The sequence below is a fragment of the Hakea prostrata genome, chromosome 2, assembly GCF_041222555.1.
Source record: "Hakea prostrata isolate BN-2017 chromosome 2, UWA_Hpros_2, whole genome shotgun sequence".
Classification (NCBI taxonomy): domain Eukaryota; kingdom Viridiplantae; phylum Streptophyta; class Magnoliopsida; order Proteales; family Proteaceae; genus Hakea; species Hakea prostrata.
In genome coordinates, this window is record NC_142601.1 from 10,671,106 (window position 1) to 10,726,520 (window position 55,415).

General features: G+C 38.3%; 4 pseudogenes; all 4 read right to left on the reverse strand.

Moving 5' to 3' along the window:
- Nucleotides 1-8,683: 8,683 nt before the first annotated feature.
- LOC149023697 (UDP-glycosyltransferase 73C3 pseudogene) lies at nucleotides 8,684-10,550 on the reverse strand (annotated as a pseudogene).
- Nucleotides 10,551-16,799: 6,249 nt separating this feature from the next.
- LOC149023698 (sodium/hydrogen exchanger 1-like) lies at nucleotides 16,800-26,149 on the reverse strand (annotated as a pseudogene).
- Nucleotides 26,150-41,568: 15,419 nt separating this feature from the next.
- Nucleotides 41,569-43,268, reverse strand: LOC149023699 (UDP-glycosyltransferase 73C12 pseudogene; annotated as a pseudogene).
- Nucleotides 43,269-45,131: 1,863 nt separating this feature from the next.
- LOC149023700 (UDP-glycosyltransferase 73C3 pseudogene) lies at nucleotides 45,132-46,933 on the reverse strand (annotated as a pseudogene).
- Between the last annotated feature and the right edge of the window lie 8,482 nt (nucleotides 46,934-55,415).

Here is a 55,415-nt window from a genome sequence, read left to right on the forward strand (position 1 = left end):
TTATTTCTCCAAAGATCAGTAATTTACTCCCACAGCTTGGTAACTAAAGATACAAGATACATAAACCTCTTTATGCAAGAGAAATAATTATCACAAATTAGAGTCAATTTGAGTTTCTAAAGGATATCCCAAAATCTTCCCACAAATATCTAAATCTAAAAACTAGGTTAAAAATGGTAGTTCTCAACCTCACTAGTAAATGGTCTCTAATTTGCCACCTATTCAAAGTCTAATCGAAACGAAACTTTGGGAAAGTCTAATTGGCAATAAAAGAATCCTATAGGTACCTTCAATTTGATCCAATTTGACCAAGATCAAAAAGGCCCAAATTGGCTCTCCTAAATCACCTGTGGGTGACTCGAAAAGTCAAAATGCAAAATCTTTCACAAGGGGACAAACCATTACTCTCATACTCAAGGAAACATTAATACAAGAAAAGATGAGCATCCAAGATGCCTAACACTCTTCCTTTTCAAGATCTCACAAAAGAAGAGAAGAGAAATTACTCACAAAACTGTGTCTAAGAGAAGGATTAAAGAAAACTAACATTTCCTAATGTTTTCGCGAAGATTTGAATCATAGAACACCTTCGGAAGGATGTGAAACCGCTCTTCTCCTTGGTTTCTCCTCTTCCCGCAACCTCAAATTCATTCTTACATAAAGAAATGCGGTTACGGTTGAGTTAAAACATAAAATAGGGCAGAAAAACCTGGAATTTCGTTTTTGCCACTAAATAGAAAATGGGGTGGGGGGTTGGTTCACCCAACCGGCCCAACCAACCAGTCCATGGTTGGACCCCCAAACAAACTCCGAATTCGGTGATTTTTGGTTTGTTGGAAAGGTCTTTCGACGATCTTCGATTTGATATTTTATTTGCGTCAATTGGATTCTCCGTCACCAATCTACGGACGTTCCAAAATCACCATTTTTACACCATCGTGATTAATATTCTCTTTTCACTTAAATTCTAAGAGAGTTGTTGAGTCATCACAAGGGTCATCCACCAACATTGATTCCATTTCTAATCCTTCGGCTTTGACTTGAATGGCCCACAGTTGTCGTCGACTCGAGGCCCGGGTTCTTGGTCTTGAAACCACGGGTTAAAGGAGTAGAATTCCAGGGGATTTCACATGAATACTCTCAAGCTCTCAAATTACAAGAAATCATTTGTTTTGGCTCTCATTGTTTCTCCACCCTTGAAGGACATATCAAGGTGTTTATGCAATCTCATTAGAGCAAAGCTTAAGGTGATTGAAGGCTTTTGTTGGAAGGTCATTGGTGGTGCATATCATATCATTTGGGTATACAACTCTTATTGCATTACACTCACACAAGGGGTAAAGTGTCACACCCCTGGTTAGGTAATATCTTTTAATCTCTTGTATCTTGTTCTTTTCATTTCTAATTCTAGGTAGACTATAATTGGTTTAGGGTGCTATTTCTGTGAACAAAGATTGTAGATGGTGCTCTTGCCCATGAACAAAGATATGTAGAGATATTCTTGCCCTAGGATAAACAAAGATTGTAAAGGGTGTTTTTGCCCTACTAAACATAGATTGTAAGGGTTTGATCTCTACCCACCCTATTGAAAGAGAATCACTAGTGGGAATCTCTCTTGAAACCAAGAGAATAATGGACATAGACTTGAATAATTGAACCACTATAAAATCCTTGTGTTGTGGATTGTGTGTTTGTAAATTTGTTTAAATTCAATTTATTTAGCTCAATTATATATAAATTTGCACACTTACCTTGTATTTCCAATTAAACAAAAATTGGGTAAATGCACTAATTGCAACCTTTCCACCCCCTCTAGCTTGTGCCAACACATACTTTTTGAAGATGGACGGTAAAGATCAAAATATCAGTCCAGATCTTGATCTCGACTATTCGCTTTAGATGCTGCTCATTAATTACGCAACACTAGTAAAATCACTCTTTTTTTCTATGCTTTGGTTGTGTCTAGCTTTCAATTGTGTGTTTTTCTACTCTTGTTTGGTGTACTTTTTTTTATTTTTCTTGCTCACTAATTGTGTTGACCTTTCCTTTTCTCAATGTTTTTTGGGTCCATCTTTATAATCTATTTCTATTGTTTTTTATTCATCATGAAATTGATGTCTTGGAATGTTAGAGGCCTTAATAGGAAGTTTACACTCCAATGCCTTCAAAAAAAAACATTCAAAACCATAATCCCAAGATTATTTTCTTGTGTGAAAAAAAATGTAGTGATCACCTTAACTTTATCAAAGCAAGAAACTTTTGCAATTCAATTTCCTTTATGCGAATTTTTCTTTGTTGGGTTTTGCTAATAGTGAAGGGTCTAAAGGGCTTAAGGGAGGTATATGTGTGCTTGCCTCTAACTCCCTTTCAGCCTCACTAATCTCGGAAAAATAAACACTTTTGTGCAATTAGATGTTTCTCCTCAAACTTGGAGTGGGGGGCCATCTTCATCTATGCCCCCACCGACCTATGGAGACTAGAAAACCTTATGGCAGGAACTTATAGCCTTCGCCCAGTCCTTGGAGAAAACCTTTTTCAATTATAGGTGATTTGAATGGAAGTATTGAGGGCCAAGGATAAATTAGGAAGTCCTTACAAGCCTTCACCATCTTTAGCTTCCTTTTTAAATCTAACATCTTCCTGCTCTCTCACTGAAATTCAGGGGCAATGTGCTTACTTTTCTTGGTCCAACAAACAAAAACCTCCCAACCTAGTGAAAAAAAATTTGGGTCACTATTTGCTTGTCCTCTATGGGGGTCCCTCTCTCCTAAGGCTCAAATCCAAAAATTACTAGCTTTGGGGTTAGATCACAATCCCATTCTTCAAAACCTCACCTATTCTTGCCTTGGGGGTCACAAACTTTTCCATTTTCAAAATGCATGGATACACCACCCGGATTTCGAGATTGCAATCCAATCTCTATGGAGTAACGGGGAAACTAGACCACTTCAAACCAAGCTAGCCAATTTCTATATTTCTTCATTGTTGGAATAGATAATATTTTCTACAACCTATTTGCAGAGATTGATGTTCTTGAGTCTTCCCATTCCTCATATGGAACATATTTAAGAAAAAGAGACAATCTCTGCTAGATTCTACAAGCAAAGGACTAGTTTTGGTACCAAAAGTCCAGCAATACCTATGTGTCAAATGGGGATAGAAACACAAGATTTTACCACCTGTCAACTAAGATTAATATCCATAAAAGGAAGATTGCTTGTTTAGAACATGAAGGTGTGTTGCACACTCAACCCCATGACATTGATAAGGTAATCACAGACTTTATGCAAAAGCTTTACACCTCTTCAAACCCTTTGGACCCCTCCTGTGTTGAAAGCCTCTTCCCCTTTGTCTCTAATCAAGTCTCTTTGAAAGGAATCTTTGTAGCACAGTCAATTTAGGAAATACAAAAATATTGTTTTCTCCCTTGGACCACATAAAGCACCAGGTATGGATGGCTTCTATGGATGGCTTCAATGCACTCTTTTCCAAAAGCATTGGGACCTAGTCAAACCGGAGGTATAACAATTTGTCAATAATTTGTTCCTATCCCAAACCATGCCAACTAAAGTTAACCATACCCTTCTCTGCTTTATCCCCCCCCCCCCCCTAAAAAATAAAAAACAACTTTGTGGAAGATTTAAATCGATAAGCCTTTGCAATGCTAGTTACAAAATCTTGGCAAAAAACCTAGCAAGAAGATTAAGACCCATCCTCTCTAACTTGATTTCTCCCTACTAAGGGGCCTTTGTGCCAAACCGACTAATCACCGACAATATTATGGTGGCACAGAAATTTTCCACTTCATGGGAAAGACTAGAGGAAGACAAGTCAAGCGGCCTTGAAATTAGAAGTCAAAAGCCTATGATAGAGTAGAATGGGGTGTTTTATCTAGGCTCTTCTCATCGTGAGGCTTTGATAACCATTGGATACAAATGATTGTATCTATAATGGCAATTGCGTCTTTCTCGATCAAACTAAATGGATCACCCTTTTTCTATTTTAGTGAATCAAGGGGAATTAGGCAAGGGTGTTTTCTTAGTCCCTACCTCTTCTTAATGATCATGGAAATCTTATCTAGACTCCTTACGAAATATAGATCTTTTGATCTCTTCCAAGGAATCAAAAGTGGCAAGAAGAGCACTAGAAATTTCACATCTATTCTTTGTAGATATAGAGACCCCATAGTTGAAAAAGACACACACAAAAGCAGGCAGTGGAATGAGGGATTGGATGCCCTTGAGTAGACTCATGTCTTTCTTTGACATAGGTGGCAGAAGGAAGACATATCGGGAAGAAGGTTGTTCCTATGAAGGCCATCCCTATGAGAAGACTTTTCTTCATCAGGTCTTGCGGCTGCATGGAGATTAATTGTGAAAAAGTGGAGAAACCTCCTTGAGATTCATGAAACATTTTAAACTTAGAAAAGGAACGGAAGAAATTGATATAACCTTTGTTCCCGCTGACCCTTCAATTCACACCCTATTATTGTTATTGGAGATTTGGACTCCGATTCATATTCATAGAACAGGCCTTGATTATCTTTATTTGGATTTAATATTGTTGATAGACTAAACCGGGATCCTATGGCGGATCACCCCACGGGTCGGACCGGCGGGGGGGGGAAGGCACTTCTTTTTGCCAAGTGAAGAAGGAAGACATTCTAGCAATCAAGGCAGCCCTTCTTCATCATCACTGGCCAGGAGATTAATTTTGTAAAAGTGGAGAAAATTTTTAGCATAAATGTAGAAACGCAAAAGAAACATGGACTGTTGACCCTCATGGGAATAAATGAAATGAAGAAAGATGCATTTACCTGGTTACTAACATCAAAAAAACAAAAAAAACATTCATTTCATCTCAAGATGACTGCAAGATTGGCTACTTGGAAAGCATCCAACCTCTCTTTTGCAAGAAGAGAGATTCTAAATAAAACTATCCTTCAACCACATTCCATCTACCACATGCAATGTTTTAAATTTCCACAATCCTTTTGCAAACAAATTGATTCCTTGTGCCAAAAGTCTTGGTTAGGGAATCCTGATAATGCAACCAGTGGATTTTTCAAATTTTTCGGTTTAATTGCAAATACAAGATTAAGTATGTAAATTTAAATATAATTCAGCAAATTAAATTGAACTCAAACAAATTTGCAAACACACAATCCACAACACTAGGATTTTGTAGTTGGTTGGACTATTCAAATCTACATCCACTCCTCTTGGCCTCTAGAGAGATTTTCACTAGTGATTCTCTTTCAATACGGTGGGTAGAGAATCAAATATTATAATCTTTGTTATGGGCCAAGAGCAACCTTTTACAATCTTTGTTCATAGGCAAGAGCACTCTAAACCAATTCTACTCTACCTAGACTTAGAATTGAAAAGAACCAAAGACAATCTACAATCTTTGTTCATGGGCAAAAGCACCCTAAACCAATTCTACTCTACCTAGACTTAGAATTGAAAAGAACCAAATACAATAGATGGAGGAATATTACCTAACAAGGTGTATGACACTTTACCCCTTGTGTAAATGCGATGCAATGAGAGTTGTATGCCCAAATACAAATGATATGCACCACCAACGACCTTCCAAAAAAAGCCTTCAATCACGTCAAGCTTTGCTCTAATGAGCTTGCTTAAATGCCTTGGTATGTTCTTCAAGGGTGAAAGACAAAACACAATTGATTTCTTGTAATTTGATAACTTGAGAGTATTTGGGGAGTAGATGATCAATTGGCAAGGATCAGACTCTCAAATGGGGTGAATTAGGCTTATATAGATGACCTTCAAGTGTGCCTTAACCCAACCCTCAATCAATAGAAAATGGGCAAATTTCAGCCTAGATGGATTGTTGTCTAATTAAAATATAGCCATAAAAAAATAGTCGTTGGAGCTCAGACAAATCACAAATGACGAAACCGATGTCTGTCTAGGGCTAGACGAAGCATCATCTAGTCAAACGGATCATCATCTAAGCTTCTATGACCAGACAGAGCTTCCTCTATAGCTTAGAGAGGAATTTCAAAAGGATTTAGGTTCTCCTAACCAACCCGTTGTCCACACACATTCTCTTAACATGTCCTAAGCTAGTCTAATGAAATGATGCACATGGTTTTGATGCAAATGAGTGCAATTACATTTATATGTGCACGGATGTGTCTCAGGCCCTAATTTTCTAAGTTTTATTGTTTGAGCTTGAGTTGATGTTCTTGAATCTTCTTGTACTCCATCCTTATGCTCATCTTGACTTATATTTCATGTCCATCTTGGCTTGTTCTTGGCCTTGACTTGGGCTTGGGCATCTAGTGATGAGTTGGATATAGTCCACTTGGTCTCATATTGAACCAGACATGCACAACTCAATGTAGCCATCAGTAATTTATGTTTGTTGTCATCAAACTTAATGGAGGCAAATGTGGCAATGCCGACATGGCGTTTCCCAACAAACCCTTCCAAGAGAAAAAAAAATTCAAAGGGGGATTGGGTTTCAAAAAGTTGGAAGACATCAATGTGGCACTTCTTTTGAAACAAGGATGGAGATTGCTCAATAATCCAAATGTTGTTTGGGTCAAGATTGTCAAGGCTAAATATTTTCCTACACCCTCACCTTTCGACCTTAGAGTGCTAAAGAAGAAAGGACGGCAATACCGTCAACTTTGGATCACATAGTAGGCCAATACCACCCTCACCTATGGCCAACAAGTGCAATAGTGGAGCAAGTGTTTAACTCAAAAAGATACATAAACATGGAGTATTCTCTATCACTTCCTTGTTTCCAATTCACCTCTCCATCCTTACTTGACTCCTGGGTGTCATTAATCTCAAAAAATGGTGACTTCTCTACCAAATCGGCTGGGACAACACTATATAATTTCAAACCTAACGCGTCTACCAATAACACATATTGGTGGAATTCCTTCTGGAAGCTATCCATCCACCCGAAATTTAAAACTTTTTTCTAGCATCTCTTGAATGCAAGACTTCCTCTCAATCCAATCCTATCTAGATTGATACCAACCAGCCCAGTCTATCAACTATGTGCTAACGACGAAGAGATGACTTGGCACCTGTTCGTTGTGTGTGACTGGACCAAGAGGATTTGGGCGGCAAGGCCACTTAGATTGAGAACGGAACTGCTAAACTAAACATCCATGATTGACCTATGCTCTTGATGATCAAAACCTAGACAACCAATAGAGCATAAAAAACATGGCTAATCTCTATCTTCGTTAGCACTTGCTACTTTGTGTGGAAAGAAAGGAATCATTGCATACTCACCCAGGAGTGGCCCAACCCAAATAGAGTGGTACATAATGTGTCTACATGGATGAAGCATTTGAAACTATCCCCAATCTCTACCTCTCAAATCCAATCCCATCAATATGAAGAAAGAAATTAACCACTAGTCAACTGAGTAGTGTGTATAATATTGTTAAATCAGTTCACTTAACCACCTTAATTTTTGCAAGGGTATCTGAGACTGTTCTAGATGCTGCTACATGGAGTGTCAAGATCATTTTGAGTGGAAATTTTCTTTTTGTTGGCTTTAGAAGCATAAGGAAAGGATAGAAGCTGGAGGCAATGGTACGTGGGATCTACGAAAGGAATAACAAAGCAAAGCAACAACATATACGAATCAACGAAATATGGTGCAATGATGAATTAGCGCTTGACGTATTCTCTATGAAGACCAACACGTGACCAATCTCCGTAATTCCCATCTTGTTTGATCTACTTTCTTGTATTAAGGATGTTAATGTATGTTAATGTATGTTTATTTAGGGATCCACACTCATAGACTATCTAGGGACACTATCATCCACATTTGGTAGAAATGATGAAACAATGTATTTTCTTAGCTTAATGAAACTTCGACCATAGCTTAATGTATTTTCTTGGAGGGAAGCCAAAGGCACCCACTATAGGGCATACTTTGACCACAGAAGTGGCTCACCATCAAACTAATTGGAAAGTTAACCGGAACCCTAGTATTCAAAATATGGTATTCAAGGGAGAAAACGAGACCCTAGTCTCAATTCGAAGCAAACACATGAGATTATAAAAGTTAAGTATTTTTATATTAGGGGGTGGGGACTATACATATGTCACAGAGAACATCGAACTGTGACCTATTCACTAAGAGGTGACGGTCATTATCAACTGAGCAAGCCTACAATGGTGGTTTTCACGATTTATGTGGTTTGCTCCTACTATTGATAGTTCCATTACCTCCAAGTGTCAATGGCATGTTTACTTTTTCCCAAATTTACGTTAATTTTTTAGGGAAATCAAAACCAAGCTCTTTCGGGACACTTTTTTTTTCAGTTTATTTTTGATTTTGGTTCTATTTTCGTTGTTGTGTTAATTCAATATGATTCACTTTGAAACCAAGGTTACCAGATGGTTTTGGATAGAGACTAGGTAGTGTCTATAGGGACCAATTTTGATTTGATTTGGATTTAAGTTAATTTTACCATTTTTATACATCAAGTTGGAATAGTCAAGCTCATCTACTTCCTTGTGTTGTGTGCTTATTGGTTCGGTCTCATCAATCATTTGAGTCAATAATAGATTGTTAATAACCCAATCGAATCAAAACCATGTTCACCTCTTGCACTCAATTCCCGGTTAACCCACTCATAATCTTAATTCAATTGGAATTATATTAGCTTTTGAATTAAAATATTACAAATGTTTAAATCCTTTAACTCATTGAAGAGAACCCTCCAAGGACAGGATTCAAACTCCAACCCTGAGTGTTGGCTCAGTTGGTAGAAAACCAACTCCTCCAAAGTAGGAGATCAGAGTTTGAATCTCCTTGTGGCCAAGGGCAAAGGCCTGTTTATATTATGTAATACCCATCCCAATATATAAGATCGCCTATTATTGTTACAGGAAAAAAAAAAGATTGAGGATCCAAACTCATGTTCTGAATGTTACATAACTTTGATAAATATAACTCTCCTTGGTTCCACTTCTGATCAAATCAGCTCTCCTCTTTTCTTCAATTGTTTCTGAACAACCCTTTGCTTGATATCTTCAATAAAGAGTGAAATATTGAGATTAGAAGAACCCCCTTCTCCGACTGCTTTGTTTGCCATCTCTGTAATCTCTCTCATTTTCTTCTTTACTAGTTGCCCTTCTTCTCCACCATTCATTAAAATCCCAATTGTCTTCTCAACCTCTTCTCCTTTCACATACACCCCTAGTTTTTCTCCACCTCCAGTCTGACAATCGATGTCCACACCAATCCTTACTCCAAGCCCCAAAATCTGCACAATCTGCTTCTCATTATAGAACTGATCTGCAAACATGGGCCATGTTATCATAGGCACACCTGCACTCACTGCTTCCAGTGTCGAATTCCACCCACAATGTGTTACAAACACCCCCACCGCCCTGTGCGACAAGATCAGCGTTTGTGGCGCCCAGCCCCTAATTAAAAGCCCTCTTCCTTTGGTCCTCTCTTCAAACCTTTCTTCTGATAACCAGCTCTCCAACTCTGCTGATGGTTTATTATCGTTTCCTTGTCTGATCACCCATACAAATGGGTGATTTGATCTCTCCAATGCCAACCCAATCTCTATCAGTTGTGAGGTAGCCAAGGGACATAAGCTCCCAAGACAAACGTAAACGACTGACTCTACTTCTCTCGAATCCAACCACTTCAAGCATTCGTTCTCATCAATGGCTGACTTCTTACCTCTGTCGATCTTATCTACTGCATCCTTGTTGTAGAGTGAAACAGGACCAACGCACCAGGCTTTCTTCCCCACAAGCTTTTGGTACTCGTCCACATAACAAGTTTCTAATTCGTAAAAACTGTTGATCACTACTCCATCTGCTGTTCGTTCGAGCTCTATGGATTGCTCTCTGATCTCTCGAAAAGCTGGTTCATCGTCACGGACCACTTCTGGTAACTGAGCCTTCGTTAGCTCGATTCGATGAGGCATGCCTGGAACCACAAAGTGTTCCGAGTCGGATCCGACATTTGCATGTGGCTTGTAACGGAGTAAGTTATGATTGCACAAGTGACTGAAACCCGACATACCATTAAAGAAAAATCTTGGAATCCCAAACTTTAGAGCAGTATGAGATGCCCATGAATGACCCAAATCAGAGATTATACAGCTCGGGTGTGGTTTCATTTCTGGAATAAATTTTTCCAAGGCTGGCTGAAGCATCACTACAGCTTCAAAGAAGTTCTTCAGCAGTGCTCGCGAGGGAAGATGATCGATATTCTCACAGCCATCTGGTAATCCAAATTCTGTAGCTGGGAAAAGAAGTTGAAGAAGTCTGATTCGCATACCAGATTCAGAGGCTCGATCGATGATGGATTTAAATCGCAGAGCGTTGACTGGGGTAGTGACGATGGTGATGGTGACACCTTGTCGAGCTAGCAATCTTGCAATGTCTATCATGGGAATTATGTGGCCTTGAGCCAAGAAAGGAATAAGAATGAAGTGAAGTTCGTTGTTACCCGTGGAAGCCATGGGAGCTGCAGCAAAGGTAGTAGGTTCCGGCGTTAATGGCGGTTTGATAGCTAGGAACACAGCCTTGAGGCAAGGAGAGGCATGCTATCCTCAAATAGGTACAGAGCAAGAGAGGAATCGAATCTAATGTGGAGCCACAAGTTGGTCTTCGTTGTGACACTGACACCACACCTTACGTTGATGATTAGCGACGTTAGTGTTCACATCACTTTGATTGGCATTTTCTTTTCCCGGTACAGTAGAGATTCTCTATACCCGTCACTGATCATCATCGATGCTCTTGCGGTTAGAGTCGGGATCAGCGACCCCGTACGGGAGCACTTTGTACTCCTCCCACGCTTGACCACAAACATCAGTGGGGCCCACGGTGAAAAATACTTTTTGAAAAAAATAAAAAAATAAAAATTTTTTACCAGTGGGACCCACTGATGTTTGTGGTCAGAAAGCCATGGGGGAGCACGACCCCACGAGGATGACAAGGGCACACAAGGGCGGATAAACCCCCGAAAAAAAAAGCCGCAACCAATCATTTTGCAGCCGATATTGATGAAAAAAGAATATTGATGGTTTTCATGTAACGAGGATTTTATACGTAATGAGTGTGGGGATTATTAAATATATCATGATATTGATAGGTTTTAATTTTTACAAGCAATATCATCTTTATAATTCATAGATTTGAAATTTGAGTAGAGTGCTCCCCCGACGGGGAGAAGATCCGAATTCTTGTGGGTTACTTGTTTAAATTAGTACGGAATCTTTTGGACCCCCAAAGATTGAGGCCCACAAACTCAAGACATGCGCTACGGGGAAGGTGTAAAGGGAGAAGGCTCGAATGTAATAAGAGGCCACCAAGAAAGAGTAACTGGATAGTTGAAGTCAGCTTCTGAATTTGTATTTAATGGTACTAGAATATGTTGGATTATCAATAGGATGTAAATATGGTATATTCTTTTCTTACTAACTATTATCCGTTCAATTAAGTTATCCGATCAAGTTACTAATTTGAATTTTTTTTTATTTTTTTATTTTTACTTGAGATGTGATTATATTTCTAAATTTTCTACTAAAATAATTAACAAAATTGCTAAATTCTTAAATTTCAACAAGTAGTCGAAAACTCATATTCAATATGTATTCATGCCTATTTAGAATAATCTACTTAAGGAAATAATTATTCAATTATCATCGGAATCGGACTAAATCCATCCAAAAACGAATGCCTATTTAGAATAATCTACTTAAGAAAATAATTATTCAATTATCATCGGAATGGGACTAAATCCATCCAAAAAACTGATAAAATATTATCTGAATCCATCTGAATATAATAGGTTGCAGCTATGATATTACCACTATCCGATCCAAATCCATTCTATTTACACCCTTAACGACCACCACCATATTAAAATCACATCCACAATATTGATATTTTTTTTTTGGGTAAACAACATTTTATTAAGAGAGAAAAGAGACTATTGAGTACACCACTCAGGGCCACGTTATCATAGGAACACCAACACTCACTCCTTCAGGGGTCGAATTCCACTCAGAATGTTTACAAACACTGCCAACGTCTTGAATCGAAAGCCCTCTGTTAAAATTCCTTGGCGTCCATATTTGTTGGAAATCAATTAAAGATCTATGATGAGTTGTCTCTTGATTCTCAAACACTGATTTGAGGAGGATATTGGGCTTTTCACTCTTGCTGGTCTTGGATATGGTTCGACTCATTTGCTACTTCAGTAACTATTCATGAAGCTTCAGTTCGTATTCAAGATCTCCAATGTTTGTTATTGAGTGAGGAAATTTGAATCGATTCCTCTATACAGGATGTTACAAAACATTCATGTTCAATTGGCTAAGACAAGTCTCTCTAGTTCTGATTCTACAAAATTCTAAGGTAATTCTTCTCGTTTTAAGTCTCTAGCTGGTTTTCCAAGTGTTGTGAATTCCCATTCGGATAGTTCAGAAGCTTCTCGTGGCCCTGTTGGTTATGCTTCTTCAACCCCAAGATCTGTATGCCAGATATGTGATCATCTTGGTCACAATGCAGAGTTTTGTTACCAACATTATTTCCCTTCATCAATTGGTTCTCAACCTCAACCTAAGGCGCATGGGTTTATTTAGCTGGTAATATATGCTTCTCCTGTCCCCTATCAATCGCGGTTCCTCGACACCAGTGCGTCACGTCATGTCACTCCCAATATTGCCTCTCTACAGACTATGACCTCTTATCATGGCACTGATAAAGTTGAAGTTGGTAATGGCTAAGGTGTAGCAATTTTTGGCTCTAGTTCTTTCTATGGTTCAAATGATATGTTTAAGTTAAAAAATGATTTACATGTTCCTTCAATGAAACATAATCTTCTGTAAATGAGCAGTTTGCTAGGAATAATGGTGTCTATTTTGAGCTCCATCCCTCTTGTTGTTTGTTAAGGATCCATCCTCGGGGAGTTTCTTACGTATACAAGGTCCTCTTAGAGATGGCTGCAGTGCCTTTGGTTGCCGATTTGTGGCGATTTAAAAAACCGCCACCAATTAAATGGTGGCGGTTTTATGCACTATTAGTGGCGGGTTTTTTAGTGGCGGTTCAAAAAAAATCGCCACTAACTATACGATATTACCGGCAGATAATACCGCCACTAATAGTCTTTTGTACAGGTGATTGGGGGGATTAATTTAGCTTATTTAGTGGTGGTAAACAGGAAACCGCCACTAATTGTATGATATTTAGTTGCGGAAAACAAGAAACCGCCACTAATTGTATGAGTATTATGGGCAGTTTTTGTTTTACTGCCACCAATTAGGTTAATTTTTTTTTTTTATTTCCCCTGTGTGCAATTATTACATTTGTTCTTGAAAGACAGTACAAATACATGAATACAAAGAAAATTCAAAAAAACTAAAAGTATTCAAAGAACAAAATTTAAGAAAAATAATACCAAACATATATTAATCAAATCAACTGTGTATAGATATACAAAAGTTACATGTAACACTCAACTTGATGTTACATTGTTAATCTAAACACCAATAAGAGAAGAAGAAAAAAAGAATCATCTCTGCCCAAAAACCTACTAAGATCTTCCACCTCAGTTCCCGATCTCCTATGTTCATCAATTGCTTCCCAAGCTTAGCACCCATTGTTAATGTTTTGGGATCAGTTTCAGCTTTCTTCATCATCTCCTCATACTTCGTTTTCCTAGACTTGCATCACAAGAGAATGTCATTGACTTCTTCAACTACTCGATCAAATATGAAATGTATAACATAAAAGTGATTAGGCAACAAAGTTGGAGCTGAAGACACAATATAGGAATAGTAGTGGTTGAACATTCTTCACCATTTTTACTGTAAGGGATTAATGGGTTTGCTTATTTGACTTACCAATCTTCGCTCCTTCATGTCTAATAGCTACATTTGAGAAGACCTTGGTCTAGTTTGGCCTAGCAAAGTGTGTAGTACCTGTAAACATTAACATCATAAACAAGAAAAACATAAAAGAAACTTAAATAGACTAGAATATCCATCTCTATAGACTATGAAATAACTAAACTAAAATTTAAAGGTATAATATGAACTTCTGAAGATCCTATATGAACTCACAAGTGAAAAAGAGTTGTTAGATTGGAAAGTTTAGGTAGAATTCTCCCAAAACTGAATTGTTGTTCAAGTGGCTGCAAAAAGATTACAAATATTACAAATAACCAAATTAACCACATTGAAAGTACTTAGAAGTCCTTTCAAACAAGAGATGACCATTGGCTCTAAAAGGCATTCAAAGATGTCTAATTTCTTTTAACTTTGAGAATGATTTAGGTATTGGCCCTGATAATTGATTCTCATCTACTTGGAGCCCATTTAATTGAGAAAGAAATCCAATCTCAACTGGTAAGGCACCTGAGATCATCAAGGCATTCCAGTGCATGGTCAAGTCTCATCTCACCCTCCCAAGTAAGTTACATATAATCCCCACCCCACCTATGCTGTCCACATCCTCCCCATTCCCTCCCACTTCTGCCATAGCATTCCCCAGCCCTTTCCTTCTTACCAAAATCAACCTCAACCTAGTCGCAATTCACCCTAGCATCTTCCCTTCCTGATTCTGCAACTCCAGCCCCTCTCCCTCATCAATCATAGGTCATCCCCTTCCTCCTCTGTTTCTGCGCAAGCAGCAGCACCTTTCCTTAATTAAGCCCACCTCACCAGCCCTTCTTGAACCCTTGTCTCCTTCCCTAGAGTTGCACCTAGCCATAGAATAGAAACCCCAAGTCAATTGCCCCATTCCACCTTGTTTTCAAATAAAGGGTGACTACAATTAATAAAGATTCTCAAGAAGAAGCCATTGTGGATGATAATCGGATCAAAATTTTGGAAACTGAAAATAGTGTCAATCAATAGAACTCTCTTCTTTCTCTTTTCTCTTCTCTTCAGATTGAGTTCTATGGAAAACCCAAATCAGAAAGTAGTACTAGTCTCCATTGAACCAACAAAAGCCCCAAGTAGAATTCAATCAATAGTTCAGTAGGGAGTAATCAGACAAAGCTTAAATCTAAGAACTCAACTCACTCAGAGAGATTTTTTAAGTAGCATATAAACAAAAACTCAAACGGCTCCAGAATGCTGGTCGAGTGAAGGCCCAAGGCCAGGGTTTTGTTTCCCAAAGTTTGAGTGAATTCAGATGAAGTCTTGACTTCAATATACAGCACTATATGCTGGAGTCAGGAAGGAAACAGATCATAAGACAGAACCATAAAACTGAAACTAAACTCTAATCTGATCCAACCTGTGAAATGGTACATATGATATTGAAGAATGATAAAGTATCTAAAATGATAAACTGGAATCGAACAACACCCATCAGCAGATACTATTGAACTGGTTACAAAGTGGTATGTAGATGGTAGAAAACTGAGGAAGAAGAAGGAGAAAACCTATCTCAGTCGCAAGGATCTCTTGCACATTCCTCAAGCCAATTAAGGCAACTCAAGACATTATTAATCAAAGTTGTAACACAGCTGAACATTTCTACTTGAACTAGGAGTAGAAAACAAAGCGACTAATTGTGCTATACTGTCCCAAGATTTGGAGAACTCAACCAAAGTAGTCTGGTTTGATACACTCATGAACCTGAACAATTTAGGCTCCAAGTGCTTTCTAGTTCAGGTGGTTCATTATACAAGGTGTGAAAGAAAGTCTGCCATAGGCTTGCTTGAATCTCCTAATTATCCACTTGAGCAATGAATAAGCAATCTCCACCCACGTGAGGCTCCTAGTTGTGATCATAACAAGAGACACCCTACAATGGAATAGAAAAGAAGAATTTGTCCTATAAGTCAGTACTTAAGACCTAGAACTGCCAGAAACTGTGTTTAACGTGATCAGGAATCTCATATCCAGACTCATATATCAAGCGGCACATGAGGGAGGACAAGCTTTCTGGGTCTAACATAACTACAGCGGAAAAAAATTCCGGTTTTCCAGTGTCATGGGGATTCTCATCCCAGAAAACTTTGAAAGAAAAAATTCTTACCATGAAAACTCCACAAAGAGCCAATGATCAGGTGCATCATGTATCATAAGCATGAAGGGCTATGATTGTCAACCCTGTTATACATGGATTGAGAGTAATGCATCCACTACAATAGGCAAAGTAAAAGAAGGGCAATGCAGCAATAGAAAAGCAGTAACCAAAAAGGGAACAGCTACAATAACCTGGAAATTCAAAGTTAACAGCAAAATTAATAGTGTAACCTTTCTTAAAAATCATGATTCACATAATCAGTCCATATAAGATAGCCAGGGATATGGACTGTCCTGGAGGAATGCAGTCACATAATAAGGAACTAATCCCTTTTAAATAAACAAAAAGTAAACACAAAAAGTCCTCACAGAAAAACGAATGAATTCAATAGTATTAATTGATGAATTCTGTTAAACAATGTGTCACTAAGCTACCATCCAAAACCAATTCTCCCTCTCCCTCCCTTCCCATTCCCTCCCACTAAGCTACCATCAATAAGAGGTATTCAAGTTACAGGATTTAATATAAGTCAAAATTACAGGATTTAATATAAGTAAATAAAACTCTAAAGTTATAAATAAATGCAGTTCTATTTGCAACTGATGAACTGAGTAGTCCTGTAAGTTGAAATTCAATGGCTGACATTCAAAAATATAAAAGAAGTACAGAGAAAGAGAATTAAGAGGTATTCAACAACAAGAAAAAGTGAAAAACATGAAGTCAAAATGATTACTAGATCTTATTTACATGCAGCTCAATGACATAAGGGTACATACATAAACCTACCTATTGCTCACAAACCTCCACTTCTCAATGTCCAATGCATCCATACCAACATAAAGAAAGATAAATATCTCAGCAATAAATGACAACGTTGCAAAAGCATGCCTGCAAAAATAGTAAACACAGCCCATAAGTAAGAATAACTAGTTTAAATCATCAGTAAGGCAAAACAAAATTACAGGTACATTCAACATACTTTGTGGTGACTCTTGAACTCTCTGTCACATTATGCCAGGTATAGTGGGACATGACAATCCCACAGAAGAATACAGTAAGAATACAACTCAAGTAGAACAGCTGCAATAAAAATTTGCCATAGGGCTTTGTTGGTACTGAATTTTTGGAAAATAATCCAGAGCAGAAGCATTCGATAAGGCTCACACAACATAAGAGAGAATATTTTACCTCAGCCAACATATAGGAAAGGTAGGCCATGAGTATCGTAAGTGCAACTTCACGATCAGTCGAGTGCCTAGAAGTCACAAGAACAAAAGCTATTAGAGTATTGATAGAAAATAAATTGCAAATGACTTGCATGGCATACCATTATAATTTTTTATTCACATGCTAGACAATAAAGACATGACCCTGATGAGCTGCAAGAAACTAGTTGTCATTGAGAAACAACCACCACCACCCAAAAAAAAAAAAAAAAACTGTGAAACAGTACCCATCACTGATATGAAAGTACACTCCTGTATGTGCATCATTACAAGGTTGACAGACATTCCACCTTAAATCTTTTTCTAAAACTTATTCCCCCACTCTATTAGACAATATTGAGTGAAATCTCTGTTATCTCAATATGAGAATAACACATGTGTATTTATAGTATGACAGAATAATACATGATACGGTATCTAAGAGAAAATACACAATACAATACTCTTATACAATACTTGTATCTCTAACACCCTCCCGCAAAGTCAAGGGTCCTGGAAGCAGCCTGACTTTGGACCGAAGAAGTTGAAACCGAGTAGATGAGAGCCCTTTGGTGAGAATATCAGCTAACTGGTCCAGAGTAGAAATATAGCGAACCTGAAGATCACCTTTGGCCACTTTATCACGTACAAAATGAAAATCAATTTCAATATGCTTGGTTCGAGCATGAAAAACAAGGTTCACCGACAGGTAAGTAGCCCCAATATTGTCACACCATAAGACTGGAGGAGAAGACTGGGAAATGCCTAACTCGGAAAGAAGAGATTGGATCCAGGTAAGCTCAGTAGTAGCAAGAGCAACAGCACGATACTCACTCTCAAGACTAGAAAGGGCAAACAGAGACTGTTTTATGGGACTGCCAAGATACTAGATTATCCCCGAGAAAAATAAGATATCCGCTTTGGGATTTTCGATCATCGGGCACCCAGCCCGATCAAGCATCGGAAAAAGCAGCTAGTGAACAAGAGGATGATGGAGTGATATGAAGACCATAAAGAATGGTACCTTTCAAATAGCGAAGTAGACGTTTTAAAGCCACCCAATGATCATCAGTCGGGGAAGCAAGAAACTGACAAAGCTTGTTAACAGAGAATGCAATCTCTGGCCGTGTCAAGGTGACATATTGCAAAGCACCAACAAGACTCCTAAATAGAGTCGGATCAGACAAGGGCATTCCGCCAGTACGGGAGAGGTGATGAGAAGACATAATAGGAGTAGATATGGGCTTGGCATCAGACATACCAGCACGCTGAAGAAGTTCACAAATATATCGCTGCTGAGAAAGTAATAGACCATTAGAGAATGGTATAAGCTCAATACCCAAGAAGAATCGAGCAGTACCCAAATCCTTGAGCGCAAACTCTTCCCGAAGTTTGACCAAAAGCTCTTCAATAGCTTTAGAAGATGGACCGGTTATCAAAATATCATCAACATAAACCAATATGTAAAGAGGTCCATGGGGCCCATGATAATAGAATAAGGAAGAGTCAGTCGTAGAACCATGAAACCCAAGAGTCAGAAGAAAAGAACTAAGCCGTTGAAACCATGCTCTAGGGGCTTGCTTAAGCCCATAAAGAGAACGTTGAAGCTTGCAAACATGAGAAGGATAGCTAGAGTCAATATAACCAAAGGTTGTTGCATATAAACATCCTCTCGTTAAATGCCCATGCAAGAACGCATTATTAACATCGAGTTGGCGGATTGGCCAAGTAGAGGAGACGGCCATGGCAAGCAAAATACGAATTGTAGTTGGTTTGACGACTGGGCTAAAAGTCTCATCATAATCAAGCCCGTACTCTTGGGTGTATCCTTTAGCCACTAATCGCGCTTTATAGCGTTCAATGGTGCCATCGGACTTCCGTTTTATACGGTATAACCATTTACATCCAATAATACGTCTACCCGGTGGAGAAGGAGTAAGAGTCCATGTGTGATTCGACACTAAAGCATGAAACTCATTATCCATGGCATTGCGCCACTCCACATGCTTAGATGCTTGTGTGTAACAAGTGGGTTCACAAGTGGTTGAGACGGAGGCAACCAAAGCATAAGGAAGAGGATGTCGAGTGGAATAAAAACTCCGTGGAACTCGAAGTTTACGGGTCCCGTCTTGAGACCGAGTTAACATAGAATGGGTACGAATAGTATTAGATCCATCTACTATAGAATTGGTAGTGGAGGGTGGAGGAACTAGCAAACCATCAGGTTCTAAAATGGAAGAGGGTGCAACATCCAAAAACTCAGTACTAGAACAGATTGGCAAATTGTTAGAGGGCCCAGCAGCAACTATAGAAGGCCCAACAACAATATTAGAAGGCCCAACAACAAAGGTAGAAGGCTCAATAGCAATTTTAGAAGGCCCAACAACAATATTAGAAGGCCCAACATCAATTTTAGAAGACCCAACAGCAATATTAGAAGGCCCAACAGCAACAGTAGAAGGCCCAACAGCAACAGTAGAAGGCCCAACATCAATTTGAGAAGACCCAGCAGCAATATTAGAAGGCCCAACAGCAATAGTAGAAGGCCCATCATTAACAATAGAAGGCCCAACAGCAATACCAGTAAGCAATTCATTAGGAATTCTACTACCAACAGCAGGAGTACATGACCCATTATTAAAAGAATTACACAGTCCAAGTCAGAAGACTTATCATACGATCCAAGAGTAGTACAATTATTATTACAAAACTCATTATTATTAACAAATGGTTCAGATGGAGTAAGGTCTTGGATAGTAGCAGAAACTCCTGGAACACCATTCGGAGGCTGAGCAGCTGTAGAAACATCATGTGCGGAGCAAAACAAAGAGCAGAGAAATACCATTGGCAGATCCAACAACAGTTGAATTAGAATCAGACAGCATACATGGGGCCCAAAGAGATGCTGGAAGCTCCTGTGAAGTTGAAGAAAAAGCCAAAAAACTAGGCAACCTGTGCTTATAAGGAAAAAATGACTCATCAAAAATCACATGGCGAGATACAATAGTCTTCCCAGTGACAGGATTAAAACATCTGTATCCATGATGTTTAGGGCTGTACCCAATAAAGGTGCAAGGAGCTGATCTAAAATCCATTTTATGAGAATTAAAAGGACGAAGAAGAGGGTAACAACAACAACCAAACACCCGCAAAAAATGATAATCAGGCCACTGTTGATAAAGCCTATGAAATGGAGAGTCAAACTGAATAGCAAAAGAAGGAAGCCGATTCATTATATAAACAGCAGTGTAGAAAGCATCAGACCAAAATTTTAAAGGAAGCCCAGACTCAGCCAAGAGAGCAAGACCCATCTCCACAATTTGTCTATGTCGCCTTTCAACTTTCCCATTTTGCTCAGAAGTATAAGGACAAGAGAGCCGATGGACAATACCAGAAGTGTCCAAAAGTTTAGAAAAACTATGAAACTCACCACCCCAGTCTGACTGAAAAGATTTAATTGTAGTTGAAAATTGATTCTCCACAGAGACTTAAAAAGTTGAAAAACCTTCACGGCATCAGACTTATGAGAGATAGTATATAGCCATGTATATCTAGAAAAATCATCAACAAAAGAGATATAGTATCTGTGACCCTCAACAGAAGCCTCATGTGATGGACCTCATAGGTCAGAATAGATGATTTGCAAAGGAGCAGTAGTGTGAGCAAAACAGCGAGTAAAAGGCAACTTATGTGACTTGGCAAGTTGACAAGAGGAGCAAACATTAACACTACGAGGACCAACACATGGTAAATGAAAAGTACTAAGAATTCTTGAGACAGTTGGATATGCAGCATGACCAAGCCTAAGATGCCATAAATCAGAGGTCACCTTAACAGCAGATAAGGCAATACCTTTATGTATAACATGCTTCACAGTAGGTAGAGAATAAACACCATTGTCAAGATGACCTTTCAGCAGAATATGGCCCGAGGACAGATCCTTGATATAAAAGCAGTCAGAATGAAATTCAAAAAGAACATCATTATCAGCACAAAACTTGCTTACAGACAACAAGTTATTTGAAGCAGAAGGCACATGTAAAACATCAGTCATCTTGAACAAATTCTTATCACAAAGAAAAGAAGAATGACCAATATGGCATATAGGCAAACCTGAGCCATCCCCAATCATAACAGAGTCAACACCTGAATACTCCACAGGTGAATGAATATTTTGTAATTGAGAAGTAAGGTGATGAGAAGCCCCAGAGTCAGGAACCCATCGGGCAGCAGCATGTTGAACAGGGTGATGAGCAGCAGTATGAGCCATATTAACTTGAGGAGACTCAGAAGCATACCTCTGAAAACAATAACGAGGTGTGTGGCCAGTCCGATCACAAATATGACAATAAAATGTACGATCACCTCTACCAGCACCTCTGTTAGCATAACGACCACCATAACCTCTATGTGCACCTCTAGCTGCATATCTACCACCAACAAAGGAACCCCTAGAAGAAGCAATTGGTCGAGAAGATGAGATGCCTCTTGAGTTAGTCCTGGAGTGCACATACGGAGCAGTACGAAAAGACTCAGATCCAAGAGAGAATTGAGCAACTTGAGCAGTAAGATTTGTGACATCATGAAGAGCATTGTTAATCCTTATTTCTTCACATAGAAGGAGTCCCTGAAGATCAGTGAGCTGAACAGGAGACTCTCTGATAGTAACAGAGGTGAAAAACGATTGATATTCAGATCCGAGTCCTCCCAAAATGAACAAAACTTGCTCAGAATCTGATACAGGTTGAGAAGCTAGAGAAAGAGCATCTGTAATTTGCTTGATGCGAAGAAGATAAGAAGTAATGGAGTCAGAGCCCTTCCTCAAATTATGAAGCTGCATTCTGAGTTGCATCACCCGAGCTTGAGAAGAGGATGCAAATGTAGAGGAGAGAGCATTCCAGGCAGCAAGAGAGGTAGAAATGCCAACCACTTGAGAATGCACAGATTCAGTAAGGGAAGCTAAGATCCAACTAAGAACCAACTGATCATGTCGCTGCCAAGTGAAGTAAGCCGGATTAGGAACAGGAGGAACTGCAGAGGAATCAAGATAAGGAGAAGGGCAAGGGCTCGTGCCATCAACAAAGCTTATCAAACCAGTAGAACGAAGCAGTGGCATGAATTGAGAGCGCCAGACTAAATAATTGTTGGAATTGAGTTTGACCGACAAAAAGTGATGAGCATTCGACACGAGAAAAAAAGAAGATTCAATGGATGGAAACATAGCGGAGGGTGGAGCAGAGGTGGAGGAATCAGATGCCATTTCACCAAAAATATCAAGAAATCACAAGAAAGAAGCCAAGAAGATCAGCAAAAGAATCTGCAAATACGATGGAGAAAGCCCCAAACAATTGAAGAAAGATACAGCAAAGACCCACTTAAAACGATCAAACAACCGCAGCGAGATCGCACAACAGCAGCAAGCTAGATCATAGAACAATAGCAAGATCGCACAACAGAAACAGCAGCAACATAACAACAGAAACAGGATCACATAACGGCAGCAACATCGCACAACAGCAGCAAGAGCGCACAACAGCAAACACAGCAGAGCAGACGATCAAAAGCAACACACCAACAAACCAAGATCGCACAACAGCAAACACAGAAACGCAGAATCACAGATCTTCAACAAAGAGCACAAACACATAATCAAGATTTTGGTGAAGATCGGAACATAGAACTTCAGATCTGAAACAAAATCGCAAGATTTTGGTGCAGATCTACAACAGAGACACAGCTCAAATCAGAAAAACAGAAACTTCGTGAACAGAACTGAAACCCAGAAAAGACAAGAAAGATCAGAAAGAATCTTTGAAACAGAGACGAGCGGACAGGATCGAATGAGCTCTGATACCATATTAGACAATATTGAGTGAAATCTCTGTTATCTCAATATGAGAATAACACATGTGTATTTATAGTATGACAGAATAATACATGATACGGTATCTAAGAGAAAATACACAATACAATACTCTTATACAATACTTGTATCTCTAACACACTCCCATTTAAAAGGTAAAGCTAAATACAGATAGACCATAAGTATTGCAGATGAAAGCTGACAGTAAACACGGAATAGAATGTTCAACCAAAGAAAAAGAATAAAAGAATGGCAAGAAATATTAAAGAAAAAAATTTTAAACAGGCCAATTGCATACCTTCCATATTACAACTTCTTAATAATGAATGCACATAGCAATCCAGCCTGCAAGGTAACAATAATGTAAATGGAGGTTCTAACAGGATGGTCCAACAAATTCAGGGGGCTAATAGAGAGAGAGAGAGAGAGAGAGAGAGAGAGAAAGACTCACAATCACTCCCAGCAAGGTGCTTGATATAAATAAATAAAGGAAATTGCCAACAAACTTTAAAGCGATGCTGGTGTCAATGTGCGAGAGATCAAAGCTCTGGATTGCATTAAAGAGCACCATTGAGGTGGCATCATTAACAACACCTTCCCCAAATACTAGACTATAGAGTAAAGGTGTCTCATCCTGATTGAGAACCTGCACCATCAAATGGAATTAATATAACAATGAGCTGTTGTAACAAAACAGCGACGACTGATTCTTAAAACTTGACATACCTGCAGGGTGCAAACATAATCGGCTGCAGAAAATATCGCTCCAATTGCTAGAGACAATGAAAAGAATTAGAGGTGATATACCAAGCAAGTTTACAGCATTCATCAAACAACACCAAAAACAAAAAAACAGCAAAGAGAGTTCATTGCAGAAGAAAACAAGAAAAAGTATGTCAAGACTGAACAATCGTTCCTAAGAACAGTTGCATGACTGGTGACCAGATTAAAGCTCTGCACATAACCCAGTTTCACTTAAAAGATAAATAGATTTGATGAAATAAAGAAATGATCTTGAATTTGTTGTCAAATTTAATACCCTTGATGTCATCTACATCGACAAATGAAGGATGGCACAACACTCCAGCTTGGATGTAACTTTCATTTGCTAGTTCCACAACCACCTTGGCTAACAAGGAATTTAAGTTTCTTAGATAGTGATGCGGATCAATTATACTTCTGGATCCGACTGAGCCTCCTCACGTATCCAGGACAATGAGCCCTGCAAGAAGGGTTAGATGCGGGCCGGCTTGTATGCTGGGTAGCCGCCTCCGATGGCAAAGTCAGATGACGAATAGAGTGAGGTCTCGTGCAAAAGCTACACAAGATTAAACTCAGAGTGTATTCGATGCTAACCGGAGGGGTATGTCTATGCTTTTATATTGTAAGTGTTACCTTTTATGTATTTGGTAAGTTAGCCCGACAAGGGCTATTGTTTCTCCTAGGATCATGCTTCCTTGTCGTTGGTCCCATTCAATCAGCTGCTGAGTTGACCTTCTATATCAAAGATGATTGCTATATATGTGGCGTATGTTACGCTTTTGGTCATGGATGATCGGCATCTGTCCCGACTAACTAGCATGTGGAGCCCCATCCAGGTCAGACCCGGTCGGGTAGGAATCTTCCGTATCATAAGCCCCCTATCCCGGACGTTGTTTACATCGTGCGGGATAGCAAGGAAGATTAAAAAAGTGCAAGACCTTAAGGAAGGTGCAAGTTGACCGAGATTGACCTGATTCAAATTATTGCCTTAAAAAAGTGCAAGACCTTAAGGAAGGTGAAAGTTGACCGGGATTGACCCGATTCAAATTATTGCCTTAAGAAAGTGCAAGTCCTTATGGAAGGTGCAAGATGACCGGGATTGACCCGATTCAAATTATTGCCTTAAGAAATTACAAGTCCTTATAGAAGGTGCAAGTTGACTGGGATTGGCCCGATTCAAATTATTGCCTTAAGAAAGTGCAAGTCCTTATGGAAGGTGCAAAATGACTGGGATTGACCCTATTCAAATTATTGCCTTAAGAAAGTGCAAGTCCTTATGGAAGATGCAAGTTGACCGGGATTGACCCGATTCAAGTTATTGCCTTAAGAAAGTGCAAGTCCTTATGGAAGGTGCAAAATGACCGGGATTGACCCGATTCAAATTATTGCCTTAAGAAAGTGCAAGTCCTTATGGAAGGTGCAAGTTGACCGGGATTGACCTGATTCAAATTATTGCCTTAAGAAAGTGCAAGTCCTTATGGAAGGTGCAAGATGACCGGGATTGACCCGATTCAAATTATTGCCTTATGAAATTGCAAGTCCTTATGGAAGGTGCAAGTTGACCGGGATTGACCCGATTCAAATTATTGCCTTATCCTTATGGAAGGTGCAAGATGACCGGGATTGACCCAATTAAAATTATTGCCTTAAGAAAGTGCAAGTCCTTATGGAAGGTGCAAGATGACCGGGATTGACCCGATTCAAATTATTGCCTTAAGAAAGTGCAAGTCCTTATGGAAGGTGCAAGATGACCGGGATTGACCCGATTCAAATTATTGCCTTAAGAAAGTGCAAATCCTTATGGAAGGTGCAAGATGACCAGGATTGACCCGATTCAAATTATTGCCTTAAGAAAGTGCAACTCCTTATCGAAGGTGCAAGATGACTGGGATTGACCCGATTCAAATTATTGCCTTAAAAACACTGGCCTCATAAACACTGGCTTGTTTTTTGCACTTACGTAACAGTGTCCCGTATGTCTTGGGCTTATCTGTTAGTAAGACTTTCAAAAGCTTCGGGTGTGTAATGCCATTCCAAAGTGCGTTGTACGCCACCTGATCATCAAGATCCTCGATCTCAATGGTTACTTCATCGAAACGTTTCAGGAAATCCCGAATGGATTCATTCCGCCCTTGCCTTATAGTGAATAAGCTATTAGACGTCTTCTTGCTTCCGATTGCACTTCTGAATCGGGCTATGAACTTCCGGGCAAGTTCCCTGAAGTTGTGGATGGATCGCGGCTGCCAGGCGCTAAACCACTTAATGGCCGGGCCTTTTAATGAAGCCGGGAACATTTCTCAGAGTAATTCGTCTTCTCGTCCGAGGATTGTCATCACCGATTTGAAGTAGCTTATGTGGTCCTTCAGGTTTGTCTTTCCTTCGAATGGAGTGAGAGTTGGCATGATGAAATTTTGGGGAAGAGGTATGTTCATGATTTCATCCGAGAATGGTTCCCGATAAACCACATCCAGATCTTCATCATGGTCTCGATCCTCCAACTTGCGCTCGACCGCAGCCATCCTTCTTCTAAGGCAATTTTGCCTAACTCCATTCCCGCCTGACTCAGGTCTTCCTTTCGGGATCCTCCCTCTTGGACGAGATCTTCTTGCATTTTGGAAGGCCCTCAGTAGCCTTCCCGTCTGAGTGCTACACCTTGGTCCTTGCTCAACTCCAACTTGATGGACCAAGCCCCGCAACACCCCCTGCATCTCGATCATTCCCTTGCGGAGCTCGTCCATATCTGCTGCCGTAGCATACCCCTGTGGGCCTCGGGAGATGCCTTGCCCATTTGGATTTTCAATGACCAGGTTCCCCTTAGGAGGATCCTGTTCCACTCGGGTTGAGTGGACTCCATCGTCTTGATGTGTTTGATCTTCGGGAATCTGATTCCCGCCAGCATTTTCTATTCGGGAACGTCCATTATTTCCTCCTCGTCTTGCCATGACTTGAAGATTTGTCGTTCCCACAGACGGCGCCAAACTGATGCGAATCAATTATACTTCTGGATCCGACTGAGCCTCCTCTCGTATCTAGGACAATGAGCCTTGCAAGAAAGGTTAGATGCAGGCTGGCTCGTATGCCGGGTAGCTGCCTCCGATGGCAAATTCAGATGTCGAATAGAGTGAGGTCTCGTGCAAAAGCTACAAAAGATTAAACTCAGAGTGTATTGGATGCTTACCGGAGGGGTATGTCTATGCTTTTTATATTGTAAGTGTTACCTTTTATGTGTTTGGTAAGTTAGCCCGACATGGGCTATTGTTTCTCCTAGGATCATGCTTCCTTGTCATTGGTCCCATTCAATCAGCTGTTGAGTTGACCTTCTATATCAAGGATGATTGCTATATATGTGGCGTATGTTACGCTTTTGGTCATGGATGATCGGCATCTGTCCCGACTAACTAGCATGTGGAGCCCCATCCTGGTCAGACCCGGTCGGGTAGGAATCTTCTGTATCAGATAGCTCTGCCAGTGGATAAAGAATAAAGTAGTAAGTATTTAATCCCAGAGAAAGATTAACATGACAAAATGAAAAGACAGGAAGATGGAAATAGAAGTTGTTACTACCTCTTACCAAGGTAAACTGCTCCAATGTAGAAGCAATGAATCGAACAATCAGTGAAAGACCAACAGATAAGAAGAAGAAATAGAGCTATTAGTATATTCTTTCACAAAAGCATTTATATGCTTCAGCTAAGACATTTAAAAACAACAGAAAGCGAAAGAAACGGAGATTCAAAGTTAGATTATTTATTCTACTCACCTTGTTTCCTTTCTTGTTTGTCCTTCCTTCCTGCAATTGCTATCCCATATATATATGCCCCGTATCTCCCAGTCCAACTATGCCTATTTTATTATATCGACAAAAATAATAATTTATATATTGTTCCAAATGGAGAGGAAGAACATCTGCCAAATCCCCAAACAAAATAAAAATTATACCAGAAGCAGAGCAACTAACCTTGTGAAATTAGATGAGAGCTTTGGCAACAGAGTATTCCGGTTCTCATAGCCTAAGGACGAAGGCACACCAGCTATAGCAGTTCTAGACTCAGAAAGAAGCCTTACAGATAGCAAGAGTGAGTCAAAACAAGGAACGACGAATCTCTGATCTTCTCCTTCAATGAGATTGATTTGCAACTTCAGATTTCCATGGAACTAGAAAAATTGTACTTGAATCTGTGATTGCAACAAGGGAACAGCTAATGGTCCTTCAAGATTTCCTTCGATGTGATCTCCTTCAACTTCTTGTTCTCTTGGGAGGATGTGAAGAAAAAAACTAGGTTCTTTCGTTTAACGCGTGAGGGAGAAATGGTGAGAGAGATGAGCTGCGATTGCGAGAGAAAAAGAGAGAAACTGATTGAGAGATTGCAAGAGAGCAAAAAAAAGGAACTAAGGAGTCCTCTCGTCTTCCAAGAGAAAAAAGGGCGCGCAGGTAACGCGGAGGCAGGGTTGTAAAATTTCACCAGCTTCCGTGGCAGATACATAAAACCGCCAGTAAATATAGAAACTTGGTGGCATTTTTCCTGAAGACCGTTCCGAATCTTCTAATATTTAGCAGCGGTTTATTAGAAAGTGCCACTAATTAGATGATTGTTGGCAGCGGTTTCCCAAAAACCGCCACTAAAGAACGGCTTTTTAAGACAAGGTGGGGTTATTGGAAAATTGGTGACGTTTTAGGTAAAAACCGCCACAAATTTACTGATATTTAGCAGCGGTTTCGTAAAACCGCCACTATTTAAAAATTAAAACATCACCAACGACACATTTTCTTGTAGTGATGATCCCTCAATCTACCTTGCCAAGCTTGTCAAGTTGCATCTCTTTCTACTTGTTATTCCTAGGTTGACACTAAGAAAGGGGTGAATCAGTGCCTTCTAAAATTCTCTTTGATGTGATGGTCAAGATAATCCCTTAGTTATCAATTACACAAGGACACGACCACCACACACCACAACGTGGTTGGGTCTACCAAATAGTTCACCGCACTATGCAATCAAAACACTCAAATATACGCAATGAAAACTAAACTAAAAAGACGAGACACCAAATTTACGTAGTTGGTCCATATTGCCTACATCGACGGAGTAATGCCCTAAATAGAGCTTCGTTTTTTTTTTTTTTTTTTTGATAATAAAGAAAAATGTATTAGTTAATAATGCATAACATCAAAGTCTGCATTTGTGAATGCAGTGATGGATTAATCTACGGTACTAGTCCTGCTTGTAGTTGCAACATTTAGAGCTAGATGGTTAAAGTATTGTAGGAGTGTTGGGGATTTAAAGTTACAAAACGACGCTCCTCGAGCGTTAGATAAAATATTAATAAAGTCTCTTATCATGATCAAAGGCCACGTTGTTGTTTGTGGTTTGGCCAGTCCTTCCAGCGCTTGCTTTTGGTTGCACCAAATCTCTTTGATATCCAAGTTTGTTGATTTTGCCCAACTGATTCCCTTTGTAATTGCGTGAAGTACCACTCCCACCTCGTTTCCTTTGTTCATTTGACTTGTATCCAAAAAAATCACTTTTCTGTTGCAAAATAGCCCCACACTCCATCCTATAATCCCTAGTAGTTCAGTAGATACCCTTGCACATAGAAAAGTATTAGAATCAGTATTTATTACTATTTTGGAGATATCAGAAAGACTTATATTTGGGTTGGGGGTCGTAGTCTGGATATCTCTGTTTGTTGTTTCAGCTAGAGAAGTGGGACATGTGGAGGTCCCTTATCCATTTATCAACATTTCCCAACACATTGTAGGGGTTAGGTCGGCAACCTCTAAAAACCACATTATTCCTTTCTAGCCAGATAAAATAAGTAGTAATAATAAAAATTTGCAGCAACCACTTCCATGCAGTGCTGTCTAGTCTTGTGTCGACTGTTAAGCATTTACACAAGTGCATAATTGAATTTTGGGCCATGTATTCTGTTCTTAGCCCTAAAGGTCCTGCTGCCCAAATTCTCTTGGTCCATTCACATGAAATGAATGTATGCCAGTCGGACTCCGTCTTGTCACCACATAGGTCACATGTAGCCTCCATATTTGACCATTTTGATAATACAGCCTTAAGTGGTAACCCTGCATTCAAGAGACGCCAAAAAAAGACTTTAAACTTTGGGTGTAGTGGTAATTTCCAAAAAAAACCCCACCACTTGGAAAATTCATTTGATTCCGTGGGTAGCGATTGTTTCATCAATGCTTGTCCCGCCAATTTGGCTGAGAACTCGCCATTGGAAGCAATAGTAGAAATCCACGAATCATCTAAATTTGATATAGTAATTTCTGAGGAAATAGTAGCATAATTATTAAGACTGGAAAGATACTCCATGTTCATCTGAATGTTCAGTAGCATTTATGCTACCGTTGTTTCTGAAAACCAGATGGCAGTGTCTGGGTTATCTTTGAAAATGCTCGTATTATTTTGCCTCCATGGATCGAACCAAAACGAAGTATCTCTTCCATTACCCACTGAACTCTTGCACTCACAAAAGTATAAGACCACAACCTCAAACAACTCAATCCTAACAAACAACTATTTGAAAGGTGAAACTTTTCAGATGAGGGAGATTTCAATAGATTATTCACCTTCTTCTTCAACGTTTTCACCAAAATATGCATCCGAGCTTGTTTTCCATACACATCTTGCTTCTTGGCTTCTCCTCCTTGTTTTTCTTAGTCTCCACCAGCCAAAAACTTCAAAAATCCATTTCTATTTTGCTCAAATTCGGGCTTTTAAAGAGGATGAACGTTGATGTAAAAGAACCATTGGATTTCATCTTTTGGGTGAGTCCCAAAAAGAATCTAATCACACAACCGTTGGATAACCACTTTAAAAAGGCAGGTGAGATATGGGCATCAGATCCTTTAAGTGATGTAAGATTAGAGTACCCTTCACCAAATTATTTCAAATGGAATCGTTTCTAATTTTACCTTTAGTCTGCGACACACATGATCATGTTGATCATTATACTTTGCAGTATACCACATTTTTATGCTCTCGACCAACCAAAAAACAAGCAATGGAATCTTTTACGTCTTGGACACTTGAAAACCAAGCACATCAATCTCAACCCTCAAAATTGGATCTTCATCCATGTCCTTCTGATGACCATTAGATTGGTATCATTCAATCTTTCAAAATTTCACTTTCCTCCCTGAGATGTAAAACTTCTTTCACAAAGACCCCCAAACTCTTTAAAAATTATTTTCGAACCCCTAAATGTAGATTACATCACAGAGACCGAATTTCATCACAGAGGCCAAATTTCATCTTATTTCTACATTGCCCAGATTTGCTTCCATGTTGCACAGTCTCATGTGAAACCTCATAACTTCCTTGTTTGATATTGGAATCACAATCCGAAAATTGTGTTGGAAAGAAGACGTTATGAACTACGTTTTCCAGTTGAAGTTGAACCCAGAAAAAAACTGGATAACTACCCAAAACTTCATCCAACATGACCCTTGTGCAGTGACCTGTGAAATCCACCATTCTAAGGAATCTTCACTTCACCCAAAACACTTAAATCTTCTCACAAACGCTTGAAACTATTGTAATAGTGTTAATCACCCTCTAAAATCATAACAAATGCCCAAAGCCTTCTATGGGACATTCACTTCAGTACAAGCCATGTACTCTTAGAACACACTATATTTTAGTTGCTAACAATGACAACACATGAAAATTCTTTTCACTGCTTGTTGATGAGTCTCCTTTGGATTTGCTTGAAACCTTGACACTAGACACACTGCCTATAAAATATATGGTATTGATGTTGTTAAGATATAAGAAACTCCCAATCATAGATCTATATTGAGTTTGATCAACTGAAGGGGACTCATCATTTAAGCTCAACTTGCATCCAACCACCATAGGAGTTCCCACTAGTTTACAATCTTCCATCATGAATTTCTTTAACATTTTCTTGACAAATTTAATTTGAGATATGAATATACCACTGGTTATTTGATTCAATTGTAAATCTAAGAAGTAAGATAACTCTCCAAACATGGACATTTCAAATAATGTCTTCATCTTCCTTGAAAAACCTTGACAGACTTCATCACAGTGACTTCCAAATATGATATCATCCACATACACAACAACTATCAATTTGCTACAATCCTCAGCCATGACATAGAGGTTGTTGTCCACAGTTCCCTTCCTTAAACCCAATTGTAGCAAGTAGGTGTCAAGTCTTGAGTACCAAGGTCTTGGAGCTTGCTTCAAACCATATAATGTTTTCTTAAGCTTGCATACTATAGTTGGATCATCACCTATTTCAAATCCATCTGGTTGCTTTATGTAGACTTCTTCTTCAAACTCACCATTTAGAAATGTTGATTTAACATCCATTTGATAAACTTTAAAACCCTTAAAATTTGCCAAAGCTAGGAACACCCTAATGGATTCCAACCTTGCAACTGGAGCAAAAGTTTCATCAAAATCTATCCCTTATACCTGAGCATATCCCTTACAAACTAATTTAGCCTTGTTAACAACTTGCCCTTCTTCATTCATCTTGTTCATAAATACCCATTTGTTGCCAATACATTCTTATTAGTTGGTCTACGAACTAGTTCCCAAGTGTTATTCTTTTCTTTTGGTCAAGCTCTTCATTCATTTCTTTCACCCAACTTTCATTTTTACAAGCTTCATGAACTAACTAGGGCTCTTCTTGAGATATCAATGAGAAAGTAGTTTTCTTTTTCTTTAACTTCCTTGTTTGTATCCCTTCATCTAGAGTGCCAATGATGATCAGGAGGATGCACTTTTGTCCACCAACTATCCTTGGGTCTTCCATTTCTTTTTGGTTCTCCATCAGGCTCATGTTCATCAGACTCTACTATATGTGGTGTCTCATTTAAAGCTCTTCATTATCTTCAACATTGTTAAATGTAGGGTCCTCAATCAAAAATTTTAGGCTGAGGTAGATTTTCATCTATCTTGACATTTGAACTTTCTACAACCTTCCAAGTCTTTTATTGAAGCACCTGTATACCTTCCTCTTAGAAGAATACCCCAAAAAGATACCTTCATCAGCCCTATCATCAGACTTCCCAAATTTTCTTCCTTTTTCTTGATGAAACATTTGGATCCAAACACTCTAAAATACTTCACAGTTGACTTCCTTCTATACCACATTTCATATGGAGTTTTTGATTCACTTGGTCCGATCATTGATCAGTTTAATATGCGGGCTGAACTGTAGACTCCTTCTCTCCAAAACCTTTTTGATACATTTCTTTCAGAGAGATTGTTCTTGCCATCTCTTGAACAATTCGATTTTTTCTTTCCACCACTCAATTTTGTTGTGTTCTAATAGCTGAATGTTGGATCTTTATGCCATGCTCACTACAAAGTTCTAAAATTGTCTCTATGTATATTCCTTACCTTGATCTGACCTAAACATTTTATAGTCTTCCCTGTTTCATTTTCAACTCTATTCTTGAAAGCTATAAAGTTATCTAGTGCTTGTGTCTTCTATTTTAGAAAGAATACCCAAGTCATTCTTGTGCATTCATCAAAGCATAAAGTACATTTCGCCTCCAATAGCTTCTATTCTCATAGGACCACATAAGTCTATGTGAATTAAATCAAGAGGGTTGCATATGTGATACTCCTTGGGCTTGTAAGTGGCTCTAGTTTACTTCCCCTTTTGACATGGACCACATACATGATTTTTAGGCCTCTTAATCTTTGAAGATCGATCTCTCACAATTTCCCTCATATTGAGCTTGACAAGATTCTTGAAATTTATGTCCCAGCTTCCTGTGCCATAATAGGCTTTCATCCTCTTGACTCACAATGCACCTGTCTTCACTAGCATGTGATAGGATATATAAGTTTTCGGTAGTCCTAGTTCCTTGAGCCACTGTTTTGCCATTCTTTGACTTCTTGATTTTACATCTTTCTTTAGTGAAAAGAACTTTATACCCACCATAACATATTTGGCTTACACTGAGAAGATTGTGTTTGAGTCCACTCACATATAAAATATTATTGGATTTTAACTTTCCTTCATCTAGCCTAACTGAGCCTCTACTTTCAATATTAGCTCCATCATTGTTGCCAAATCTCACTGAGCCACCTTTAACTACATCCAAGCTTGAGAACTTATTCTTTTCACCTATTCTATGTGTAAAAAATCCATTATCAAGATTCAAGGTGTCTCACCACTATGGGCTTTAAAGCTATCTGAACTACCAAGCAATTTGTCTTTTCTTTTTGTCCTTTCTCAACCCAAATTGCTTTATCTGATATCACTAATAGGTTTTCTAGACTTTCTTTGAATTGTTTGTGCATGAATTTGAGTTTGCTTCTGCAAAAGGGTTCTCTTCTTTATGAAGGAAAAACAGTCCAACAATATCTAATATGTCCAATTTGAAACACCTGAAGCACTCTATTTCAACCTTAGCCAATGGTGCGAATCTATTAATGTTGTTGAATACCACATCCCTATTCGTTTTCTGCAATTTGCCACCTGTATCCAAAGTTGTTGCATCCATAACAATATCCATTAAAGCCTTGACCTTTATTTTTTTATGATAAACTCTAGTATAGTCATCTTTACCAATTTTTTGATTAATCTTGCCAACATATGGTGTGAGATCCCACCTAACCCTAACCTTGTTGTTGTACCAAATGTATACATACCATATGCATTGTTCGATTTATTCTCTGCCGTATGAATTACCTAGTTTCGTTTGGTAGAAGTTTATCCCAAAGCTAATCTATTCTCTCCATGATTTCTTCTTGTGCCTTACATTCCCTTTGATAGGAGGATGATCTTAAATCATTCCCATGACTAATCCTTCTATCCCTTCTGTTCTAGAGTGGATCTCCATACACTCTATAACCTTGTAAATTCTCCACATGATGATTTCGAAGAGAAATCAAGTGTGATCTTCATGATTTATTATTCCTTCTAATTGTTTCAAGACTTCAAGCTTTTCATCTCCTATTCTTCAATCAAAGATTTGTAATATCTCTTGTGTTGTATTGATCTACTCTTGCTATGATTATTCTTTGAGATTGAGATTATGAAGAAGATGCCGCATCCGCAACAAGATCCGCAACCATCCCACAACTCCTTTCATCTAAGGTATGATCTTCATATTGATCTTCGCCATGATCCTTGTGAAATCTTCATGAAGCCATGATCATACTCGATTTGATTTCAAAGCATGTCGGATATATTCCATGTTTCCTTACAAAAGACTTATTGTCATTTGTTTCGGATGACTTTGGGGAGATGAAAGTCAAGATAAAAGCGATGTATCTCCATCTCTTGGGAAGCCAAGTACTCTCCCAATTTCGAGGACGAAATTATTTTAAGGGGGGGAGAATGTGAAATTCAGCCCAAACCTAGCCAAGACACCCTATCTATTTTGGATGAAGAAAGGTTAGTTTAATGTTACATCTTGAAGTTGGACCTTGATTTCAGTGTTCTATCTCCTTCTTCTCTCTTTTCTTCTTCTTATGTTCTATCTTGATGTTTTGATTATGGAGAAGGTGTTACACTACTATAACTACCTATTCTCTAATCTCCTTATGTCTTAGAGTGAACTCCCAATCACTCTATGCATTCCTTGAAACCACATGGTGAATCTCCTCAATTCTTCACTGATTTTGGTTGAGTTTTGGACAGCAGGATCATTCTACTGTAGCTTCTTTTCTAATTAATGTTTAACATGTTTGATCTTAGCCTTACTGTTGTTCTAATGTATTTCATCTCTTTGAATCAATTCCCGTTTCTTTCTAGTCATTTTAGCCTTCTATGTTGACCATTGATATAAGCATTCTAGTAAGTTTCTATTTTTGATTCATCTCATTCTAGGATTAGTATTCTTTTGATTTTCTATTTAGTTATTCTTGCCTCTGATATGTTCTTGATATTCCATTAGAGAGAAGCCTTGTTCTCTCTAATTCTTCCCTTGAATCCATGGTGAGTTTGCTATGAGAACCATGTTGTTTCCTTATTTAGATTAATATTCTTCAGTCTTAGATCTATTTTTCTTGAAGATCTATGCATGCTTTTCATGATTTCTTTATCACAATCAATGATCCATCATCCTATCGTTCTTGTCCATGATTTTTACTATGAATTCTTCAAGAACCATGATTAATCTAATTATGGTAACTTTTGTTTCCTAATTTGTAACTTGAAGACTTGATTTGATTAGTGTTTTGAAGTCCTCTATATACTAGGATACTATCATAGTAGTTTCCCCCTTGTTTGGTACCCTTTTGAACCACCAAATTCTGTTATATATTCTAAAAACTCTGATTTTGTAGGCCACTGTCTCTGTTGGTCGACTGAGACAGTAGACCAATCCAATCGACCAATGAGTACAGAACTCGATTTGGTCTGTTTGGATGTTTTGATATCTTTCCTTCTAGGTTTCTTTCCTAATATGATATATATACTTGTTTAGGACCTTCTTGCCAAGTTTGGGAAGATTCTCCTTGATCCTTGGAGATTCTCTTCAAGTTATATAAGGTAAGGATGGTTACTTCTATAATAGCATAGATTGTGTGATTTTAGTTTCTATATTAGAATCTTTGGATTTGTTACCATAATTAGATTCTTTTATGAATATATTACTGCTGTATTTACTTCAATTACAGTAGCATTATTTACTTGCTTTCTTTAGTTTATGAAAGTCTTTATTTGTCACCCGTATATGAGATGAATCTTATTATGGTATATTTTCTATATCTCGTAAATGTGTATGATATGATTGATTTGTGATTGTGATTGATTAAGTATGGTTCGGGAAGGAGAGGTGTCCTTTTAACACTCGTCCTTGGACAACTACGGGAATATTATGGGATGTTTCCGGAGATGCCCTCTGGACACCTTCCTAAACCGTTGGATGACATATTTAGGACTGTCTAGTAGTGTTTGGCTAGGATGTCCCGTTATGTGAGACCCTAATCGGAGGGGTATTGAGACCGAACGACCCGTGGTAGCAATGGGGATTCATGGGCGCTCAAGACCGGTAACCAACCCGTGAGAGGACAGGAATCACATTGTGGGGATCATTTATTGGTAGGGTTGCATATGGTTAGACTTGGGCTCACGGGCGTTTAAGACCGGTAACCAACCCGTGAGAGGACGTGAGAGCTTCCGCTTACCATATGTGGATAACCAGGAGGGTTGATGAGTCCGTAGTCGGGGACTATGAGGACTCTAGTGTGAAGGATACCGGAAAGGATCGCCGGGGCGAGGAATGGACGTATCTAGATCTGACTTGATATAACTAAGTAGAAGACTTGCATTTGGCTAGGCTTTACCCGACATGCGCCGGTACTTAGACCAATGGTGATGTGAGAGAGCGGTGACCTATACCCCCAGCCATGGAATGTCCCGAGGGATGCCGGACCCACTACCAAAGGCATTGTGTGATGAGACCTTCCCAAAGAAGTATGGTGCTATGACTTAAAGCAGGCCAATAGAGACCAGATACATAGAGTTAAATTCATACATTCATTGTTTGTCTCATACCATAGCATTATGTTGTTTTGAAATCCGCCATTTATGTTATTATGGATTTAAGCGCCTTCGGGTTTCTTTCAAAACTCACTCCTTTTGTACCATATCTTTTGTTAGACTTCTCAGGTTTGAAATATGATGACGGTCCATATAAGGAAGGGCAAGGTGAAGAAGATGAAGACGAAGATGAAGAAGAGCCGAGAAGATGTGGATTAGATTTTCTTGTTTCTTTTAGACTTATCTTTACTTTACTTGTATTAGCTTAGAGCTTTACTAGATTTGATCTACCTTCCGCATATGTTGTGGAGTATATTCGCTATACTCTACAGTTGTCTTTTGATTTGGTATCATGTTTTGCACTGATATTCTTAGTGATTCTTTTGAGATCTTTTCTTGAATTTTATTATTAACTTATTAGAATACAATGATTTGTTCTTGCTTTTGATTTGTTATTGTGCTAAATGGATATGATCGTTCCTAAACTTGATCTTTTGGGCTGTGGATCACACTCTCGGGTATGCCAATTAGGGTACTGGCTGGGAGGATGTGACATATGGATTCTTTTGTTGCTTCTCATCAACGCTCATTAGATTTGTTGCAATTCCACTTCCTTTGGTCTTTACTGCATTTGAACATTCCCCTTGAGAATACCCAAGTCAAATTTTGATATGAGGTGATCTCTGAATGCTCAAAAGCTCATCTGGCATATTGTCTCGCCCAAAGAAAATCACTTGATCTTTGACTTCCTTGTCTTTGGAGTTCAACATAACTAGAATAGATGATGTGGCAGCTTTGAAATAATTTCTCTTTTGTTCTACTTCAAGCTCAAATCTTAACTTTTCAATTTCTTCCTCAAGTTCTTCACACTCTTTACTGAGAGAGGCAAGATGATGAATCATTTATAACATGCTCTAATTCAATTATTGTGACTGTCAATTATTTTATTGTTGTCGCTAACTTTTCAAGTTGATTCTTCATTTCCTTATTTTTCTTTCTTTCATTTTTTAGATCAAGCAAGGCCGAGTACAATTCACCAACATAATCAATTTCACATTCAGTGTCTTCATCATCATCAAACTTTTCTTTAGTTTGAGGTGATTCATCATCTTCAATAGCCACAAATAGAACTTCAGCAGTTGATTCATTGTCTTCATCTGATTTTTCTTTAGAAGAGTAGCATTCTTACTTAGTCAAAAGATTTTTCTTCTTGAAATGGCTTTTCTTTTTCTTTGGTAAGAAATTTTTCTTTCCCTTTCTATCATTGTTCTCTTCCTCTTCATCTTCTAATTCATCTATTTTTCCTCTCTTAGGACATTTAGAGGCAAAGTGTCTTATTCCACCACAGCTGAAGCACTTCAAAAGTGATTTTCCTTTGTATTTACTTGTTCTTTTCTTGAACTTTGTAGCTAAGTAAGCTACTAGTTCATCATCATAGTCTTCAAATTCTTTTTCTTCTTCAACCTTTACCTTGTTCATTGCATTGAATCCTGCTTCTTTCTCTATGAACTTGCCTTTTTCAATTCTCATCTCATAAGTCTTAAGTGTTCTATATACTTCATCAAGAGTGATTGTATCCAAGTCTTTGGATTCTTCAATGGCTGAGACTTTAGAGTCATATTTGGATAAAACAGATCAAAGAATCTTTTGACATATCACAGAATTTTCAATTTTTTCTCCAACTCCCCTGATGGAGTTCACAACTTCATTTACTCTGATCATATAGTTGTCTATGTCTTCTTCTTTAGTCATTTTGAGACTTTCAAATTTTGCTCTAAAGATTTGCAGTTTTGCTTTCTTAACTTTGGCTTCTCCTTCATAGATGCTTATCAACATGTCCCATACTTCTTTAATTATATCACAACCCATTACTTTAACCAAAGACATAATAGCATTTAGTGCCCTAAGATTGTGTGCATAAGCCTTTTACTCATTATCTTGTAAATGGAGCTATTGGTTCCTCATAACCATTAATTATTGATTGCCATACATCATACCCCAGTGACTTAATGTGTATCTACATTCTTCTTTTCCAAAAAAACAAATCATGTACCATCAAAGATAGAAACTTTCCCAAAGTCTTTTGAGCTTCCTTCACTTGTAGCCATTTTTAAAACCTCTTTGATCAGATCCTGAAGTGGTTAAACTTTTCTCCAAAGGAACCACACTCTGATTCCAATTGTTATTTCCAAGTTGACATTAAGAGGGGAGGGTGAATCAATGTCTTCTGAAATTCTCTTTGATGTGATGGTCAATATAATCCTGTAATTATCAATTACACAAGGGCACATCCACCACACACCACAATGTGGCTAGGTCTACCAGACCCTGCACCATCACTCTGCAATCAAAACACTCCAATGTATACAATAAAAAATAAACTAGAAACACGAGACACCAAATTTACGTAGTTCAACCAGATTGCCTAAATCCACAATAATGCCCTAAATAGAGCTTTGTATTTACTCAATACTTTCCAGCTAAAATTTTGATCAATATAATGATCAATGAGTACCAACTCTTAATGCATTGAAAAACATGGAGCACCCACTCTAGTATTTACTCTTACACCCACAAAAGTATAAAACCACAACCTCAAACAACTCAACCCTAACAAGCAACTACTTGAAAGGTGAAACTTTTCAGAGAGGGAGATTACAATAGATTACTCACCTTCTTCTTCAACGTTTTCACCAAAACACGCATCCGAGCATGTTCTCCATACCCATCTTGCTTCTTGGCTTCTCCCCCTTATTTTTCTTAGTATCCATAAGCCAAAAACCCGCTTTCTGTTTCTCTCAAATTCGGGTTTTTAAAGAGGATGAACGTTGATGTACAAGAACCGTTGGATTTTATCTTCTAGGCGAGTCCCAAAAATAATCTAGTCACACAACCATTGGATAACCACTTTAAAAAGGCAGGTGAGATATGGGCATCAGATCCTTTAAGTGATGTAAGATTAGAATACCTTCACCAGATTATTTCAAATGGAATCGTTTCTAATATTACCTTTAGTCTGCGACACACATGATCATGTTGATCATTATACTTTGCAGTGCACCACATTTTCATGCTCTCGACCAACCAAAAAACACGCAATGGAATCTTTTACGTCTTGGACACTTGAAAACCAAGCACATCAATCTCAACCCTCAAAATTGGATCTTCATCCTTGTCCTTCTAATGACGATTAGATTGATATCATTCAATTTCCAAAATTACACTTTCCTCCCTGATATGAAAACTTCTTTCACAAAGACCCCCAAACTCTTTAAAAAATTATTTTCGAACCCCTAAATGTAGATTACATCATTGAGACCAAATTTCATCACTAAAGCCAAATTTCATCTTATTTCTACATTGCCCTGACGGAGAGCACTTTGTGCTTCCCGGAAGCTTGCCGACCACAAATACAAGGGGCACAGGGTACCACTGAGGATCCCACCCCTCTTAAATTTTTTATTATTTTTCATCTATGTCCCACCTAATTTTGGAGTGTGGATCATCTCCCCTGACGAGGAGTACTCCATGCTCCCTTGACGGCGTTAGAACAACAAATTATGTGGGGCCCACAAGTAAAAAAAATAAACCCCATCACCTAATCCTATGCACCCCATGTAATTCGTGGTCAACAACCGTCGGGGGAGCACAAAGTGCTCCTTATCAGGGAGAGGATCCAGACTCCTGATTTTGTGGTTGAAAATTGTAAGGGGAACACTTTGAGCTCTCTATCGGTGCAAATGATCCAACTTCTCAGACAAGGGCAGTGAATACCATAGTTTTGCTGTTTTTTTTAAAGTCTTGTGATATTAAACATTTGCTTCCTTGTCCTCATACCTCTGACCAAAATGACTGTAGAAAGAAAGCATCAACATGTTGTTGATATGGGACTTCCAATGCTGGCCCTTTAGGGTTGCTTTGTAATTAAGTTCTGGTCCTTCCTTTTCAAACTGTTGCATTCATCATTGTTACCTACTGATGTACATGATTTTAATTATCCATTTACTGTTCTTGACGGTCATGAACCTGATCACAGTTTCTTGAAAGTGTTTGGTTGTGCTTGCTGTCCACTGTTAGGCTCTATATATAACAAACACCAGATGGCATTTAGGTCTGCTCAGTGTGTTTTTGTGGGGTATATTTTACAGCACAAGGGGTCATGTTAAATACACGCTTGCACAAAACTTCAAAATTCTTTATTATTCTCTAGCCACAAAAATACATAGGAAGTTTCGAGACCCAAAAGGAACCCAAAAAATTAAAAGTCTTTGTTTTGACATCAAGTAAGTTTACTATTCTCCTCGATCGATTGTCTTTGAATGTTTCTCTACAACACTTTTCTTGATATCTTGAATAAAGCCTAAGATGTTGAGATGAGAAGAACCCCCTTCTTCAACTGCTCCTTTTGCTATCTTCCCAAATTCTCTAGCTTTCCTCCTTACAACTTCTCCTTCTTCACCTTCCATCAAAATCCTGATTGCCTTCTCAATGTCTTCTCCTTTCACATACACCCCAAGTTTCTCACCTTCTCCAATCGGACAAGAGACCTCCACACCAACCCTTACTCCAATCCCCAAGATCTGCACGATTAGCTTCTCGTTATAGAACTGATCTGCAAAAAAGGGCCATGTTATCATAGGCAAACCTGCAGTCACCCCTTCCACTGTCGAATTCCAACCACAGTGTGTTACAAACGCTCCCACCGCCTTGTGTGACAAGATCAGCACTTGTGGCGCCCATCCCTTGATCAAGAGCCCTCTTCCTTTGACCCTCTCTTCAAAATTTTCTTCTGATAACCATCTCTCCAACTCTGCTGATGGTTTATTGTTGTTTCCTTGTCTGATCACCCACACAAATGGGTGATTTGATCTCTCCAATGCTAACCCAATCTCTATCAATTGTGAAGTACCCAAAGGACATAAGCTCCCAAAACAAACGTAAATGACAGATTCTACTTCTTTGGAATCCAACCACTCCAAGCATTTGTCCTCAGCAATGGCTGCTTTATTTCCTCTTTCACCCTTCGCTGAGGCTTCTTTGTTGTACTGTGAAACAGGACCAACACACCAAACTTTCTTCCCCATGAGTTTCTGGTAACCATCCACATAACAAGTTTCCAATTCATAGAAACTATTAACCAGCAAACCGTCTGAAGTTCTCTCAGACTCTCTAACTTGTTCTCTGACTTCTCGTCTTTCGGGTTCATCATCACGAACACTTCCCATTAGCTGATCCTTTGTTAGCTCGATTCGATGAGGCATGCCTGGAACCACAAATGGCTCCGAATCAGACTCGACACTCTCATGTGGCTTGTAAAGGAGTAAGTTTTGATTACACAGTAGAGTGAAGCAACACATTCCATTGAAGAAAATCCTCGGAATTCCAAATTTCAGAGCTGTCTGAGATGTCCATGGATGACCCATGTCAGAGATTAAGCAACTTGGTTGTGGCTTCGTTTCCTGAAGAAATTTCTCTAAGCCTGGTTGGAGCATGCTGCAAGCACGAAAGAAGTTTTTCAACAATGCTCTTGAGGGAACATGATCGAGATTCTCACACCCCTCTGGTAACCCAAATTCAGTGGAAGGGAAATGAAGTTGGAGAAATTGGATTCGAAAGCCAGAATCAACAGCACGGTCGACGATGGATTTGAATCGAAAAGCGTTAAGAGGGGTAGTGACGATGGTAATGGTGACGCCTTGCTGGGCTAGTAATCTTGCTATGTCCATCATTGGAATCATATGACCTTGAGCCAAAAAAGGAACGAGGATGAAGTGAAGCTCATGGGTTTCAAGAGAAAAATCATCGAGGAGAGCCATGAGAACTGGGAATTTCAGAATCTACAAGACAAGATGAAACAGAGCGGTTTCAGACCAATCTTATATGAAACAGACAGCAGCTGCAGACGAGAAAGACATGTGACTATCATCAACGTAAGAGCTTACGTTCCTCGACAAATCGTCATCGACTAATGGCTGTGTTTGACCCGTTGAAATCAACAGATATGGCTGTCAAATAAACACGTTTATGCGCCATTAGTTAGTTTTATTGGTCAACAATCAAGATTTGAGTAGTTTTTATTTTTATTTTTTGGTGTTGGATTATAGTAGTTTAATGTCAACATTGTAGAGTCTGACACGTTTTAATTTTCTTCTGATCTAATTATAGTTTGGCTCAAAAACAAGTTTTGGTTGTAGTTCAAATCGAATACTCCAGTTAAGCTAAGGTCTTGCATAAAAAAGTTAGGCTCATTTTTATTTGGTTGTATTGATTTACCTGGCTTGCTCCCAAGACTGATATCCCCATCATCCAGAGGTGCCAATGGCATGTTTTTTTTTTTTTTTTTTTCTCTACGGAATTTACTTCAGTTTTAAAGAAATCAAACCAAGACTTTTAAGGGTTTTTTTTTTCCTTTTCAACTTAGTTTTGATTTTAGTTCTGTTTCAATTTTTGTGTTAATTCGACACAGTACAACTTAAAACCAAGGTTTTAGGGGTTGATTCTAGGTAAAGACTAGATTAGTGTTCATGGGTTAAGTTTCCATTCAAGTTGGATTCAAGCTAATCTTGTAATTTTTATGCATCAATATTGATTAGTCAAGCTCATCTACCTCCTGATGTGATGTGCATATTGGTTTGACGACTTTGGTCTCATCATTTGGGTCGGCCAATAGTTCATTGTCAACACAGATTGAACCAAACCATGTTCACCTTTTGCGCTCAAATCTCGGTTAATCCACTCATAATCTCTTTATTTTCGGTTTTTTTTTTCTTTTTCTTTTTAAGGGGAGGGGATTCATTCATAATAGGAGCAAATCAAATTATAAAGCAGTAAACCAATTTAGCATGTGAAGCTGCATACACAAAAAAGAATTTTAAATAGAACTGAGGTAAACACGTAAGCAATGATGTCACTAATGATGAACTTACGTCTTTAGCAAGTCTAGATCACCACTATATCAAGGAAGAACAATGTGTTTTTCTAACTTTTTTTTATCACACAATAGTTAATAATGTCCACTTATAAAAATTGAAAGAAATAAAAAATAAAAATCACAGTGGATCTCACATAATCCCACCTCTTATTGTGTGCTTCAAAAACATCAAGAGAGTACATTGTTCTCCCCATCAATGTCAACTAAGACTAGCTAGCTCATGGCTGAATCACGAAACTCTTTGAGTGGGCCCCTCCAAGAATAGGATCCGAAGTTGGGATCTACATCCTCTGTAATTCCATTCCCTACAATTCCCTCCTAGGATTGTGTCATGTGACATTAAGTAAATCCAACGGTCATGATGTGATGTGATTATTGGTTTGACAACTTCGGTCTCATCATTTGGGTTGACCAATAATTCTTTGTTGACACAAATTGAACCAAACCGTGTTCATCTCTTGAGTTCAAATCTGGTTAACCCACTCATAATCTCTTTATTTTTTACTTTCTTTTTTTTTGGGAAGGAGGGGACCCATTGATAATAGAAGGACAAATCAAATTATAAAGCAGTAAGTCAATTTAGCATGTGAAAGTGTGTTAATGTAAATAAATATCTACATGACAAAAGGAATTTAAAATATAACTCAGGTAAACAGGTAAGCGATGATGTCACTAATGATCAACTTACGTCTTCAGTGAGTCGTTGAGAAAGAACAATGTGTTTTTCCAACGTTTTTTCACTGCACAATAATGATTAGGCTCACCTATAAATATTGAAATAAATAAAAGGTAGGAATCTCAGTGGGTCTCACGTTATCCTTTTTTTTTTTTTTTTTTTTTTTTTGTAGAAGTCTCAGGTGATCCCACTCACCCGTATTGTGTGGTTCAAAAACATTAGGAGAATACATTGTTCTTCCGTCAATGTCAACTAAGATTAGCTCATGGCTCAATCATGAAACTCTTTGAGTGAGCCCCTCCAAGGATAGGATCCAACTCGCATTCCAAATTTTATTCAACTATGTCTTGAAGTAGGTCTTATTACATAACTCCGAAAAATATAACCCTCTTTAGTTTCAGTTCAGATCAAGTCAACTCTCCTCTTTCATACATTGTTTCTGCACAACCCTTTGCTTCATATCTTCAATAAAGAGTGAGATGTTGAGATGAGAAGAACCCCCTTTTTGAACTGCTTTATTTGCCATTTCTTTGACCTCTCTCATCTTCTTCTTTACCTGCTCCCCTTTTTCTCCAGCATTCATCAGAATCCCAATTGCATTCTCAACCTCTTCTCCTTTCACATACACCCCTAGTTTCTCACCTTCTCCAATATAACAAGAGACCTCCACACCAATCCTTACTCCAACGCCCAAAAGCTGCACGATAAGCTTCTCATTATAGAATTGATCTCCTAGCATGGGCCATGTTATCATAGGCACACCTGCACTCACCGCTTCTAGGGTTGAATTCCACCCACAATGTGTTAAAAACACCCCCACTGCCCAGTGCGACAAGATCAGCACCTGTGGCGCCCATCCCTTAATCAAGAGCCCTCTCCCTTTGACCCTTTCTTCAAAATTTTCTTCTGACAACCATCTCTCCAACTCTTCTGATGGTTTATTGTTGTTTCCTTGCCTGATCACCCACACAAATGGGTGATTTGATCTCTCCAACGCTAACCCAATCTCTATCAATTGTGAAGTACCCAAGGGACACAAGCTCCCAAAACAAACGTAAATGACAGACTCTGCCTCTTTAGAATCCAACCACTGCAAGCACCTGTCCTCAGCAATGGCAGCTTTATTCCCTCTTTCTGCCTTATCTACCGCATCCTTGTCGTAGAGTGAAACAGGACCAACACACCAAGCTTTCTTCCCCATTAACTTTTGATACCCATCCACATAACTAGTTTCTAATTCATAAAAACTGTTGATCACTACTCCATCTGATGTTAGTTCAAGCTCTCTAACTTGTTCTCTGAATTCTTGAAAACCTGGTTCATCGTCACGGACAAATCCCATTATCTGAGCCTTTGTTAGCTCGATTCGATGAGGCATGCCTGGAACCACAAACAGCTCGGAACTGGATCTGATACTTGTGTGTGGCTTGAAACGGAGTAAGTTTTGATTGCAAAAAAGACTGAAACCTGACATACCATTAAAGTAGAACCTTGGAATCCCGAACTTCTTAGAAGTATGAGATGCCCATGGATGACCCATATCGGAGATTATACAGCTTGGATATGGTTCCATTTCTGGAATAAATTGTTCCAAGGCTGGTTGAAGCGTCCTTGTAGCGTCAAAGAAGTTCTTCGTTAGTGCTTTTGTGGGAACATGATCGATATTCTCACACCCATCTGGTAATCCAAATTCTGTAGCTGGGAAACGAAGTTGAAGAAGTCTGATTTGCAGACCAGATTCAGAGGCTCGATCGAGGGTGGATTTAAATCGCAAAGCGTTGACTGGGGTAGTGACGATGGTGATGGTGACACCTTGTTGAGCTAGCAATCTTGCAATGTCTATCATGGGAATCATATGGCCCTGAGCCATGAAAGGAATAAGAACAAAGTGAAGCTCGTGGTTATCTGGGGAAGCCATGGGAGCTGTAGCAAGGGTAGTAAGGTCCGGCGTTAATGGTGATTTGCTATGTAACAGTGTCTCTGCCTCTCTGGTAGAGCATTTGAGGATCGCCGCTTCGAACAAAGCCACGAGACATGCTATTTGATACGATGCAGGTACCGGGGCCCACCGACTGGTGGCTTTGCGGAATCATGAGCTGGAAGTTCGAAGTTACGTAAGTGCTCACATCACTTTGACTACTGGTCTTTTTATTTTTTATTGTTTTATTTTTTTTATTTTCCTCCTTTCCTGGCTGAGAAGAGATTCTTTGTGTATGTAATCCATCCATCTTTTCAATGAAATGTGCAATTGCATCCTTAGAGTCCGGATCAGCTATTAGAGGTTGGGTGATGGGTTTTTTTTTTTTTTTTTTTTTATTTTTTACCTGTGCTCCCCTAATTTTGTTTGAATTGGATCAAGACTTCCAATTGAATGAATAAAAGATCCATGGATGAAGATAGAAAAGTTTATTTCTAATCAGTAACTAAATCTTCCATTTTTTTGTTTGTAGAGAGGAGATTGAAGCCAAATAGCTATTAAACGATGACTTTAATTTACTAGAGTTATCGACATATTTTTTCAGCTCGGGGAGAGGAAATGCTTTTCCTCAAGATTCTCTCAACTAGAAGTAGAAATAGAGAACGGAGTAACTAGAAGTAGAAGGATTGTTCTAATCTAGAAGGATCATCTAGAAAGCGAGTTGTTTTGGATGCATTCAGACAGAAAAGCTAACATAGATGTTATGGAAATAAATTTTTTTTTCAAATTTCATTCACGCCTTAGATCAAGGAATCTGTCTTTTGAGTACAGGTGTAAAGAAGAAAGCTCTCCATTCCACAGCAGGACTTGGTAGTCAATGATAGTCCTTGATTCCTTCGCTAACCCGAGCAAAGCACCTTCCTTCAACACCCCTTGCTGCTCTCGCTGCACCATCTGTTGCCCGCTGCTTGGCTTGCTCTCTGGCTATCGGGCTATGCTTGCGAGTGCAATTTGGGGTTAGAAACCTAAGTCAGATGAGGTGATGATCCAAATTTGCATCCTTACACCAGATTGCTAATGCGACAATCAACTACATGAATGTGTTTGACATTTTGGCCCTAATTCTGATCTTCATGCTAATCTGATTACCCACTATTGATTAGTGTTTTTTAGTTAAGGGTGCATAATGGATTTTTTTTTTTAATTTATTATAAGAGAGGTGTAACATGGTCGAGGTGGGGGGGTTAGCCATTTAAAACCCTAAACAAAAACTAAATACCCTTAGCACAGCCTTGATCCTATATTGTTGAGCAAGTTGGTCATATGAGATCAGATATTCAACCCTACTCTTAACCACAACATAAAAAGCAATACAAAATTTCTATACTTGATGCTCTAATTTTACCAAAAATAGTGTTTATGGTTGTATGGCCTAGCCTTAGTCAAACACTTAATCTTGACTACCATCAAGGCCAAATTTTGAGCCCAAACCTTGTTTGGGCTTAAGGTGGACCAAGATGTGTTCAGACTAGCTATCACAGCCAAACTTGCACCTCAATTATTATGACGTGGTTTATCAATTTATGCAACCAATATTAACTATAGATATTTGATATTCTTTTATTATTATTATTATTATTATTATTATTATTATTTTTATTTTTTTATCGAAAGTTGATGTAGTAAACCAAATTGATTTTCAAGACTTCGACTGCCACAGTGATTAGAATACCAAAGCCTCATTCCCAACCAACTTACAAGCATCTGTATATAAACCAAAACAAAGCAACAATAACAATACTAATGTTGATATAAAAATAGAACCAAACAAAGAATTTTAAAATCAGTTTATCCATTCGGTGGGCAACTTGAATTATGGGTTGTTTTGTTAGGTCAAGGTTAAAGTTAGGCCTTTAATAATGAACTGATTTGAGCCAATTAATCAAGGCCCACTTGACTCACCCAGTTCAATCAGGACTGGCCCGGTAGAATTAGATCAGGGTCAAAGATCATAAACCCCCTAAGGTTTAAGATCAAGGCCACAACTAGACTAGGGTATCCATGGTGAGGGGTAAAGTTTTAAAAGCCTGACCCAAATGCAAATTGAGTGCCACATAAATGGATCATCCATTTCCCTCTGATGAAGGACACATGTCCATCAGTCACATCCAAAGATTCAAATTAAATTAAAATAAAAAAATTTCAATCTTTTAAATTTTATTTCAACTTTTGGATGTGACTGATAGACATTTGTGTCCTTCACTCATAAAAAAATGATGGTCCATTTATTTGTTAGAAATAGATACTGATAAAAATCCCATAAGAGACATACCCTAGTTAGGGTATTTGTTGTTGCATGGGTATGTCTCACTTCAAGGGCCGCACAAGACACACCCATGCAACAACAAATAAAAAATTGTCTTAAAATAGGATCCCATTCGTGTCATCTCAAAATAAAGTAAATTGGTAAGAAACATCACTTTTTTTTTTTTTTTTGGTAATCAACAATTTTATTCATTGTGAATCAAAGGTGTGGTTGAGCATAGCTCTAATAACCACCCATCAGAATGAGGCCATACTATTGGACTCTCAATTGAGAAGGCCTTCCTTGCTAAGAAATCAGCAATAATACTGGATTTTCTAGAGATTAAATGGGCTCTGAGACCCAAAAACTTAGTAGCTAACACCTCAACATCCTGTATGCTAGGTAGACTATAGGAGGGGTAGGGGTAATACTGTCCAGAATACAATCAATCAAGCTCTTACAATTGGATTCAACTTGAATATAATCCATTCCTTCCACTAGAGCCTCAAGTAACCCAGCCCTTAATGTGAGAGCCTCACTCTGTTACCAAAGAGGAGGATATTGGTATAGATTTAGCCAGAAAAAGCTTCCCTTCCTCATTATGTATGACCACTCCAATCCCACCTTCACGATTTTTTGGCTTCCACAATGCATCCACATTGAGTCTTAAGAAACTTGGTGATGGAGGCGGTTGAGGGGGTGTAGGTTCAGCATCTTGCATTTGTCTTGGTCCATCGCTCTTGTCTCTATAGGTTTCTTTACTTGTGCCCAAAATTCAGAATGAGCTCTTTGAATTTCTTGAACGAGTTCCCTTGGTTTCCACTTCTTTTCCGCTTTTACTCTAGCATTTCTTTCTTTCCACAACAGCCACACCATAAAGGAACACAAACTCTTGAGTGGTATGCCTCCTCTTTGCCCAAGCTCCTAAAATGTTTCCGCCCACAGTAGTGTGGAAGTAATGTATCTTTTATCTCATATAATTGAAAGGAGTAGAGAGAATAACTAATTAATTAAATTAAACACAATGATAGTAAATGAAAAATTAAATATTACAAAAATTAATTAAAATAGAAAAAAGAAAATGATTATTGAACCTGGAGTTGCAACTAATATTGATTATTATTGTATTGTGAAATAAATTACAGTTCTAGGTATTATTTATTATTTTACGCAGATAAAATAATTAAGGACTTTTAAGGAAATAGAAATATAGTCATTTCTCATAAGTTCATGCTTTTTATAATATGAACTAGACTTGTAAACGTACCAGATTTGGCTCAGATACATCACTATCTAAATGCAAAATCGCTATCTAAATTTCTGATTTTTCGGTTACTAACTATTGGTTTGCGAACTTGATTATCATACCTTTTTAGAGGAAAAAGAATGTTAGATACTTTTATTTATTTATTTTTTATTTTGGATATGAGGTTCATCTGGGCTAGTTTACGCTAGCCTCGACTACATCCTCATCGGAACTTTTTTTATAATTAATATCGGCGGGACTTCGCCCTTAACCCAAGGGGAATCGAACACTGACCTCCTACGTGGAAGCGTTGATCTTTTATCAATTGAGTTATCCTTCGGGGTTAAAATGTTAGATACTTCACTTTAACTAGATAAATTTTTATCCGGATATTATCCAATCCGGTAAACAATTATCCGAATCTAAATCTGGTTGCTTTTAGAACAAATACATATATTTTCCTGTAAGAAAACTTCCACATTTGAACACCATTAAACGAATACAAATGTAAATCTGGAGGTGGATTTCGACTATCCATTTGCAAGTCTAGCATGGGCTACTTATTTTCATATTTAGGTGTGAAAATTTGAAGTGTAATTTTAGACATCAGTATTCTCTGTTATGTTTTAAAAGGAATCTAAGTAACTACCTTAGTGGTACGTATGAAGGTGAATTCTTCCTTCGGGTACCTATCTTGAGATAAAAATATTAGTTCAGGAATCTTGGACATCTTGAGGCGTCCTCTTCTACGAATGAATCGTAATTTGGGTTCAGAAAAGGTAGCTACTTTCATTCTACCATTTCCTTAATTAAATATAAGAAAATAATTATATAAAGCGGCTACAACTTACTGTTTAACAACTTATAGATATCTACTAAGCCAACGTAAAAAGTAATCACATATGACCATTACTAAATTTTTGAAGCATAGGCAAGTTTGGCTCCCATTGATTGTGCTAGTGTTCTCTCCTGAGTTGTTTTCTCTTTAACACATTTGATTATAAATGGTAGCAGAAATTACAATTTGTTCTACAATGGCATGTCGGGTGATTCTCTCAAGAGTAAACACATAATTTTAGCAAGTCAAATATATTGGCTATATATTTGTTCTATAGTTCTAACTCATTCCGAGCTATAGGGCCGAAACCACTGTTATCAAAGGGAAAACCCTTCCATGCTCAAGGACCTTTTGTTTAAGAACATTGGTTAACAAAATCAAACATCAAGAGATTGTAAAGTAACCCATAAGAGGACTCAAGAAGCTACTGTAGACCTAGGAATGCTACAGATTGAAACCCGGCACCTGCTATCTTAAAAGTTGCAAGGAAAATTAGTACATAATGAAGAAGAAGAAACACGAGATGCGATGCACACCACCTGTCACCAAGTCAGGCAGCAGAGCCAGCCATGTCTAGTTATGTGGTCTATATATGAATGCAAAGCAAACAAGATTGCTCTGATACCAAACTATGAATAAAATCTACTCGAAAACATTCAAGTGCTATGAGCTTCTGTTACTCGGTACTGATTTGAATCCCTTGTTAATTTTTTCTCCTATGTGTGTATACAGATTTATTGTGATACTGTTTTTGTGTCTGGATTTGCTTTATTATTTGCTCTTGATAGCTGATGATGTTGTGGATGTACTTTAGCCTAAGGTAAGATGAGTGATAGTGCAAAAAATGTTCCATGAGCTAGAAAATTTATGTTTTAAATGTGTTGAATTGTCCTTGTAACCAAAATAAATAAATGAAATAAAGCAACATTAATTTTCGTGTTTCCTGTACTTTGTTAAACTAGATTACTTGGGAGGCACTTGAATAGGAAAAAGTGATCAAATGGACATCAGTATGGAGACTTTTTTTTTTTTTCCTAGTATCTAGTTCCATTCAAGTGTTATTCATTTGCTTGTGAACATGTTGAGTTTCAAAACAATAACAATGAAGAATGCTACAGTTCTAAAATGTCAATAGAAAGAATACAATATAATTGTGATGCATTCCCTTTAATAAACATTTGTCTTTAAAAGAGTAGCATGAAACAATTTGTTTAATGTCCAGGGAAATACAGGAAAGGAGTCCATACTCTTCAAATCACATGAGTTCATATACACAATGAAGAAGTGCCACATGAAATTTCAGTTACTCCCACAACTCCAGTTTAAAGTAGGGGCACAATCAAAATAGTGACACCAATGGCATTTCTCATTCGCATTAACGCAAAAAATATCATTCCCAGCGCAATGGAGAAATTGCAAATGTTAACACCAAAACAATGAGAATCAATTTTGAATTTAATAGCTGAAGTAAATGAGAAATCTCAAATCATCACTAGAACAATACAATGTGATTCAAATTTTAGTTTAACCCAACATAAATATTTACAAACAACAAAGAATTACTTATATTTCAATTAGTAGAACTTACCCAACAGTGAGTAAGATTTGTGAGACCCGCCACAAATTTTTTTGGTATGGGTTGTATTTAGAAACTTCACTAACTTCGGCTTGACCATTGGCCCACTCCACCCAGCCAGGCTAAGTTCGGAGCATTAGGATAAAACCAAGGAGGATACATGTTAGGAATCCACTGATAGATGCCAATCGGTCTACACCGGGAACAAGTCTCGTGGCTAAGTTAACAATTGTCATGAACAAATCTGACGAAAATACAAATACATGCATCAAGCCCTTCACAAATCCCTGCATAAAGCCAATATTGATTATCAATTATAGAATAGAGCAAGATTTTTCTTTTTCCTTGCCATTTAGAAGCGAGACACTAGGAGTGTTACCTTGTCTCTATAATGTGTCCAGTTAGCAACAATTTCCACCCAAGTTAAGGAGGGTCGTAGATGTCATTTAATCAACTTCCCTACAAGGTTATGTAATAACAACAGTAAAAGTAAAAACAACCATCATCTGATACCGATTGTTGTTACCGATTGCTCAGAAACCGATTGGGTTGTGCTCAGATACCGATTAGGTTGTGTTATGATACCAATTGGGTTATTCTCTGATACCAATTGAGTTGTACTCTGATATCGATTGTTGTTCTTGTGCCATTACCCTCATTTATATATATCTCAGTAACTCAAGATCACACAAAAAAAACTCCAGTAATCCCCCGTGCCAGAAGAAAATTTTCCACTAAGAATTATGAATTATGGTAGGAAACAAAAAACTATAATTTCATAACAATTGTAGAATGCTACAAGTTTAAAAGGTCAACAGAAAAAATACAATATGATTTTTCACTCTCTTTAGTACAATTTTGTCTTTAAAAGAGTAGCAGGAAACAACAGCTATGATGGTACAATAGCCTTCTGTTCAATGTCCATTTTGAAGTAGGGACACGGTCAAGGTTATGGCACCATTGGCATTTCTCATACGCATTAACCCTCATGAAGCATCTTTGTCAGCGCAGTGATGAAATTGCAAATGTTAACACTAAAATAATGGGAATCAGTTTTGAATGTAACAACTGAAGCAAATGAAGAAATCCCAAGCATTATTGGAACAATGCAATGAAATTCAAATTTTAGTTTTACCCAACAAAAATATTTACAAACAACGAAGAATTACTTATATTTCAATCAGGAGAACTTACCCAAGAATTAGTAAGTATAGTGAGGCCAAATACAAAAATTATTGGTATAGCTCATATTTAGTTTCTGCTCAACGATTGCTCTACTCCCCCCGTCTAAGTTGAGGTCGGAACAACAGGATAAAACTAAGGAGGATACCTGTTAAGAATCCACCGACAGGCGATAAATGGTTTACACCAGGAAAAAGAGTAGGGAAAAGAGGGGTGATTAAATACGCATCCAAGCTTGTTTTTCATACCCATATTGCTTCTTGGCTTCTCCTCCACGTTTTTTTTAGTCTCCACAAGCCAAAAAACTTAAAAACCTCTTCTGTTTCGCTCAAATTCGAGCTTTTAAAGAGAATGAACGTTGATGCATAGAAACCGTTGGATTTCATCTTCTAGATGAGTCCCAAAGAGAATCTAATCCCACAGCCGTTGGATATCCACTTTAAAAAGGCGGGCGAGATCTGGGCCGTCAGATCCTTTAAGTGATGTAAGATTAGAGTACCCTTAACCAGATTATTTCAAACGGAATCTTTTTAATCTTACGTTTAAGTTGGATACACAGGATCATGTTGATCATTATACTTTGCAGTGCACCATATTATCATGCTCTCGACCAACTGAAAGGCACGCGATGGAATCTTTTCCGTCTTGGGCACTTGAAAAGCAACGCATCGATCTTGACCCTCAAAATTGGATCTTCATCCACATCCTTCTAATGACCATTAGATTGTATCATTCAATCTTTCAAAATTACACTTTCCTAATCTTTCAAAATTACACTTTGCTCCTTGAGGTGAAAAACTTATTTCACAAAGACCCCCGAACTCTCAAAAAAAATTTCGAACCCTTGAGAGTAGATTACATCACAGTAGCCAAATTTGATATTTCTTCTACCATGCCCAGATTTGCTTTCATATTGCACACTCTCACGAGAAACCTCATAAATCCCTTGTTTGTTATCAAAATCACAATCCGAAAAGTGCGTTGGAAAGAAGACTTCCTGAACTACGTTTCTTCAGTTTAAGTCGAATCCAGAAAACAATTGTATGACTACTAAAATATTAATCCAATGTGACCCTTGTGCAGTGACCTGTGAAATCCACTATTCTAAGTAATCTTCGCTTCACCCAAAACACTTAAATCTTCTCACAAACACTCAAAACTATTGTGATAGTGTTAATAACCCTCTAAAATATATAACAAATGCCCAAAGTCTTTTATGGGAGCTTCACTTCAGTAAAAGTCATGTACTCTTAGAACACACTGTATTTTAGTTGCCAACAATGACAACATATGCAATCTCAGGTTAAAAGCATATTAATTCAAAAGTGAATGACTTGTAAGTTGAACAGTTCAGTGATAATTGTATAAATTCTCATTGGTGAATTGTGACATAG